This window comes from Enhydra lutris, unplaced genomic scaffold, assembly GCF_002288905.1.
Source record: "Enhydra lutris kenyoni isolate GAN:26980312 unplaced genomic scaffold, ASM228890v2 scaffoldscaffold27, whole genome shotgun sequence".
NCBI classification, from domain to species: Eukaryota; Metazoa; Chordata; class Mammalia; order Carnivora; family Mustelidae; genus Enhydra; species Enhydra lutris.
In genome coordinates, this window is record NW_019154111.1 from 4,851,105 (window position 1) to 4,923,193 (window position 72,089).

The following is a 72,089-nucleotide window of genomic DNA, read 5'->3' on the forward strand; positions in this document are numbered from 1 at the left end:
GCTAGGGAAAGTCCAAGAACGATTGATAATTTCAACTATTTAAAATAAATTGCTGCAGGACAGAAAATCAGCACTAGTCAAAAACAAATGACAAAATGGAAACAATTTTGCAACATATTTCACCAAGGGTGTATTTCCCTAATCTATAAAGTATGCCTACAGATCAAGGGGAAACAACAATAATACCCTAATAGAAAAGTGGAGAAAGATATGAACAGTTAGCTCACAGGAAAGGAAATTGAAGCAAACGTTCAGCAAATGTAATGTGCTCAACCTAACTCAACTGCTTAATCCAAGAATATGTGTCTTTTGAATTTGATAATTGCCCTCCATGGGAAGTATCAATGTATATTCTGCTAGCAATGTATGAGGATTTTTTGTTTGTTTGTTTGTTTTTAAAGATATTTTGAGGGCACAAACATGAGTGGATGGGGAGGGGTAACTGGGAGGAAGGTAGGAAGAGCAGAGGGAGAAAGAGATGCAGAATCCCCAGTGAGCAAGGAGCTGACATGGGGCTTGATCCCGGAACTCCAGGATTATGACCTGAGCCAAAGGTAATCGACTGAGCCACAAAGGCGCCCCCATATGAGGGTTCCTATTTCCCAGTACCCTTGGCAATATATTATGTTATCAGATTTTTTGATCTTTGTTTGCCAAGCTGATATATTTATTTTTATTCAAAGATTTTATTTATTTATTTATTTGACAGAGAGAGATCACAAGTAGGCAGAGAGGCAGGCAGAGAAAGAGGAGGAAGCGGCCTCCCTGCTGAGCAGAGAGCCCGATAAGGGGCTCGATCCCAGGACGCTGGGATCCTGACCTGAGTCTTTAAGGCAGAGGCTCTAACCCACTGAGCTTTAACCCACTGAACCACCCAGGCGACCCTAAGCTGATATATTTATTTGATTTTGGCATACATTTCCCTTATGATGAGTTAAGCCATACAATGGAATTCTTTCAAAAATCTCATTACTAAGATCTACTCTTAAGTGAGAAAAGCAATATGCAAAACAACCTTCAGTGTACTACCATTTGTGTAAAAAGAAGAAGAACATTGTATTAAAAGGAAGAAATAATGTATTTTTTATATATACATAATATATCCCTGGGTGTATATTCACAAAACTAAAAAGCGATAGGAGGAGAGACGCTGTATAGCCAGTTTTAGAAACAGAAGAGGTTTACAGAAGCTGAAGACAGTCTGTGTGTGCCTGTTTTGATTTGAAGCCACCTCTGGTAACTAAAAATTTGCATCCTTTTTTAAATTAAGAAATTCTTAACATACAGGAAAATGTATACAACTTGATAAACTTTTCTTTTTGTATACAGCCCTTTGCCCTAGTACTCACTGAAGAGTCCTAAGATTTCCTTCACCCCAGAAAGGTACTTCATGTCCCTTGCCATTTAGTATCCTCCAGAAGTAACTCCCATTTTGATTTCTACCTGCCATAGATTACTTTTTTCTGTCTTTGAACATTATGCAGAATGACACAATACGTCCTCATATATATTATGACCGGCTTCTTTCAATCAACGTAATGATTTTGAAATTCACCCATGTTATTGCATATTATCAATAGTTTACTCTTTTTTCTTGTTGTCAGGTGTTCAGTTAAGAATATACCACAACTTGTTTATCCAGTGAATGTATTGATAAACTTTCTGTATACTCAGCTTTTATGCTTATAAAGTATAATCATTTTCTTTTTCCAATTTTAAGGGAAGTGTCATGGAATTTATGTTGCAAGCTTCCCTTGGGCAGAATCGGTTTTGTTGCAAATTGTGCTTTAAATAATGAAATACTGAACTAATAGCAGATGGAGTCCTGAACATATTCACGAGCTCGTAACCACGAGGCTGGGCTGTGGAAATTTCACACTGCAGAAGCAGGAAAACCATATGATTCTGAGTGAAAGTCAGACACTTGAGTTGGAAAAGACTTTGGGTGTTATTTGGCATAGCTGGGCAAATGCTTTTTTTTTTAGTTTTTCCCCAAATTTACAAATGGTACACGGACATCCAAAGAAAGGAGAAATCAAGAAGGTCTGGAATAGTTAGGAAAATTTTATGGCAGGAACAGGGACTTACTTCTTAAGGATGATGAGGATGTGGATACATAGGACAAGGGAAGGCATGACTATAGCCTTCAAGACGGACTATAATGACCTGGGAGGATGGAACGAACTGTCTTGCCCCAACAAGCTTAAAAGCAGGGCATTGGGGATCAGAACTGAATAATAAGAGAGCTTTCATTTTAAAGTATCATGAAAGAAATCACCTAGGTGAGCTGAATACACAGAGAAGTTTGTAAAGCAAATGGGAGAATATCTCCTAGAACCCACAGGAAGGAATGTAATCAGGCCCCAAGAAGCTGGAGCCAGGATGCTAGTTCCAGGGACTAGAAAAGCTGCATGGACTCCTGGGTAATATTCTGTCTCCTTTCTGCTTCCCTCTCAGATCTGTTCACTCTGCCTTCCTCTCTCTGTGACTAGCTCTCCTGGCTCCCCAAGTTACCTGATTAAAAATATGGCCTCGTTATACTTCCCCCAGTTTTGTTGTTGTTGTTGTTGTTGTTGTTTGAGAGACCAGCCCAGACTAAGACAGGAAAATTTTCCACTCAATTCCAAAATTGTAGAGAGGATTCTCTGACTGACCTAGTTTGGGTCAGGTGCCCACCCCCAGATCAATCAACTGTGAAAAAGGTGAAGTTACCAGGAACTCGCCATGAGGTAGCTGGAGATGGAGATGGGAGACAGGACACTGTTCTGAGAAAGGGTAAGGAGCCTGTCAGGAGTCCACTTGATGTCCATGTCATGAGGCACCAGACCAAAACTGTGGATGATGCTTTGTGGTAAAAATCACCATGAATCATAGTGATGGCTTCCTAGAGAAAAAAAATGTGTCACGTATAACAAAAGTAATTCCAGAAATGACAAAAATCCAGACACTTCCATTGCCATAGAAGAAACCAAGAACATCCCCAAAGAACTAACCCTCACTTCAAAAACACAAACAGCCTAGGACCAGCTGGTTTCCCAGGGAAATTCTACCATGCATTTATAGAGCAACAGGTTTGCTGTTACTTAAAGTGGTACAATGTAGAGAACAGGAGAAAAGCTTTCTGCTCCTTCTCAGGACTGGAGCAAAACTGATTCCACATCTAGCAAAGACCCAATCCACAAAAGAAAAAAACACTAACAACCTAAGCAGGGACACTGTTTTCCACTCTCAGGATGACACACTTGAAACAGAATGGACAATACCAAACTGCACTTCTGCGGAACGGGGAGACGATCACTTTCACTCAGTGCTAGCGGAGACCAGAGTCCCAGGAACGTCCGCAGATGGCGATTCAGCAGCGTCTGTCAGAAAATACTAGTATACACTGTCTTCAACCTCGTGTTTACACTTCTGTGAGTTTATCCAAGACCTGTAATATTTTGTATGTATGTGGTTCACCACCCCCAACCCTCACTTTGATTCATTAGATAAACATAAATCTTTTTTTTCCCAACCAACCAACTCCTTCACTTATTAGTGGTAGCCATTTTTCTAGTTTTAAATTAGTTAATTTCAGAGTTGACTAGTTTTTTCTTGTGGAGTCCTTAAGTTTACTTCAATGTTGCTTCTTCTTTTTTTTAAGATTTTATTTATTTATTTGACAGAGATCACAAGTAGGCAGAGAGAGTGGGGGGAAGCAGGCTCCCCACCGGACAGAGAGCCCGATGTGGGGCTCAATCCCAGGACCCTGGGACCCCAAACCAAGCCTAAGGCAGAGGCTCTTTAACCCACTGAGCCACCCAGGTGCCCCCCCCCCCATTTTAAAAGATTTTATTTATTCGACACAGAGAAAGAGAGCACAAGCAGGGGGAGCGGCAGGCAGAGGGGGGAGAAACAGGCTCTCCAATGAGCAGGGAGCCAAATATGAGTCTCCATCCCAGCACCCTGATCATGACCTGAGCCAAAACCAAGAGTCTGATGCTAAAATGGCTGAGCCACCCAGGTGCCCCTACTCCTTGATAAGATGCTTAAGTCATCTTACTTTTTTTTTCTGTTTATTTTTATTTTTTTATTTTTTTCTGTTTATTAATAATAAGGATTCAAGACCTTCACCTATCCTCTGAGCTTTATCTCTAATGAAAACAATCTGGATAGTCTCTTTTACCCCAAAATGAAGAGAGGGTTTTTGTCTAGGTTTTTAATTTGCTATTTGGGTTGTTTTTTTTTTTTCCCAGTTGGTTGGTTAAATTGTTTTTTCTTTTCCTTTTTGATGTTTAGGTGTCAGGGTTCTTAGTTCTGTGGGTAACTTCTACTCAAGACATTGTGATTTAAAACCTCTGCATTGGTTCTATTCTCGAGACACGTGCTTACTAACTCCGTGACTTTAGTGCAAGCAACTTCAGCATTCCATGCCGTAGTTTGTAAAATGGAAACGATGATACACATACTTTTTAAAGTTCTTGAAATTACATGAGTTAATATATGTGATGTGACTTGATGGGTAACTGGAACTTGGTAAGCCCTTACATAACTGATGGATGTTATTTGCTTTGTGGCCTAATTTACAGTCAGCTTCACTGAATGTTCTAGGGTTCCCTGAAGTGGGAAGTGGTTCTGTTTTCAAGGCATGAGCTATATTAACAATATTCTTTATTAGTTGTGACACTTAAGTTACCTATATGCTTTTATTTTTTTATTTTTCTTTTTAAGATTTTGTTTATTTATTTGACAGACAGAGATCACAAGTGGGCAGAGAGGCAGCCAGAGAGAGAGGAAGGGAAGCAGGCTCCCCACTGAGCAGAGATCATAACCTGAGCGGAAGACAGAGGCTTTGACCCACTGAGCCACCCAGGCGCCCCACCTATATGCTTTTATTCACATTTTTTTCCTTTTCAACTGCTGTGAAATGGAATCTTTTACAACAACTGTCCTTTTGGCTCTTATCATTTTTGTTTGTTTAAAGGTTGATTGATTTAAGCGAGCGAGAGAGAGAGAGAGAGAGAGAGAGAGCATGTGCGTGAACAGGTGGAAGGGCAGAGGAGGAGGGAGACAAACAGACTCCCCGCGGAGTGGGGAGTCAGCTCTGGGGCTCAGATGAGGACCCTGAGATCATGACCCGAGCTGAAACCAAGAATCAGAGGCTTAACTGACTTAAGTCACCCAGAAGCCCCTTATTTTTTTTTATGCTATTTCTTTCGTTGCATATTCATAACTGTTATTTCTTCATTGAGAAATGGACCTTTTGTCATTCAAAGTGTATTTGTGTGTTTCTTTGACTTGCTTAATGATTTTGACCTGGATTCAACCCTGTTTGGTTGTGACACCTGCTCTCTTTTATTTGCATTTGCCCAATTATGCTATTGCCCATCTTTTTATTATCAACGTTTATGTGTAAACAGCAGCATTAGGTTTTGCTTTGTGATCTAATCTGCCAATCGTTTTCCTGTAATAGGTGAGGGCAGTCCATTAACATTTTCCACATGAGAGGTATGTTTGAGCATAGATCTGACACATTATTTTCTATCATGTTTTCTCCTTTAAGCCTCTTTAAAAATCCCCCTTAAAGTGATCTGTTTGCTTTGTTTAGTGTATGTTACTTCTGATAATTTGGAAGGTTTGTATTTTTATTCTAATAAGATCATTTTATAATATGCTTAATCCTCAATTTCTTTTTGGCATTGTCTCTAATTCCATACTATGACCAAGGATGAAATTTAGTATTTTCTCTCTCTCTCTCTTTTTTTTTTTTTTTTAAATATTTATTTGACAGAGAGAGAGATCACAAGTAGGCAGAGAGGCAGGCAGAGAAGCAGGCAGAGAGAGAGGGGGAAGCGGGCTTCTTGCTGAGCAGAGAGCCCGATGTGGGGCTCGATTCCAGGACCCTGAGATCATAACCCTGGCCGACGGCAGAGGCTTAACCTACTGAGCCACCCAGGTGCCCCATCTCTCTCTCTCTTTTTAAAGATTTTATTTATTTGACAGAGACACAGAGAGTGAGGGAACACAGCAGGGGAGTCGGAGAGGAAGAAGCAGGCTTCACGTCAACCAGGGAGCCTAATGTGGGACTCAATCCCAGGACCCTGGGATCACAGCCTGAGCCAAAGGCAGATGCTTAACGACTGAGCCACCCAGGCACCCCTACTCTCTCTCCCTTTTTAAGTAATCACCACATCCAACATGGAGTTTAAGATCAAGAGTCACATGAGCTAACTGCTGAGCCAGCCAGGTACCCCAGTATTTTCTCTTTGTTCCACTTTATGTTTATTTTAATTTTATTTTTTTAAAAGACTTGATTTATTTGAGAGAGAGTGAAAGCCAGAGAGATCACAGAGAGAGAGGGAGAAGCAGACTTCCCTACTGAGCAGGGAGCCTGAGGGGGGGCTCGATCCCAGGACTCTAGAATCATAGCCTGAGCCAAAGGAAGATGCTTAACCGACTGAGGCACCCAGGCGCCCCTATACTTTGTTTGGTTTGGAATTGTAAAGTACACTTACGTAACATTTGATCTATTCCCTTTAATGATGACTTAAAGATGAAATATCAGTGAATTACCACTACTTTCTACCTTTCTGTCAGAGCGAAGTATTTGGTTACAGCTTTTATGTACATTTCACCAATTTTCTGGTGATATTTTTTGTTTACCATTTGACTTCCTTTCTTCCTTTGCTTTTGTGTTTTCTGTAGACCCTTAGCAGTGTTGTCCATTCATTTGTTTGAATTACTCATCTTTTTTCTTTTTAACAATTTTTTAAAGGATTTTATTTATTTAAGACAGAGAGATAGAGAGCATGAACGGGGGGAGAGACAAAGGGAGACGCAGATACCCCACTGAGCCAGGAGCCCGATGCAGGGCTCCATCCCAGGACCCTGGGACCATAACCTGAGCTGCAGGCAGATGCTTAACAACTGAGCCATCCAGGTGCCCGAGGAGTTACTGGTCTTTGAAGAAGATGCGTTTTCCTGGACCTGCTGTTTTGGTGAATATGTATGTATATTCGGGGACCCTAGGGCTATGTGTCCGTCTGGCAGGTATTAAGCACATAACTCGGAGGCTTGGATTTACTCTTCTCCTTCATGACCAGCTGTGGCTCAGTTCTCAATGATGTCTTCTCAGCTACACGGTAAAGTGTTTCCTGCAAATATGGCTCATCTCTGCGATTCTTTGGTTTGCTTGACTTCCCCTGCTTGTTAGATCTAAATTATAGCCTTTTTTTCCTTTTATCTTTGTGCAATGAGATATGAAGCCAGCTTTTCCTCACACCCGCCCCCACCATTCCCCATACATGGTCACCTTCTAACCCCTCTCCTCCTAAAACTGTTGGATCTATTTTTTGGTTGGATCGGTGTTCAGTGCTTATAGTTTTATGTCCTATAAATGCTTTATACAGCTGACCCATGAAGTCGGTTATGATTACTTTTCCTTCCCTGCATATTTGAATAATGATTGTCTCATTTGCTTTGTTTTCTATGGAGCTTATCTCCAAACTCTCTTCTCACTATGGTAATAAATGAGGTATTCTTTTTTTTTTTTTTTAAGACTTTATTTATTCATTTGAGAGAGAGACTGACAGAGCATACAAGCAGGGGGAGAAGCAGAGGGAGAGAGAGAAACAAGCTCCCTGCTGAGCCAGCGGGGTGGTGGGGGGTGGGGGAGGTGGGTCTGATGTGGGGTTCTATCCCAGGACCTGGAGATTATGACTTGAGCTGAAGGTGGACACCCAACCATCTGAGCCACCCAGGCGCCCCTAATCCTGAATGAGTCTTTCTTAGAGCCTCTGACCTGCTCCGGTCTGTACTGGTTGATCTCTAAGACTGTTGCCCAGCATCTTGAAGTATGTCCCCGTCGTTATCCTGGGCATTCCCTTCACCGGCTCTTACCCTGGAGTCCTCACTTCTTACACGCTGTGTCTTCTTGTTTCCTTAGTTTTTTTTTTTTTTTTTTTCCCCATGTGCTTGGTCTAGCACATAATTCAGGAGATAATTTTATGTCTGAAAAGAATGTCTGAAAAGAAATTTGTTCTGCTACATATTTGAATAACAATTTCTAGTTGGAAATAATTTTCCCTCTGAATTCTTAAGGCACTGCAGCTTTGTTTCATAGCTTCCAGAGCTGCTGCTGAGAAGTCCAATGTCATTTATCGATTAGATTTTTTTTTTTAATCGATTGGAGTTTTGACTGTTCGCAACTTGTCTCCACCTCCCCCACCTGCCCCAGCTTTAGTTCTCTTTGTCATCAGTGTTCCTTTAGTTTTCCTTTTTATTTCCTCTGCCACCCTGGACAGATGCCCAGGTCAAATCCCAGTCTCCGAATAGTGTTTGTGACCTGAAAGAGTGAGCATAAACTTAAATCTGGGTTTCTTTATTAAAAATAACTTTATTGTACAACACCAAATCATTTATCTATCTGGTGCTTGTTACATGACTGTATACATTTGCTAAAACTCATAGAACTGTTGGGAGTTCATATATACATGTATATTTCACGATTTCTCCAATCCTTTCCCCCAAAGGACCTATGGCCATTTACTCAGATGACAGGACACTAAGGAATACCCAGCTCTTTTGAGGACTCTGAGATACAGGGTCCTAGAATGTGCCATGACCCCACTGTTGGAGTGGGGGTCCCAGGTAATAAATACAGTTCTGGCCAAAGGCCACCCCCCATGGGCCCACTGGTCCCCAGATCCATCTAGTGGTCATTTTCCCTTCATTTAATGTATAATTAGGATCCACACACTTGATAATTAGAGAAACTCCAGTAATCATCTTGTGGTAGTAGTCATTTAAGGCACTGTGGGGTGTGAAGTATTTTTTGTATCAAATTAGGAGGCGATCCATCATACTTACTAGGTAATGACACCGTGGTAGTGGGGAGAGAATGCAGTATAGGCCACGTGACTAGACAAAGCATTCATTACAACCATCCCAACTCACAGGAAAACAAAGGTCAAAAAAAATCACAACGGAATAGCTTCACAAGAATAAATGAGAACGAGGCTTCAACCAAAGTCCGGTTCTGAGTAGTTCCTTTGTTAAACAAGCAAGGAAAGCCTTTTACTAATGGCGAGTTAATTAAATTCTGTTGGCTTGCAGCAGCTGATGAAAGTATCCAAAGAAAATAAATTAGCCTTTGGCAAGAACAGTTGTTCAAAGAGCCGGAGATATTGGGAGTAACACTGATACTCAAAAAACGAGGCGAATGATTCAGGTGGTTTCCTGGGCTCTTCGCTCTGAAGTCTTCTTTGTTTGCTTCTTCAGCTAGCCAGTCACTCCACCTTTGTTCTGGAAAACTAGTATTTGTATGGCATAGATTTTTACATAACTTTACTTTTTCACTGTGATCGAAAAAACCCCATAAAACTTGGCATCTTAATCATATATTTTTTTAAATTTTATTTATTTTACAGAGAGAGAGAGAGAGAAAGAGAGAGAGAGATCACAAGTAGGCAGAGAGGCAGGCAGAGAGAGAGGGGGAAGCAGGCTCCCCGCTGAGCAAAGAGCCTGATGCAGGGCTCCATCCCAGGACCCTGAGATCATGACCTGAGCCGAAGGCAGAGGCTTAACCCACTGAGCCACCCAGGTGCCCCTCTTAATCATATTTTAATCAATCTTCATATTGTTGTGAAACAGATTTCTAGAACTTCTGCATCTTGGAGGACTCAAACTATACCCATTAAACCACTGCTCTTTTCCTTTTCTCTTCAGTCCCTGGGGAGCACCGTTCTACTTTTTGCTTCTGTGAATTTGACACTTTATTTTTTTTATAAGATTTTATTTATTCATTTGACACAGAGAGAGATCACAAGTAGGCAGAGAGGCAGGCAGAGAGAGAGGAGGAAGCAGGCTCCCCGCTGAGCAGAGAGCCCGATGCGGGGCTCGATCCCAGGACCCTGGGATCATGACCCGAGCCGGAGGCAAAGGCTTTAACCCACTGAGCCACCCAGGTGCCCTGATTTTGATACTTCACGTCATTGGGCACATACAGTGTGGCAGCTCAGTCATGTCCCAACAATTTGTCTTCTTAAATGTTCCACTGCAGGAAGTTTTACTTGAGGCTCATAAGGCAATATTCTAGAGCAGAGCTCAACAAACCTTTTCTGAAAAGGCCCAGATCGTAAATATTTTAGGCATTGCAGGCCAAGAGGCAAAGTTGAGAATATTATGTAGCTATTTACATGACAAGAGAGAAAAATATCCCTAAATTTCTTTACTGAATCCCCTCAGTAAATGTATAAACTACACTATCCCATCATTCCACTGCTTCTACAGTACCTTGCAATTATTCTTTAGGTCACTTACCCACATTTTCACCCCAACACACACTTGTAATTTCTTCTTCTTCTTCTTCGAGTAGGCACCACACCCAACATGGGGCTTGAACTCACAACCCTGAGATCAAGAGTTACATGTTCTACCAACTGAGCCAGCCAGGCACTCCAACTTGTAATTTTAAAAACGTGAATAACATGTCTCAGCTCCACCATATTAATAACTACTCCTTGGTGAAAAAAATAGCAAAGGAGAGTATAATTATGTTTCTAGAGGAAATAAAAAACAGAAGGACAAGTGTAATTATTTAATTGTACATAGTAGGAATGACCTGTACATTTCAGGAAGCAATAGGACTCCCTTGACATTTTTGTGAAGCATGTAGTCATGTCTCAGTTAGAGTGCAGAAACCCTAATTAGAATCCCATAAACAATCAGAGATCACTGAGAATCCAACTTTTTCTTCCCAATAGGGAGTTCATTCATATAGGTGGACTGTGAGCTTTTTATGTGGTTATATTTCACTCTTTGCTTTAGTTGGTTGTAACCCTAAAGGTGAATTTTGGCCCATCTCTAGTGATTCTGGTATGTCCTTTTGTGTATGAACTTTACTCTTGGCTTCTTTTACTCTCAAATGCCTTCTATTTATACTTTGTAGCATGTATTTTGGTAATTTATCACAAATCTTTTCTGGAACACAATGAGATGTAAGTAACTGACCAAATAAATACATGAATACATGAATGGATATACAAAAACTATTATGAATAAAATTAGATGTAGCCATAGTTTAGGCACAGTTTAGGTTCACCCAGCAGTATACTCACTTCATATATGGTCTGTATGTCGCCCTGAGATGGGCAGCCCGAGTAGGGGCCCTGCTACATCTGCTTCTTCCCCCCGCTTTGCCCCAACCACCAAGGTGGTCCCTCCTAGTTGTATATGGCATCCAGATTTTATTTCAAGGAAGGGTTTTGTTGCAACAAAAAGCATCAATCAGGCCGTACACTACACACTCAATACACACGCATCAGCTGGTTGTACTCGTCCAGTGACAGTGTGGGGTCTCCACTCTTCACTTAGTCCTGCAGCCCAGGGTTCAGGATCCAGGCACGGTAGTAGGTCTCTACGGTTGCTTCTCTGACGGCATCTCTAAAGAGGCAGAACGCTGCTTGAACACTATCATCAGATACCTACAAACCTCAGAGGTATTTTAGAGGGTAAAGAAGCAGAGATGACCATTTCTCTAAATCAAAATGAGAGAATCCTCAATAGAGGAAGTAGTGGATCACGAATTCATTTTGCCACTAGAAAGTAGATAGAAATACTGTGATCCGGTAATGCCCACTTGCTCTCCCCTAAGTGCACCAAGCCTTAGCGCCAAGCCTTAGCGGAGGAGAGCGGGTCCTTGGGCTGCCATGTGCTTGGATGTATGTCGCGCACACTGCGCGCGTGCCGGAAGCCGGGACATCTTGCTAGCTGCAATGTTTCAGGATCCATTCTGATTGCTGCTCCCCAGTGAGGCAGGAGGTGTCGATTGATAAGGGACACAAACATTCCATTGCCTTCTTCTTTTTTTTAAGATTTTATTTATTTATTTTAGAGAGAGCGAGCAAGAGTGAACAGCAGAGGAAGAGGGACACACTCGGCACGGAGCACAGAGCTTGATGTGGGGCTCAACCCCACAACCCCGAGATTATGACCTAAGCCGAAATCAAGAGTTGGAGGCTTAACGGACTGGCCTGCCCAGGCGCCCCAACCCACTGCCTTATTTTCTCTCAAAGCTTTGTTCCTATTGCCAACAACAATCACACACTATTGTGTTTAGTTGTACATAGTCCAGTTGGACTGAGTTCCTTAAGGGTCAGGACTTGCATTATCTATCTTTGCATTCCTGACTCCCAGGATATGCATGGCACACAATAAAACAATAATTAGATGAGTCAGAATTACATGAGGTCAGGTCTCACGAGTCCTTTGCTCTACCAGCTATAGTACGCTTAATTATTCAGTGACCAAGTATCAGTGAGCTTCCTTGTGCGAGGTGTCATACCATGCACTGGCTATAACACTTTTGAAATGAGCTATGACTCAGCAGAGAGCCAAACCTAATATGACCCAGCAGGAACCACAGCCTTAGTGGAAATCTTCTTAAAAAAAATCCCACTTTCCTCTCTCATAAGGAGTACCTGTGGAGCCCCAGACTTTATTTTTTTTCCCCTCCATTCTGGGGTCAAGAAAGGGGAGAAGGCACATGACATACCCAGGATCTGCATTCAACGCACTCAACAGGATCCCGTAATAAGACCAAATAATAAACTTTAATTTGAGTATATTACAGTACAATATAATAATTCTTTTAAAGTACAAAAATAATTAAAAATGTTTTTCCATTTGCAAGTCATCTTTGCTACCAACTATAAATAGTACATGGACGTCTTGAACTGTACACATGACGCTACATTCCTCAGCCTCACCCTCTTCTCTCCCCGGTCATCACATATCAGAATAAAAGCACCGCGCAACACGGCTCTGCAATCTTGCACTCTGCCGACATGTTTCAGGAGTAGCTATCCTTAATACAGAATTGGATGGTATCCCTCTTAAACTAGTTCTTATGCTTTTTTGGCTCACTTCTATAGATTAAACACTTTCTAAAAATCAGTTTAAAATTCCAGGAATTGCTATGTTTGGAGTATCTGCTTTTCTCAAAAGACCGGGAAATGGCTGGGAGACGCTAGAGTGTTAAATTCAACAAAAGCTCATTTAAAAGTAAATCACCATCAGTAGAAGAGCTTATCAAGTATAGGAGATTTGAAAATAATCGCAATTAACTGGAAGACAAATTTCATTGCCAAAAGCCACAGAGGTGTTCTGTCTTTTTCCACTACTATGTTTACTAATATTTTGAGCGTTAATAAGAATCACAAGATAATTAGAAAATTAGAGCAGGTTCTGCCCAGCTCGGATCCACCAAGTACCTTAGATGCCGAGAACCAACTACTGAAAAAGTAGGAACAACATTAATGAGAAAGTAGAAGCTTTGGCATACAAAAAATGATGTAATTTTGTTTTCTAAAATTCAGTTATTCACGCCAGTTTGTTTTGACTTGTGCTCCGAACTGATTAGAACTGGGTCTAAGATAAAAGACAGGAACTGAAAGGACCCCTTGCAACTGTCCAGAAGGCAGAGGCTACCTGCAGTCACTGATCTCTCCTGTGCCGCCCCTGGCCCTGGCCCTGGCCCTGGCCCCATTCCTTACAGCTCAGCCACAGTGCATACCGGCGGCACAGGTGCAACCACCGAGGCAATGCTTACGTGAGGTCTCGAAGCTGTCTGCTGTGCTCCAGGAACTAGGACGGACTTTCAGCTCTCATGGTGGATAGGGATGGCTCTACACTTGGTACACCTGTAACGCTGCAGACCTTAAACTTATAGGAACAAAATACATGGTGTAGAAGAAACAAAGGTAATCTGGTACAGAAAAACATGTATGTCTATTTTCTGAAAAATCAGTTGTGAGTCTAAAACTGCTCAGTTGTATAATAGGTATATGTTGCGAGAGCTCAGAAACATGGGGCTGGAATATGCCATGACTTAGGACAGAGTCCAGCCGTCAGGACGTTCCTCAAAGGGCTCTGCACAGTTCTCACTTTGTTATCATTACATTAATAAATAGCCACACTGCCTATATATAATCTTTGTAGCCCTCCTTTCAAAATTGATTTTTATTCAGCACGATATATGAAAAAAAAAAACCCTAACCTATTTTGTTCCCTAAAATATAACGGAGAAGTGACTAATGCAATTTGTATACTATTTCTTGAATACCTTTCAATGTACCACAGAGATTGCTTTCATTAGTACTCACCTTTTAAAAAACTCCACCGCTCCTGTTACCACTGTAACGTTATTTATCATCAGAATTACTGCAAGAGTAATCCCCAGAATTCATTATCTATTAACGAGTTTGATAAAGGATCTTATTGGCTCTCTTAGAATATAGCGCTATTTATAACCTTTGCTCTCCCAATTCAAAAATGCATTATGAAATTCTTTATGGAATTCCCCAGTAAAATGGGATAATGTACAGATGGCTAAGATGAAGATGACAGAATGATGGTGACTCTTGAGCATTAAAGGCATTTGTCATTGCAGCCAGAGGAAAATGCCAGAATGCCAATATTAAAAAATATATGCCATTCTCCTTAAAGTCAGTTAATTATGTAAGAGTTCTCTGAGTATTTTTGGAAGAAAGGCACCAGACAAGTCCAAAGTCTTATTGCTAGTCGGATCATACAGAGGCCACAGGGCAGACCGTGGCACTGAGTTCAGCCAGGAGGCTAGTTCTAAGCAAGTCAGTCACTGATCTTGAGGGTCGAGGGGCAAGGAAGGAAATGTCAAAGAACAGAGCCCTGCGTTTCACATTAAACTTGAGGAAAATGCTTTCCATTTACACATCCAAGTGGTGACTAGTTCCCTCGGACTCTGGAGCCATTTTAGACAGGCACTCTGTTTTCTTTGGCCCATTTCTTCATGATCCGGATGATGTACTCCACCTGGGTGTTACCCGTGCTTCTCAGTAAATGGAGCACTTCTCGAAGGGTCTCTCTGAGGAAAAGATTTGAAAGGACAAAGTGTGTCAATACAGCGTGTGAACTAAGAGGAAAAATGAACTCGTACTTGTTCCTCACATACTTCCAGCAGGACGTCTTCGGTGATAGACTATGTTACTACATATTCACAAGCCAGTTATGAACTTCCAAGCCTTCCATTTTTATGGTGGCATAGTGAAACAGGAATTCTTTCTTTCTTTAAGATTTTATTTATTTATTTATTTGACAGAGAGAGTGAGAGATCACAAGTAGGCAGAGCAGCAGGCAGAGATAGAGGGGGAAGCAGGCTCCCCGCTGAACAGAGAGCCTGATGCGGGGCTCGATCCCAGGACCCTGAGATCATGACCTGAGCCGAAGGCAGAGGCTTAACCCACTGAGCCACTCAGGCGCCCCAGGAATTCTTTCTTTAATTTAAATTCAATTAGCCAACATCTAGTACCTCATTAGTTTCAGATGTAGTGCTCAATAATGTATCAGTTGCATTTAATATCCAATGCTCATCCCATTACGTGCCCTCCTTAATGCCCATCATCCGGTTACCCCATTTCACACCCACCTCCTCTCCAGCAACCCTCAGTTTGTTTCCTAGAGTTAAAAGTCTCTCATGGTTTTTGTGTCTCTCTGTTGACTTCCCATTCAGTTTTCCTTCCTTTCCCCTAATCCTCTGTGTTGTTTCTTATATTCCACATATGAGTGAACCCATATGATAATCGCTTTCTCTGATTGACTAGTTTTGCCCAGCATAATCCCCTCTAGTTCCATCCATGTCAATGTAAATGGTTAAGTAATCATCCTTTCTTTTTTTTTTTTTTTAAAGATTTTATTTATTTATTTGACAGAGATCACAAGTAGGCAGAGATGCAGGCAGAGAGACAGGAAGGGAAGCAGGCTCCCTGCTGAGCAGAGAGCCCAACTTGGGGCTCGATCCCAGGACCCTGGGATCATGACCTGAGCCAAAGGCAGAGGCTTTAACCCACTGAGCCACCCAGGCACCCCAGTATTCATCCTTTCTGATGGCTGAGTAATATTCCATAAAATGGAAATTCTATGAAATCCTCACTAAACCAAGTCTTCCTTATTTACTTATACTATCTATATACATGCTATTAAGTTTTCTGTCCTAATATGACATAAGTATTTCTATTTCTATGTCTATTCTGTATAACCAAGTAGAAAGAGGGTATATCAAGGAGCTGGCTTCAAAGAGTTGGTTTCAAATTCTAGCTCGGTACTAACAAGTTACTTCTCTGAGTCCGAGTACTCCTTTGTTTAAGGTGGTAATCACCAAAAATTGGGTGTCACAGTCATATTTGCAAAATTTTACAAAGCCAGAGGAATGGATGATTTCTTTAAGAAAATTAATATATTAATACATATGGAAGACAGGAACGTTCCGGGCCAAGATTGGGCAAATACCCAGTATTTATGGGTTTTGTTTGTTTGTTTAAGCTCAGCATGGGGCCCAATGTGGGACCTTAACTCATGACACGGAGCTCAAGATCTGAGCTGAGATCAAGAATCGGATGCTTGGAAAAAAAAAAAAAGAAGAAGAAGAAGACTCAGATGCTTGGGGCTCCTGGTGGCTCAGTCAGTTAGGCATCTGCCTTTGGCTCAAGTCATGATCCCAGGGTCTTGGGATTGAGCCAGCATGGGGCTCCTGCTCAGAGGGAATCTGCTTTTCTTTCTCGCTCTGTCCCTTCCCCAGCTTGTACTCTCTCTCTCTAGCTCGATCACTCTGTCTCTCAAATAAATAATATTTTAAAATAAAAAAAAGAATCGGATGCTTAACTGACTGAATCACCCAGAAGCCCCTGCCCAATATTTATATTTTAAGTAATTTAAATTTAATTAAAATTAAAGCTCATGTTTTAAGTAATGCAAACTAAAACTTCCCTATTGCCAAATGTACAGGTGACTGACTATTGATCCTCTTCCCTAAGAGTATATTCGTATTTTCTATTTCTTTTTTCCCTCAAGCATCTTCTTTCACCTAATAAATTCTTTAAATTTGTATTTAGGATTGGAAGTAAATACAAGGCAGGAAGTAATTTTTTAAAATATTTATTTATTTATTTATTTGACAGACAGAGATCACAAATAGGCAGAGAGGCAGGCAGAGAGAGAGAGAAAGAGACAGAGAAGCAGGCTCCCCACCAAGCACAGAGCTCGATGCGGGGCTGGATCCCAGGACCCTGAGATGATGACCTGAGCCGAAGGCAGAGGCTTTATTTAACCCACTGAGCCACCCAGGCAACCTCGGGAAGTAATTTTTGACAGATTATTTATGTACAAAAAATAATCACATCTCCTATTCATTTACCAGTAACAAATACATTCCACAAAGTTATTTTTGGAAAACCAAATTTAGGGCACCTGGGTGGCTCAGTGGGTTAAGCCTCTGCCTTCAGCTCAGGTTATGATCTCAGGGTCCTGGGATTGAGCCCCGCGTTGGACTCTGCTCAGCGGGAAGCCTGCTTCTCCCCCATCTCTCTCTGCCTGCGTCTCTGCCTACTTGTGATCTCTGTCAAATAAATAAATAAATGAAATCTTAAAAAAAAGAAAACCAAATTTAGTTTTAAGTATTTTCATTTTTGTTACAAGTGGAGCTGTATGCTATTTAATTTTATATAATCTACTGTCTTGGTACTTCCTGGAATATGGGAAGGTGAAAGAAAAAAAAAGAATTATCAACCATACCCACTCCATTCCTAATTCTTTGAAGCCTAAATTAAAAGACATGAAAAAGCCAATAGGCAAAGGAAAGAATAGAAGAGATTGAAAAAGACTTCTATGAAAATGACAATTCATTTGGATCCAAATATAGATATTGCTTTTATATTTGAGAGCTATAGTATGCTCAATGTCCCTAGTACATATGATTTAGAATGACCTGATTTTACAACATGAAAAATTTCTGGAGCAAAAAGGTCATATAGAAATATGAAACATCTTAATCTTCTATTCATCAGGAAACATCATTATAGTTTTGGGTTTTTAGAAGATGGCATCCAAGAAAGCAATTCTTTTCCCTCACAAACCTGCAAAAGAACAGAGGTAGTGTCTCTTGTCTGATTACTTACTTGGGTTCTCTTCCAGCTAAGATCATCTGGAAAATGCCCACACAGGCACCCCTCTTGCCTTCCCAATATTCAGGGTTGGGATCCAGCCTCTCTAGGACATCAAAAGCTTTGGCTGAATAGTAGAACTGGCCCATCTGATTAAAAGAAAATATTGTGATAATACTTATATTCAAAAGATTGCACAGAATGAAACTAAATGTAAAGATACCATTAAAAAGAACAGTATAAAAAAGTGTATGGTTAGTGATAACATTATCGGTTAGCAAACTAGATAGAACTTCAATTTCTTATTAAAACAAAAAGGAAACTCAATTTGAGACATGGTTCGATTTACATCAACTTACCTTCATCCAGTTTTCAACAATATTTTTTTCTACATACAGTCAAATTATGCTGTAATCAACACATTTATCATTTCTTCTAATTATAGTATGATCTTGATAAACTGATTTGAGCAGGGTATCTTTCCGGTTTCCTTCATAGATTTTTAGATGACTATTATCATTCATTTTATGCTAATCTGATCAAGTTCAACCCAAGAGAACATTATTTTCCCTGACCTTGTTCCTAAATTCTCAAAATGCCTAGATGGATACTACTAAACACCAAATCTTCTAAATGTTTAATTCATTTTGACAGACCTCTTTCCCAGATATATGACACATTTCCTTGGCCTCATAGTGCATGTCTAATACCACTAAATTCTCTTTAGACGAGTTTTTTTTTCTTTCTTTTTTAAAAAAGATTTCATTTATTTATTTGACAGAGATTGAGAGAGCACAAGCAAGGGGAGTGACAGGCAGAGGGAGAGGGAGAAGCAGACTCCCCGCTGAGCAGGGAGCCTGATGCGGGGTTCGATCCCAGGTTTCTGGGATCACTCTGGGATCACGACCTGAGCCGAAGGCAGATGCTTAATCGACTGAACCACCCAGGTGCCCCTAGATGAGTTTTGTTGACCGGCCATTATAAATGTAGTGTTGCCATTTCGCTGAAGGCTTCAAACTACTGGGCCATCGCTCTTGTTCAGGGTGGTTGAATTACCTCTCCATTCCTGTAAACTGTTGTTCTAAACCTTTGCCAATTTCCTGAAAATCTCTATTGCACTCTTAGCGTTTTTCTGTCTTTCAGGGAAAACACAACTTTCCTCCCTCCAGTTCAAATTATATTTGTATTCTTATTGATCCTTCCCTCATTTCTGCCCATCTCACAGGAAGAAATGTTCTTATTACTTTTCAAGGTTAATCCTTCTTCCTATGACCTATTCAAATTACTTTTGGTGAAATAACAATGTGAACAGTGAAACACAAATGTACAGTTTAATGCCTATTACCTGAATGCAAATGTAACCATCACCTAGGTCAAGAAACAAGACTTTGACAGCAAAACAGAAGCTCTGTGTTTCCCTTCCAGACCACAACCTTCTCCTTCCTTCCGGAAGCAACTACTATTCCAACTTTTTTGGTCATCAGTTTTTGACTGTCAAAATCTTTGGCTTTTTCTTTTACAGTTTTATGTATATACCTTTAGACAATATAATTAAATTTTGCCTCTCAAAATTTTATCTCTGTGAATACCATAAATATTCTTTTTTGTCTTACACATGTTAAGATGCATCTATATTGCTGGATATAACTCTGGTTCATTTCTTAGAACATTTTATTTTGAAATAATCCTAGATTTACAGGAAATTATGAAGATAGTACAAAGAAGTCCCATGTTCCTTTCACCCAATTCCCGCAGTTACAGCTTACCTTAGTGCAATATCACAGGATCGAAACCAGGAAGTTGACATTGCTACAGTGCGTGCGTATAGTTCTGTCATTTTATCAAATGTGTAGACTCACGTAACTAGCATTGCTATCAAGATACAGAACTATTCCATCACCACAAGGCTGTGCTACCTGTAAATAGTCAGTCATGTGTGCTCCCCTCCCTGCTCACCAGCCCTAACCCCCGGCAATCACCAATTTGTTCTACATCTCTACAATTCTATAATTTCACAAATGTCATATATACATATATATATGAAATCAAGCAGTACAGGACCCTTTGAGATTGGCTTTTTCACTCAGCATAATGTCCTTGTTATTCCTTGTTAATCCAAGTTATTTTGGTACAGCATAGGAAATATAGTCAATGGTTTATAATAGTGTATGGTGACAGATAGTAGCTACACTTGTGAGCATAGCGTTGTTGAATCACTATGTTGTACACCTGAAACTAATGTGATATTGTGTATAACTATACTTCAGTTAAAAAAATCTGAGTTATGGAATGCCTGGGTGGCTCAGTCAGTTAAGTGTCTACTTTCAGCTAAGGTCATGATCCCAGGGTCCTGGGATAGAGTCCAACATAAGGCTCCTTGCTCAGCAGGGAGCCTGCTTTCCCTCCATGCGCTGTTTCCCCTGCGTGTGCTCTCTCTCTCTCTCTGACAAATAAAGTTTAAAAAAAAAAAAAAGATAGTTGGGGTTGCCTTGGTGGCTCAGTTGGTTAAGTGTCTGCCTTCGGGTCAGGTCATGGTCCTGGGGTCCTGGGATCAAGCCCCGCACTGGGCTCCCTGCTCAGTGGGGAGTCTGCTTCTCCATCTCCCTCTGCTGCTCCCCGACTGGTGCTCTCTCTCTCAAAGAAATAAATAAAATCTTTAAAAAATAAATCTGAGTGGGGCGCCTGGGTGGCTCAGTGGGTTAAGCTGCTGCCTTTGGCTCGGGTCATGATCTCAGGGTCCTGGGATCGAGTCCCGTATCGGGATCTCTGCTCAGCGGGGAGCCTGCTTCCCTCTCTCTCTCTCTCTGCCTGCCTCTCCATCTACTTGTGATCTCTGTCAAATAAATAAATAAAATCTTTAAAAAAAATTAAAAAAAAAATAAAAAAAATAAAAAAAAATAAATCCGAGTTACTGTGTGTACCAATAGTTTGCTCCTATTATATAACTCTGAAAAAGCAGGTGGAACCTCCACCCAAAGTTTGGTTTGTATGTCAAGAGCGATATTGCCACACCCAGAGAGCATGGTAAGATTTATTACTTATATAATTGAGGCCCGCGGGGGAAAGTAGGCCAGGCCTCTCAAGCAGGTTCAAAATGGCCTGAGAGAGCAAGCAAGAAGACTGGATGGGTTTTTATTGTGGTTGGGGGTGTGGCTGGGATGAGGTTCCCAAGCAGGAACAGGGGCTTGTGTGGTTTGAACCACTTGATGGCATCAGAGAGGGACTAGCACTTCTTATCACTTTGTCCAGATGTGGGGCACAAGGGGAAGAGGAAAAGGTGAGGCTTAAAAGCTGTCAACAGTCAAACATCAAGAAATGGAGTCAGGCTTATCATCACCATTCCTGTTTATTAATGAATAGTAGTCCATGCCAAACCAGTTTGTTAACCATTCACTACTGTAGGACACTTGGATTACTTCCAGTTTTTGGTTATTACAAATAGAGCTGCTGTTGACATTGGGAATAGGTATTTGTGTAGACACAGGGTTTCATTTCTTTGGGATAAATGCCCAGGAAAGTGATTGCTGGATCATATGTTAAGCATATGTTTGTTTGTTAACAAAACTGCCTATTTCACAGTATATTATCTTTTTCATCTTTTTACTTTCAACCTACTTATGTCATTGTATTTGAAGTGAGTTTCTGGTAAAAAGCACATAGTTTAGTTATGGTTTTTTATCCACTTTTTTATCCATAAAAGTCAATGTCTGTCTTTTAATTGGTATATTTAGACCATTTACATTTAATGCAATTATTGCCATGTTAGTACTTAATTCTGCCATTTTTTTTTTTTTCCTATTTGCTTTTTCTGTTTTTCCTGGATATCTTGCACATGTCTCTGTAGTTTGCAGCTGGAGAAAGATGTGATTGTGCAATTAGCAGAGAGGGAGGGCAAAAAAGTCTAGGCTTCACTTCTCCAGTCTTCTCCTATACATGTCTTTTTCTTGCCTTTTCTGTATTATAATAAGTCTTAGCCACAAGTGTAACTTTGAGTCATGTGAACCCTTCCAGTGACTCACCAAAGCAGTGGGTGGCCATGGGACCACTGAGACAGTAGGTTATGCTAAATTGTTTTTCAAGGTAGTTATCTTCCTTTGGTCTTTACCTCATCTTCCTCTCATCTCTTTTAGGGTCTTCCTCCATCAGAAATGTTCCTACTCTCTTGGATCTTTAAACTCACTGTTCAACAGCTCCTCTGTGTAAAGATACACTCTTAACTTCTATTCTAAAAGAAAAAAACTCTCCCTCCACCTGCAAAAATACTCCCCAACCCCAAATCCATAACTTTGTTTTCCCTTTTAAGTTAGCAACACATTTCTCCCTTACTGTGGTCTACACTCACTGAGTCTGCTTTCTAATCTCATTCTCTTCTCTACCCACTATTGTTTTCTCAAATCTCATACAGCTCCATCAGGTTGCATATTTGACATCCTCTTTTCCTGGCTTTGGATATAACAGGAACAAGAAAAACAGGAATGAAGAGTACTTTTCTCCCCCTCCCGGTTCTTCTCTTTCTTTTATGTCCATCTTCACCCTCTGTCTCTGTCACTCTACCTATCCTTTAAGCACTGGTGTCCATGTGTTTCCTCATCCCATTCACTGGTTAACCTCAATTCTCTCCCATCCTCTACTGCTTCTGCTACTCCTATTACTCCTAATACTATCACCACCACCACCATTAACTACTGCTAACTTTTTTTCCCTCTCTCTTTCTCTTTTTTTTTTTTTTTTTTTTTTTTTAAGAGAGAGCATACACATGGGTGGGGAAAGGGGAGGGGCAGAGAGGAGGGAGGAGAGGAGAGAGAGAATCCTAAGCAGGATCCATGCCCAGCACGCGGAGCCAATTCCATGACCCCGGGATCATGACCTGTGCCAAAATCAAGAACTGGATGCGTAACTGACTGAGCAATCCAGGTACCCCTATTAACTTCTAAAACTATATTTCTAATCCTGACCTTTCACATGAACACCTGAGCTCCAGGCTCACCCTGATAATTTCCCACATGTACTATCTCTCCCCAGAGCCACAAACACACTTCAGATTTAATATATTTACAACTGAACTAAAGGTAAAAAGGTAAATCTCTCTGAATGTTTTCTTTCCCTCTGCCTCCTCTAACTCACTGAATGTCATTTGCATCTACTAAGTCATGTTAAGCATTTTTAAGTTTCCTATGTTTTAAAACCTTTTCCAGTGATGGTGATTTGCTTTATTTTAGTAATGATTCACTTCAAAATGAGCTATTATTAATTAATTTAACACTAGACTCTATTTACTTAACATCTGTTCTGTCTTTGGACAGAAAGAAATATTCCAAAAAAAGGAATTTCCAGAATTTGAGGCTAATTTGTCAAAAAGCTTTTTATCTATAGGCTAGGACCCAAAAGTCCTCCCTCCTTCTCCCTTCCTTTCCAACTCCAGCCCCACCGCCACACACACATACACAGACCCACTCCCGCATACACACATAGAGTCCCAGTCCTTTACTAAATCTGATTGCTTTTTTATTCTCTTTTTCTAGTTCCTTTGTCTCTCCTGCCTACAATTTGCACTTAAGTATTCCCCAACGTTTGGTTTGCAACTCTTACTCTTCTCACTTTTCTTCCCTACCTGGGTAATCTACCAGGGCTTTAATTACTATTGAAATGCTGATGAGTTCTCCAAATCTATGTCTCTAGATGTCGGAAGACATCTTTCTTGAGCTTCAGAACCAAGTTTCCAACTACCAGATGAATATCTCTACTTGGATGGTATCTGAAGACTCACACACGACCTTTAGAAATCTAAAACCACCTCTCTAAATCATTGTTTCATATATATTGTTTCATATTTCATTTTTATGTATACATACTTGATATACATGTAAAACCCTGAGATGCTATCTCTGAGCTCATTTTGTTCATAAAGGGATGACATTCCATTTTCTTTTTTAAAAATTTTATTTATTTATTTAAGCTCCCAACATGGAGCCCAACACGGGCCTGAACTTGTGACCATGAGATCATGACCTGAGCTGAGATCATGAGTCAGCCACCAAACCAACTGAACCACCCAGGTGCCCCTAAAGATTTTATTATTTTTTTAATACTTTATTTTAAAGATTGTATTTATTTATTTGACAGACAGAGATCACAAGTAGGCAGAGAGGCAGGCAGGCGGTGGGGCTGGGTGGGGGGGAAGCAGGATCCCCGCTGAGCAGAGACCCTGATGCGGGGCTCGATCCCAGGATCCCGGGATCATGACCTGAGCTGAAGACAGAGGCTTTAACCCACTGAACCACTGAAACACCCCCAAAGATTTTATTTTTAAGTAATCTCTACACCCAACGTGGGGCTTGAAGTCACAACCCTGAGATCAAGAGTCCCATGTTCTTCCAACTGAGCCAGCTGGGAGCCCAGGGATAACATTTCTGGTAGTTCTATGTGAATCCTCTTACCAAAGGCCATTTAATCTCTAGGACACTTCTCCCTAATAATTAATTAGTGTAGCATGTGAGACTAATCTTCAGTTTTCCCTTTAGCTCTCACTCAGACTCACCTTGTAGCAGTCATTAGCAATGAGCTGTAAGAGGCTAAACGACTCGCCAGAGGTTTCCATCTTAAGATAAAGTTCCCAGGCTAGTCTTGGTTTCTTGTTCATGATATCTACAAAAGGAAGGAAAGATTTTTGCCTCTTAAATGTATAGGAAATACAATTCTGCATCTTGCTATTCTTTGGCTTTGGTTCTAGTTTCCAAACAGACAAAGAAATGGTAAACATCACTCACGTAGAAAGTTTGCAATGTTAGCATTAAGCTGATTCTCCATCAGAACTCTACCATATGTACAATACTTAAGTTAGGATTCACATGATTATATCTTTCTAGACTGGGTTGATTTCCAGTTGGTCCCTTTGCTCATCTGTTTAAACGTCATATATCATTCATTCAACCCTACTTATATAGTTTCAGCCTCACTTAGAACACCGATTGCTGCTTTCTCCTGATTTTAAATACTCTGTGAACATTTGAAATGCAGGGGGAAAAAAAGAAGCAAGAAAAGATAATGAAGGGAGAGGGAAAGAGACTGTAGGTTACATAATATACAAAATGTTATGTTTTTGACATTTTATCACTTCTCAGGCCTGCTTCATAATGAAAAGGTAAAATTAGCAAAACAGTATCACTTAACAAAGAACCCTGTAGGCTGACATTCTGGAAACTTTAACAGGGCTGATAGAAAAACTTGGCATCTTTCGTGACTGTTCATGCTAGCTCAACATCGTTATGGTAGAACTAATCACAAGGTAAACGTACATAATACATGAACAGGACCACCCTCACAGAGCAGCATTAATGATGCTCAATTTCAGTGTTTACTCATTCTACAAAACAAAATTAGAAATCTTCACTGTGATTTCCATCCAGAAGATTATGCAACAGAGAAGAAAAAGAGGATTCCTCTGTAACATTTAAAAGAAGACTCACAGCACCGAGCCAACCAACTGAGGTAAATGTAATCATTTTTCATCTTCTCACTTTGGATTAAAAGGAAAACCTGCAAGAAGAAAAAAAAGAAATAAATATGAAGATATTTTTGTCGTAAAAATACCTTATCGGCTTGCCTTAGGTTAATACTTAGTGTCGCCTTCCAGATGGTCAAATTCTCTACATGCCAAGAAAAGGACAAAACTGTGGTGATGTTGACACACTACTCTCAGTTACTGATCTCACAAGCTGGCCGAAGAAATTTGGTAAGGATATAGAAGATTTGAACAGAATAATTAACAACCACATAACACCTATTTTGTTCAAGGATACATAATCATGTTACTGGGCAGTAAAGCAAGTCTCAACAAATTTTGAAGGACTGGTGTAATACAGAGCACACTGGATGACCATAATATGATTAAGTTATAAATCAAAATGAAATAGTCTGGGACACATTTGAAAATTTGACACACGTTTTAAAATAACTCACAAAGAAGACATAATGGAAGGTAAAAATAATAAGAATTTGAAATAATAAGTGGAACATCTTGCTAAATAATAACAAAATCTAATTGAGTAATTCAACTGAATTGCTTTGATTCAGGAAAATCAATTCATGGAGTTAGAAGTCATAGTGGTTAGCCTTGGGAGAAAGGGACGGACTCAAACAATGAGATGACAGGGTTTTTATAGGGTTAAGGTAATACTGTTTCATGATCTAAGGACAGATTATTTGGGTATGTTCACTTTAAAAATTCATCAAGCTGTATACTTTGATTTGGATACTTTTCTCAATGTATGTTATGCTTTTATAAAATAGAGCAGAAAAAGGAAAATAGTAATATGGTTAAAAAATCTATATGTCCCTTCACACTGTACTTCTTAATGTAACCTAAGGACAAAGGAACTTTTCATAATCCTTTGCCCCTGAACATTTTATTTCAGTGAGAAAGAGATAAAAATGTTATATTTTTTCAAGTTTTATTTAAATTCCAGTTAGCTAATATGTGGTGTAATATTACTTTCAGTTGTAGAATTCAGGGATTCAACACTTTACAACACTCAGTGCTCAGCACAAGTGCACTCTGTAATTCCCATCACCCATTTAGCCTATCCCTCACCCCTCCCCTCCAGCAACCCCCAGTTTGTTCTTTATTGTTAAGACTGTTTTATGGTTTGCCTCTCTTTTTTCTTCTTTCCTCTATGTTCATCTATTTTGTTTCACTCTGGAAAACAGTATGGGAATTCCTCAAAAAGTTAAAGGATAATCATGTTTTTAAATAGAAACATTTGAATTCATCAAAAGCATGTACCCGGGGCACCTGGGTGGCTCAGTGGGTTAAAGCCTCTGCCTTCGGCTCAGGTCATGATCCCAGGGTCCTGGGATCGAGCCCCACATTGGGCTCTCTGCCTTGCAGGAGCCTGCTTCCTCCTCTCTCTCTCTGCCTGCCTCTCTGCCTACTTGTGATCTCGGTCTGTCAAATAAATAAATAAAATCTTTAAAAAAAAAAAAAAAAGCATGTACCCACCTCTTCGCCCTCACTTGTATTGCCTGTGGCAGCTTTGGCTTGGGCATAATTAAAGTTAAAGATGTCATCGTTGTAGAAGTAACTCTGAAAAACATCCCAAGAATAAGTCACATTGAATATTAACATACCAATATAACATATCAGTTATACTAGATAAACTCAAAAATAATTTTAAGGAATTAGCTGACACCATCGATGCCACTGTAGTAAAAGGGCCACCTCTAAAAGTTTAAGATTTTATTTATTTATTTATTTTAAAGATTTTATTTATTTATTTGACAAAGATCACAAGTAGGCAGAGAGGCAGGCAGAGAGAGAGGAAGGGAAGCAGGCTCCCCGCTGAGCAGAGAGCCCGATGTGGGGCTCGATCCCAGGACCCTGAGACCATGACCTGAGCCGAAGGCAGAGGCTTTAACCCGCTGAGCCACCCAGGTGCCCCTATTTATTTTTTTTTTTAAGATTTTATTTATTTATCAGAGGGAGAGAGAGAGCACAAAGCAGGGGGAGCGGCAGGCAGAGGGAGAAGTAGGCTCCCTGCTAAGCAAGGATCCCAAATGTGGGACTTGATCCCAGGACTGATCATGACCTGAGCCGAAAGCAGACTCTTAACCAGCTGAATCACCCAGGCGTCCCTCTAAAAATATCTTACTTCTGACACATTATATATAGTATTTTGTAGACAAACTCATCTAAAAAATTCTATACTGACCTTAAATGAGTTGAGGTAAATCAAGACATCATCAAATTGCTTAAGCAGAAAGAAACAGGAAGCCATGCACTGCCTCCCAGGTATTGTATCTGAAATGGAATGGGAAAATAAACTTATTAAACTTATTCAGGTATATTCATGAAACTGAAAGTTCTCTTTGGCTGAAATTTTGGTTACTTTATAATTTAGAGATAGGAATGTACTACAAGACATCTCTCCAGATTCTGAAATTACAGATTCTATTCAGGGGACAAAACCTCAGTATAATGGAGGTTACTGTACTTGAGAGTAACCAATAATCTCTCTCAGGGCTAACACACAGACTCCAGAATGAACACACACCATGCAGGATACAGTATTCCTCAGATGTTCTTCCAAGGCTTTGAGTCTCTCACCCACTCTGACACATGCACATTCAACTATCATGTCTTCGTCTCCATCATCACTCATCTAAGACAATCTAGCACTTCCAGTCTCAAATGGAGAAATCATTTGCCATGGAACCATCTGGTCCAACTTTCTGTCTGTTATTAGATTCCTGTTTCAGATAGTAGAGAATGAGTATAACCCCTCACCCTTGGCACTGGCACTCCTATTCATTCTTGCTCTGTTCAATTTTTCCCCCGTAGCACTTATCACAGTCAGATATACTATATAACCGCTTTCTTTATTGTGTTTATTGTCTGTCCAACTGGACTGTATGCTCTACAAGGATGGAAGACTTATTTTGTTTACTATATTCCCAACACTTCAATAAATTTTTGTTGTATGAATGAGTCAAATGAAGAAAGGAAGTATTATTCAATAAATGGTTTTGGTGAAACATCTGAAAGAAAATGAATATCCGGGGGTGATAAAAATGTTTCACAACTAGTTCACCACAAATACTGTTCATGCTGGCCCTAGACAACTGGTACAAACAGTCATACCAGTCCATACTGGCTAACTATCAGCCCTTTTAATAGCCTTTTCTGAAATCTTACACTCAATCTTGACCGATTAAATCAATACTTTAATAATAAAATAAAGCAACAAACTACTGATGGAAAATATAAGTGAATATTATATAACTGTGGGGGCATGAAAGCACTTTCTAAGCTAGATACCCATGTAAAATATCATTTTAAAAAGATAAGCTTCAATAAGATTTAAATATTTTACATCTGAAAAGATAGCATAGGCAAAATTAAAAGGCAAATGATCCACGAAAAAATATTCATGACATGATGAAAGTTGAACATATAAAGAGCTCTTGAAAAATCAATAAAAGTTAACATTTCAAATAAAAAACAGAATCCAATTTTATAAACCCGCATGAACTAAAGATTACACTTATTCTCTTCTATTTATATAATCTCTCATCCCACTTGAGCTGAGATGTTGAGACGATCTAACCCAATATTCTCTCTTCTATCTCTCCCACAGAACTTCCTACTTGATACTTTGATACTTTGCTTTCAAGGCTGACAAATGTAACCCTGAACAGAGACTCAGCCTTCACCAGTCAATATATGACCGACTCCAATTATGAATCATGTGAATGAGTATTGATTTCAGACATACCACACTCACTCGCTGACCCTCCCACCAGCTGGAAGAACTGCTGGGCAATTTTCATATGGTCCCTCTGAAAAACAAAGCAGAGCTGAGATAGCTGACAGAAACTGAAAATGTTTTATTTGTATCACACATTATAGTTTTAAAATATGTGCCAAGATTTAAGATATATCCTTGTCTTATATCCTCTCCCAAACAAACTCTTATTAGCAAAAGCACTAGAGAATCATAACCTGAAACTAAATTAAAACCTACCCTGGGTCAGATAAAAAAAAGAAGAAAAAAAAAATCTGATCCCCAAACTCTATCCTAAAAAGTAACTTCCTTAAAGGACTCAGTCATTTAGTCATTCATTCACACATTCAACAGATACTTACTGCTCTTTTATCATACATCAGATCTTGTGGTAGGAGCCATGATTGTAAAAAGGACTATTAATTCAAAACACTCATTCACTTATTCAATAACTATTTACCGCCTATCCATTATATGAGGCACTGCAGAGTGAGCAAGACATAAAAATATTTATTTATATCTACTTTGTTTCCCAAAAGGACTTAATGTGCCATAGTCAGATGAAAAAGAACTTAATTTTAAACAGTGTTTTGGTGTTTATAAAAGTATTTGCCAAAGAAACAATTATCTCCATTTTACAGATGCCAAAATTATAGCTCAGGGGTCGGCAGGGTTAACCAAACTCACTAAAAATAAGAATGAAGCTATGCAACGATTTTCAATTATTATTAGATATAAATGCTGCTTAAAATTTGGGCTTTTAAAAGATGAAGCAGCAATTTTAGGGTTAAAGCTTTCTCTCTCTCTCTTTTTTTTTTTTTTGGTCTTTAAATAACAGAATTCTTTTTATAGTGGAACCTAGGTTGGGGAATATGGAGAAAGGAAAGGAACTGCAGATAAGCCTATTTGTAAGCTCACTGCTGATTAAACTTTAACATTCATCTTGATATTTTCCATACATTATAACTGCAACTATAGATTACCAGTGATTTCATACTCACCGAACCCATTTCCTGGCCAAGGGCCGCATTGACCACTCCTTTGAGGATATACTCCTGGCAACATAGAATAACACTAATTAATTCCCAAAGAATGTGTAGCTATGAAATCTTTTTCAAATAAATTTCAACTTGCTGCTTTACATATATTACCAAAAGTTACCCAGAGTCATTTTTCTCTGTTCTATCCCTGGCTTGAATGAAAGAATTAGGAGAATTTCATTTGGTTTTCAGGAAAGTGTCCATATAACGGAATTTGCCATATTTGTAAATTCACCATATTGGTAAATTTGTAAAGTCTTAAGCAGAAAAACTCAGTGGAAACCTCGAGAAGTTTTATTTCAACTCAATGGAAAAAATTAACAATAAAACATTTATGTAATAATTTTTATCACTTTATTAGCCACTGCCATTCTTTATAACCACATCATATATATCATCTCCATTTCTAATCATATAATAACTTTTATTTGCTAATAATCCTTTTCCTAAAGAAAAAAGTATCCTCTGATCTCCATTTGTAAGATATTATCTCTTTTGGAGCCCTGGAGTCTCACCTTTATTGCTTTCAGACTTGGCTCTATTCTTTAACAGACACTTTCCTTAGCAGCTTTATAAATTTTTTATGTAGGTACTATTTTATTTAAGAGGTTTCATAAAAAGAGCAGTACAAAAGATGCTGAAACTTTTAATCTTTTAATACACTTGAGAAAATATATCTGTTTAGATTTCATGGGGTCTGGAAAATTTTCAGTCTTTCATTCAGTAAGTGCAATGTCTGTTACATGCTTAGTGTACACAGTGTTGGAAATACAAACAGACACAGGCCCTGACTGCAAAGAGCTAACAATGTAGTAGGGGAGAAAGAGAAGCTGCAATTATACCAGTGAGATAAACTTTGATATCTTGTTGGTTCCATCAGCATTTTAGATTTCAGTTTTTTCAAACCTCAACCCTTCAGTGGAAATGACCACATATAAGGGAGTTTAAAAACATGAAAAAGTCCAGAATGTTCGTTCTCATATCGAAAGTCTCACAGGACATTCCTAAATCAACATATATGGTCTTTCCTGAGATTCTACAAGTCAGAATCTTCTCAAACATGCCTTCCTGATACCCTTCTGAAATTCTACTTTCAACAGAAGTTGGTTAGCAAAATGGTAACACATTTTCAATTACCTGAGGAGTAGTAGGTTCCAGATCCTTAATTAAGTTATAAGCTTCTTGTACATCATCTGAAATGCAAGAAATAAGTAGCTATACTAGTCTGTATTCCACAGCAAACCCTTCTGAAACAGTCCCAAAAAGGTAAGATCCTTCAGCATTCAAACATTCATGGGAGGTATGATTTGTTTTATCTGTCCTCTAACTCTCCATCAAGTTCAATGTGGAATAATTATCCTAAAGATAACCAAGTATCTTAGGAAACCTGTAAGTCATGAAGCACCTAAAAAAATGTTCAAGCTAAGAATATGGACTGAGTATTATAAAGCAATGGTGTTGTAGTTATATAAGTAAAACAACTGATTTTTAAAAAACACAATATATGTTAAGAATGTAGAAGTGAAATGACATGAAGTTTGAGATTTGCTTTAAGACGTTTCAGCAGTAAAAAGGGACAAGCAGGATGGATGAAAGAACGGCAATATTTTGAAGACTGCTGAATCTGGAATGATTTATTTTGTGTGTTCATATTATTTTGCTTAGTTTGAAAAATTTTATAATAATTAATTTCTGAAATATATAAGATATTTAACTCTGGTCCAAATGCCTATTTCTTTGTGCTTACATATCAGATAGAACTCTTTGCAAGTTCATGTTATTTTAATATACACTTACATTTCCCTCGATGAGGAATATGTTGTCTGGTTGGTTTCTACCATGCACCTATAAAGGCCCACACTGCTAGTCCAGGGCCCACAACACAGTGCCACCACCAATGCATGGTAGCTCCTATCCTGTACTCGACACTGTTAGATCCAAGACTGCTTAGGCGCATGTCTAACAATTTTAACCTTACTTGGGGGGAGTAAATATCCCAGTCTCTTTGAATCAGAGTATTTCTCATAAGAAGCCAGAAGTACAAAGAAACAGAAAGGCAGACAATTAGAGCAAACACCATTAAAAAAAAAAAAAAAAACAAACTCAAGAAAATGTGGATGTGCATTATACATAGAAAAAGAACCATAAGGAAGGGGAAGGAAAAACAGTAGAAAAACTGAAATAGAATGGGTAGAGAACAAAGGACAGAAAAAGAAGAGGAAGAAAGAAAAACAATGAGAGAGAAGGTCAGAAGCAAAAGAAGAGGAAAGAGAGGATTAAGAGAAAAGGCACAACAAATAAGCACCAATAAATTTGTTCTCTCCTATGAACCCGTTGCAAATATATTTTTGGAAGTATTATGGATTTTAAAAGTTAAGCAAGTAATTCAGTTAGAGGTTAAATGCTCTCAAATATCTCATTATAAGCAAGACCAAAGACAAATTTTTCGTACCTTGACGAAGGTAATAAATCACTAAGTTTAACCGAGCTTCGGGAATGACATCAACCAGAGGAGGCAAAACCTGCAAAGCCCCTTCACCTCCTCGGAAAACAACCTAAAGATAGAGAAAGTCAGTTATTATGGCAATAAGTATGAATATATTTATTGGTGGAAATGTTTAATTAAGGAGTTGCCACTTATAACTGGGTACTCAGTTATTCTTTCAATATATTTTTGAAGCTCTCAGTATACACACCACCTTGACCCCATTGAAAGCAGGCTATTAACTTAATTATAGTAAGTGTAAGAAACAGAATAAAGGCATAAGCCTACTGTATACATTTCCTTTTCTCTTCATAAGAACTGCAGAAAACTCTTTAAAGTACCCCAAAATTAATAAAACATTTTCCTAGACAGATATTTTGTATCAAAAGCTCCAAGAAGGGGGCGCCTGGGTGGCTCAGTCAAACATCTAATTCTTCTTTTTTTAAAATGGCTTTATTTATCTGAGAGAGAGAGAGTGTGCACGTGCATGCACAAGCAGGGTTAGAGGCAGAGGAAGAAGAGGCAGAAGCAGACTCCCTGCTGAGCAGAGAGCCTGATTCCAGCACCTTTAGATCATGACCTGAGCCAAAGGCAGAGGCTTAACCAACTGAACCACCCAGGCTCCCCATGTATCTAACTCTTGATTTTGCCTCAGGTCATGATTTCAGGGTTGTAGGATCAAGCCCCACGTCGCGCTCCGCCTCGCATGGAGTCCAAGTGGGATTCTCTCTCTCCCTCTCTCTCCTGCGCTCCCTGCTCTCTGTCTCTTTTTTTCTAAAGACAAATGAACAAATTCTATGAAGGAATTTATATAACCTTTCTGAGCCTGTTTCCTCATCTCTAAATGGCATTAATAATGCCTACCTATCAGGATTATTATGAGGGTTGAATGAGTTAAAGTGGGCTAAATGTGTGGAACGTAGTAGGTAATATTTAATTAACACAGTAAACACTCATTAGCACCTACTGTATGCATGGGATTGTAGTAGGCACTGGGGTTACAGCAGGAATAATCACTCCCGTCACTACATAGGCTACACTCAAGTGGGGAGACAGCCTCAAACAGCAAACACGTAAGTATTACTTCAGTTGACAGTAAATGCTATAGAGAAAAGCTAAAACAAAATACCATTCAGTAAAGCAGGTTTGTGTGCTCTTGTATACCCAGAACCTAGGACAGTGTCTAGCACATAGCAAGTTTTTTCACAAATAAATATACAGAAATCAAGGCCATCAGATATGAACTACCTAATCTCTCCTTTCTAACTAAAAAATATCCACTTGGTCAGCTTTCTTGATTCTTCTTTGTCTGAGATGTTCCCGTCTTTTGCTAAGGTTAATTTTTTTTGTCTTCTTGATCTCCAGACTTTAAAAAAATTAATTCCAGATAAATTAATATACAGTGTTATATTAATTTCAGATGTACAATATAGTAATTCAACAATCCTATCCATTACTCAGCGCTCATCATGATAAGTGTAATCTTCATCCCCATTACCTATTTCTCCCCTTCCCCCATCCGCCTCCCTTCTGCTAATCACCAGCTTGTTCTCTAAAGTTAAGAGTCTGTTTCTTGGTTTGTCTGTTTTTATTTTGTTTCTTAAATTCCACGTATGAGTGAAATCATATGGTATTTGTCTTTGACTAACTGACTTATTTCACTTGGCATTATACTCTCTAGATCCATCCATGCTTTCCCAAATGGCAAGATTTCATTCATTTTTATGGGTGAATAGTATTCCGTGGTAGCCATTGGACTCTATTGTATCCATTCTTCTTTATCTGTTCATCTATTGATGGACACTGGGTTGCTTCCATATTTGGCTATTGTAAATAATGCTGCAAAAACCATAAGGGTGAATGTATTTTTTTGCATTAGTGTTTTCAAGTTCTTCAGGTAATTACCCAGTAGTGGAATTAGTATATCACATGGTAATTCAATTTTTAATTTTCTGAGGAACCTCCTTACTGTTTCCCAGAATGGATGCACCAGTTTACGTTCCCACCAATCGCGCACAAGGGTTCCTTTATTTCCACATCCTTGCCAACACGTTTCCACACATTTAGCCATTCTGACAGGTGTGAGGTATACCTCATTGTGGTTTTGATTTGCATTTCCCTGATGATCAGTGATGTTGTGCATTTTTACATGTGTCTGTTGGCTATCTGTATGTCTGTCTTCTTTGGAGAACGTTCATGTCTTCTGATCATTTTTAAATTAGATTATTCGGGAGTTTTGGTGTTGAGTTGTAGAAGTTCTTTTTTTCCTTTTTTTTCCTCCACACCCAGTGTAGAGCGCAGGGCAGGGATTGAACTCATGATTCTGAGATCCAGACCTGAACTGAGATCAAGAGCCAGACACTTAACCAGCTGAGCCACCCAGGCACCCCGAATTCTTTATACATTTTGGATACTAACCACTTATGGGATGTGTCGTTTGCAAATATCTTCTCCCACTCAATAGGTTGTCTTTTTGTTTTGTTGATTGTTTCATTGGCTGTGCAGAAGTTTTTAATTTTGATGTAGTCCCAATATTATTTTTGCTTTTGTTGTGCTTGACTCAGAAGACATATCTAGAAAAATGTTTCATGGCTGATGTCAGAAAGATTACTGCCTGTGCTCTCTTCTAGGATGTTTATGGTTCAGGTCTCACATTTAGGTTCTTAATCCATTTGGTATTTATTTTTGTGTATGTTATAAGAAAGTGTTTCAGTTTCACTCTTCTGCATGTTGTTGTCTAGTCCGCCCAACACAATTTGTTGAAGAGAATTTTCCCCATTGCATATTCTTGCTTCCTAATTGACCATATAATTGTGTGTTTATTTCTGGGTTCTCTATTCTGTTCTGTCTGTTCTTATGCCAGTACCACAGTATTTTGATTACTATAGCTCTGTAGTGTATCTTGAAATCTGGGATTGTGCTATCTCCAGTTTTGTTCTTTTTTCTTTCTCAAAATTGCTTTGGCTATCTGGGGTCTCTTATAGTTCCATACAAATTTAGGAATGTTTGCTCTAGTTCTGTGAAAAATGCCGTTGGTATTTTTATAGGGATTGCATTAAATCCCTATTTGGGATTTAATTGGGCATTAATTGGGTTAATTAATTAATTAATTAATTGGGTATTGGGTTTGTACTACCCAATTGCTTTGGGTAATACAAACGTTTTGACAATGTTTGTTCTCCCAGTCCATGGATCTCATAACTTTTAACTCAATCTGGACCTTGTTTCTCTATTAATTATTCTATCTTCATTAGTCCTGGTCCTACTCCTCAGCTTAAACATACACAAGGGTTTTTGCTTTCTTGAAAAATCTTTTGGTGCCACTGTTCCCCCTGGAGAGTGCCCTATTTTTCTCCTTCCTTTTAATGCCACACTTCAAAACTGTGTGGCTTACTGCTTCAACCTTATTATTCTCTCACTGCTTAACTCCTATTCCCAGCACACTAGTCAACTTACTCTCTTTCTTCCATGTTTAGTTGTCAGGACTGTAGCTATCATTTCTCTTATAAAACTCCTAAATCTGCTCTCCAGTCTTTATCTCTCTCCAAGCTTGATTTCCAGACTACTATCTCTAACACATCATTCTCCACAAAAATTTAAGTTGATAAACTAGATGAGAAGTGAAAAGAGGTAGAAGCTCATAATAGAAACTATCCAGAAAAAATTATATCTGTGATGGAGGCCTGAATTAGAGAAGGAATGGAATAAATATAAGACTTTGCCAAGAAAGAATCAACAGGATTAAGTGACCAAGCAGAAATCAGAGGGAAAGGGGAGGAGAGAGCCTAAAGCAGAATTGGTGCTAAAAAAAAAGAATAGAGAAATCAGAAGGAGCAGGTGTGGCTATTATTGATGCCATTCTCAGATGAGGGATCTGAAACTCAGCACTATCATGGAATTTTCCCAGTGTCCCCAGGTGTCCGAGTTGAAAGAAGGGGCTACGTATCCACAATATTGCATGATCAATTACGCTGAACCTGAATATGAACACATTTTTTTTTTAATCAAGGGTCATCACAGTCCAGCCTTCAACCTGACCGCCTTTTTACTTCTCCACTAAGACTTTCTTTTTCACTATGTTGCAGGCACACTTTCTGTTCTAGTAAACTTAGCCTGCTCATGACTTTTCATTTATGTCATTTTTGTTCTAATTCCCTATCCTTGCCTTCCGTGAACCTTCTTTTTTTTTTTTAATATTTTATTTATTTATTTGACAGAGAGAGATCACAGTAGACAGAAGCAGGCAGAGAGAGAGAGAGAGAGGGAAGCAGGCTCCCTGCTGAGCAGAGAGCCCGATGCGGGACTCGATTCCAGGACCCTGGGATCATGACCTGAGCCGAAGGCAGTGGCTTAACCCACTGAGCCACCCAGGCGCCCCTTCCGTGAACCTTCTAAATCTCAGCCATCCTTCAAAGATGAACCCAAGTTGGACTTTCACCAGAAAAATCCTTCCCATTTATTGTAACCCACAAGGATACATGTTTCTTGGTCTTTGCCAACAAAATGAACGCTTGGGCCCTACACTGCCTTGCACTTCTTTCTAAACATTATGCATGTGTTACTGCCCTCCCAGTAAGGGTTTCCTTGAGGTAAGAACCCGATATCTGAAACTTATTTTTCTTTCCTCCATAGTAAGAGTTCACTTGGAGTAGAGAAGTATTTCTTGCAATATCTCCCTTCATTACCCCTTCTAACTGCTGAGATATACCAAAATAGGCTATAAGACTCAATTCAGTCAAGACAGGAAACTGCTATTCACCAGATTGTGCCTGATGAGTTCTTTAGCAAACTCAAAGGAAGAAGAAGCGTTGTCCATCAAGCTTTTGAGTTCTGCCTGAAATTAAAAAAGGAAAGGCTTAGGAAAACGACAAGTGTATAGTTCTTATACCACATATTTGCACAATGTTTTACAGTTTACACAGAATTTAACATGCCATTTCATTCATATTTCGTTTGTTCCTCAGGACTCGAAGAGTCAGTGTGATTGTTAACCTCATTTTACAGATGAGAACATTGAGGCTTAGAAACAATAAATGACTTGAAACTTACACTAAGCAGCAAGTTTGAAACCGGTGAGCTCATGTCTGAAGACTCCTACTTAATCTTTTCTTTCAGAGTCAAAGGTGATTAAGGAGCTAAACTTAAAAACTGGGGTTGATTCTTCAATCTGACCATTCTACCTATATCCCAAATTCTCTTAGTAGCTCCTGTCGGCTGCACTGTTATATAGCACAATTAAAATACCTTCTATTATTTATTAGACCTATCAGATCTCTTCTGTATTCTCTCACCCCCTTCACTCCCTATAGAACAAATGGCCAGCCATTTCCAGCATCTTCGCTAATACCCTAGATTCACCTATCCTCCCTCAGCTTTTTATTATTCCTACCTTGCCAATCTATAATTTTGAGTTATCGTCCTTTCCTCCTTTTTCTATTTCCATCACTTAGGTAGCTAAGCTTCTCAGGATAAAATAATTAAATTCTTGATTGTTCTCACTAACCACTACACTACAAACATGTTCTATTTGATCGCATATGGAATTGAGCCTCTACCTCAGCAAACTTTTTTTTTAATTTCTTTTTTTTTTTAAAGATTTTATTTATTTATTTGACAGAGAGAGAGATCAAAAGTAGGCAGAGGCAGGCGGGGGAGGGGGAAGTAGGTTCCCCGCTGAGCAGAGAGCCTGATATGGGGCCTGATCCCAGGATCCTGAGATCATGAACTGAGCTGAAGGCAGAGGCTTAACCCACTGAGCCACCCAGGCGCCCCCTCAGAAAAATTTTTATTAATCCCGTCTCTTGTCCACAGCAGAAATTCCAAAGTGTTTGGTAACATTAGGCTAGATCAGCAGTTTGCAAGCTTTTTGATCTCAGGATATCTTTTACAATCTTAAAAATTGTTAAGGATCCCGAAGAGCTTTTGTTTACGTGGATTATAGCCCACATAAATAGCCCATAGTACAATATATATTGTATTAGAAATTAAAAAAGAAATTTTAAAGTATTCAATTAATCAAACATAAGAAGAAGCCCACTACACATTAACACAAATATTTTTCATTTAAGAAAACTGCATTTATGGAACAAAAACTTAGTGAGAAGAACAGCACTGTTTTATATTTTTGCAAATCTCCTTAATGTCTGGCTTAAAAGAGGACAGCTAGATTAGCATGTCTCTATCTGCATTTGATGTGTTTTGAAATCTGCTATCTCTGGAAAGCTTCACTGCACAGTTGAGCAAAGGAAAGTGAAAAGGCAAAATCTTTTATATCATAAGGACAATTCTTATTTAAGGCAGGGCCAGCCGGAACTAGGGCTGGCCGAGTGAGACGCCTAGGGCACAGAACTGAAAGCAGCACTCACTGCACATGAAAAGATGTTCAACATCATTAGTCATCAGAGAAATGCAAATCAAAACCACAATGAGATTCCACTGCACACCCAATGGGATGGCCACAATAAAATAACTGCTGGCAAGGATGTAGAGAAATCGAAACTCTTACACACCGCTGGTGGGAATGTAAACTGGTGTAGCTACTCTGTGAAACAGCCCGGCAGTTCCGCAATTAAATATAGAACTCTATATAACCCACCGATTCCACTCCTAGGCATAAGACCAAGAGAAATGGAAACATGTCCAACACATGCCCAAGAACATGTACACAAACGCTTATAACAGCATTATTCGTAATAGGCCAAAAGTGAAAATGACCCAATGTCCATCAGCTGATGAATGGAAAAATAAAATGTACTGTATCCGCATAATAGAATATTATTTGGTCATAAAAACGAATGAAGTACTATATAGGCTACAATATGATGAAATTTATAAACATGCTAAGTAAAAGAAGACAGTCATAAAAGTTCACACATTGTATATCACTTTTTTTTTTTTTAAAGATTTTATTTATTTATTTGTCAGAGAGAGAGAGGGAGAGAGAGCAAGCACAGGCAGACAGAATGGCAGGCAGAGGCAGAGGAAGCAGCAGGCTCCCTGATGAGCAAGGAGCCCGATGTGGGACTCGATCCCAGGACGCTGGGATCATGACCTGAGCCGAAGGCAGCTGCTTAACCAACTGAGCCACCCAGGCGTCCCTGTATATCACTTTTATATGAAATATCCAGAATTGGCAAATCTAGAGTCAGAAAGCAGATATGCAATTGCTTGGGCTGGGGGGATGGGGGGCCAGGGGTTGATGGAGTTCCTAAGGAGCATGGGGTTTCTTTTTGAGGTAATGCAAATGCTCTAAAACCGAGCTGGTGATCACACGTATCTGTGAAAAGAATGAGAGCTTTGTGTGTGCACTGTGCCAGGTCCCAGGACACACATGTCAAAAGACACAGTTTCAACACTCAATGAGCTTGTCTAGATGAAAGATAATTAGGCAACTATCAAATAGTACGCATGCTATCTTATGTATGTATATATACCTATATATATCTATAAATATACCTATATGTATCTGTCTATCCATTCATCTATCTATTTATATATAATCACACATAAGAAAAAAGAAGAAAGTAGCCCTAAATTTGCAGTCAAGTCTGTGCACTTTAGGGTCACATAAGGGTTTGAGATCTGAATTTGTCACTTGTTAGTTGTAAAGCTTTGGGCAAGTTATTTAAATTACCTCAAGAATTAAGTGAATCATTACACATTATGTCATGCTAACTACAAAAGGGCAGAATGCTACTGGTGTTTATGGAGAGAAGGAGCCATAGAATATTGGATGTATTATACAAATTCCTGGAGGAATGCCTGATTTTTAAGTGGCTTAATAAAATTATGGGCAAACACAAACTATATTCTATTGCTAACACCCTCCCCCACAAATAAAGTTTGTCAGGGTACATTTGACATTGTTGTTGACTGCTGAAATACATTATAAAATTAATATGCAACCTGCACAGACACCATTTCATATGAAAAAGCATGTCTTGGGGCACCTGGGTGGCTCAGTGGGTTAAGCCTCTGCCTTCGGCTCAGGTCATGATCTCAGGGTCCTGGGATCGAGCCCCGCATCGGGCTCTCTGCTCAGTAGGGAGCCTGCTTCCTCCTCTCTCTCTGCCTGCCTCTCTGCCTACTTGTGATCTCTCTCTCTCTCTCTGTCAAATAAATAAATAAAATCTTAAAAAAAAAAAAAAAAAAGAAAAAGCATGTCTTTTGGGCGACAGGAAATACAGTTTGGTGCCCTGACTTGCATCGTGCTAGACCTCCAGAATATTGGTTGACCATGCTACCCATATCAGATTATGGAAAGAACATGTGCAGACAAAATGTAAACATTTAATAGACTGGAAAAAATTTGGAAAAACTCCCAAGATTAACTCAAGATAGAAAGGCAAGAATATATTTCTTTTTTTTTTTTTTTTTTTTTTTTTTTTTTTTTTTGTCAGAGAGAGAGAGAGGGAGAAAGCAAGCACAGGCAGACAGAGTGGTAGGCAGAGGCAGAGGGAGAAGCAGGCTCCCTGCCAAGCAAGGAGCCCAATGTGGGACTCGATCCCAGGACGCCGGGATCATGACCTGAGCCGAAGGCAGCCGCTTAACCAACTGAGCCACCCAGGCGTCCCAAGAATATATTTCTTTTATTTGTTCTTACCAAAGGCCATAAACTCTACCAGTTTACCATTAAACTGCTGGAGCTGGAAACTAGCCAATTAGGCAGACCCGGGGGACTTTGTAGTTGCAGTGAGTACACCCAAGAATGTATTGTACATAACATATAAATGGACTGCTCGATTGCATACTAAGCAATTGAAGTGGTGGGCATTTGTATTGCCATAACAGACCACTTTTATCAACGTAAGCCACAAAAATCAATCTGGGCCTATGCTAAGGGCACAAGCTTTCCATTCCACCCCTCCCACAATTACTAAACACTGTTTCACTCAGGAGCTGCGTCTGCTATCAGCTAAAATATGGAAATAATGTCTCTTGCTATGGCATTTACATAGTGAATTTTGCTTTGATAGAGTTAGTTTGCTGGTTTCAGTTCCCTTCCCTCCTCCCCCAGTGGCATGATACCAGCTGGAACTGGTTTTTGGACAAGGGTGGGATTTTAAAATTTTGACACATGCACAAATTTTACATCGAATTTTGATGGCTTCTGACATCAACTAAAATAATGGTTGAGGAAGTAATTTCCATGGCCCCTCTCACACTGTTAATCTAAAAATAGCCTACATAGGGGCACCTGGTTGGCTCAGTTGGTGGTGTGGGTGACTCTTGATCTTGGGGTTATAAGATTAAGCCCCATGTCGGGTGCAGACAGTACTTAATAAAATCTTTTAAAAAAATCACCTGTTTATCACATAAATAAATAAATAGCTATAAATAGGTATAGTATAGAATATGCCCTCTTTTTTTTCCTCTCTCTGTATATGTTTATGTATGTGTGTGTGTGTGTATAACGTTAAATAAAAGGGGGTCCCTTGTATGGCCTACTATGCACTCTCAGTTTCCTATATAAAGAGAGCTGTAGCAGAATTTATCCACAGAATTGCCAGAGAGACTAAATAATAGATACAAACCATTCTGCATATGCCTAGAAGTTAGCTAATTTCTAAGTATTTATAAAACGTTTACCACTATTGCCTCATGGGATAACCCTGAAAAAGATGCTGAATTATACCAAGCAGAATGAGGCATTCCAGGAAATGAGAATGTTATACACAAAGCCATGATAGTAGGAAAGCATGGTGTGTGGAATAACATCAATGGCTAGACGGGAGAGGACAGGCTAGGGCAGGGAAATTATTTAAGGAACCGAAATAAAAGATGAGGAGTGTCCAGACTAGAGCAGTGGTAGAGGAGAAGAGATAGCTAAGATGCAGAACTGATAGGAACTGGTAGATGTTTAGATGGGGCACTGAAGAAAAAGACAGATGGAAATCTTAGGTTTGTGATGGGATTTACACGCCAGTGACAATGAACCACAGAGCCACAAACCTATTTTAGAGGAAAAAGAACAACTGTCCACTTTCGACACATTTAAGGTAATGTAAAACATCTCGGTAAAGATCGTCTACAATACATTAGACACACAGAATTCAGAAATCAACATTTTTTAAGAATATCTAATCAATATAAATATTTATATATAGTTGGTTCTTACAGAATCACCCTGGCAATAACAAAGGGATATTATATTAATTAGGAGATACAAATAATAGAGTCTTATGAATAACCCAAAAAGTATAGGGTTATTCAAAGTGGAATTAAATAAATTAAAAACACATTTCCATCACTACCTCAGCTGCTTTGCCATTGTAAAGGCGAAAATGATTACAGGCCTTAAGATTGAGTGCGATGGTGCTATCAGGAATTTGCTGAAGGTAAACTGCCAGAACTTCTTGAGACACATCATAGTAATCCAACTTGTAGTAACATAGGGCCACGTATACATTGAGGGCAAGGTATTCCCTATTAGATGAAAGAATTAAGGTTAACCGTTTAAGTCTACTTCATAGTAAGGTTGTCAAACTACAAAGACTTCTTTAATGGCTCAAACTGACAGCCAGGTGAGGAGGACATGAACTTGCCTTTTGAATAAAGAAGGCAAGGTATCATCCGTGCAATATTTTCCTTTTGTATTGTAGTATGTGGATGTTGTGATTTAAGTAGACAGAGAGATGACAACTAAAGGAGAAAGGGAAGCATTCAATTCCTACCAGTTCGTGTTAAAAAGACCAAACTTACGCATGCTCTAACTGGGCTAAACTGTAAATAAGCATGTATCGGACAAAGGACAGACACACAAAGCTAGCAGACTCAATGACTGGGAAGGGGAATGGGTGGGGTGCAGGTAAGCAAAAGGGGAGAAGGCAGGTGGATGAGATATTTTTGGGAAGTGGGAGAGATACCCAGTGGTCAGTGATAAAGTTGGAATGTTAGTTCTTCAGAATGTTTTATTTCTAATTTTGTCGGCAAGTTCCCTACAACCTAATACAACGCTGAAATGATAAATTTAGACCATGCATTTTCAACAAGGGCCATATCATCCCCAAAGGGGTAAAGATCCTTATGAAGAAGTGGAAAACTGTACTCATTTTAAGTATAAAGCATAGATATACATTCAGTATATACATGGACATACAGTGTATCTGTGGTTTTAAAATTTCACGAGAAGGTGATGGGGTGGGGGGAAGACCAAAAAGACTCCTTGGAAGGGTGATAGTGAAATAAAAGTGGAGAAATCCTGATCTGGAGAATAAGGAGTTCTTAATCGGACCACATTATTAGCTAAACAGATTTGAACACAGAGTGATAATAGGTTGAAAGAACACTAGGTCCTCAACCAAATCAGTTACAGAAAAAGCTAGCAAAATGAGATTTGGAGTAGACAGGAAAGGACACCGACCTGTTATCTAGCAGTATTCGCTTATAAATATCAATAGCTTCTTGGTAGTGAGATCGCATATAGTGGATTGAGGCCAAACTGAGTTGATCTTCTGTGATATCCTGAAGATTCTGATGAAAGTTCATCAACTTCTTCTCATCATTAAACTAAAATTGTCAGAGGGAAAAAGACATGTAAAGATTCATGAGAGTACAGTTAATCGCCACCTATGGTACAGAGATTTTAATTCCTTCTCTTTCAGCCATTTTGGTCTCTCAGTTCTCCCTATTTTCGTTCAGTTCCTTGTCTTCTCTCCTGTCTCTCCTTCAGAGTAAGAATGAAAACAGCCTCTGGAGGCAAGGCCTTTGAGTCACAGCTAATATTAATTACTTGACCCCCCCTTCCTTTCTATTTTTTCCCCTATGTCTTTTTATCATTCTTATATGCTGTTTATAAGAGACACATTTTAAAATATAAAGACACAGGGGCGCCTGGGTGGCTCAGCGGGTTAAGCCGCTGCCTTCGGCTCAGGTCATGATCTCAGGGTCCTGGGATTGAGCCCCACATCGGGCTCTTTGCTCAGTGGGAGCCTGCTTCTCTCTCTGCCTCTGCCTGCCTCTCTGTCTGCTTGTGATCTCTGGCTCTCTCTCTGTCAAATAAATAAATAAATAAATAAATAAAATCTTAAAAAAATATATAAAGACACATTAAGGTAGAAAGTTTAAAAGTATGTAAAGAGAGGGGCACCAGGGTGTCTCATCTTAAGTATCTAAGGAGATATAATAGACAAACACCAAACAAAAGAGAGTGGTGGTATACAAACATGACGAAGCAGACTTTACGTGAAGAGAAATTTTTAGAGATAGAGACATTGCGCAATGATGTTTCAATCCACTGGTGGACAGGACAATTCTAAATTTGTATGTACTTAATGATAGAGTCTGAAAAACATGTAATGCAAAAACTGAAAGAACTAAACAGAGACAGATAATTACACTATGAAACTTTTAAATGTGCTAAGAATAATCGTTTTCATATACTGCCCATGGATGATTTGATAAAGTTTCCATAAAGTAATTTAGAAATATCAATTAAAAGCTTTATTTAAAAATATTTATTTATTTTAGAGCGAGAGGGAATCTGTGCATGTGTATATATGTGTGTGTATACATATGGATATATATATATATGTATGTTATATATATGGAATATAACTCAGCCATGAAAAAGAATGAAATCTTGCCATTTGGGACAAAATGATGGATCTAGAGAGTATGATGCCAAGTGAAATAAATCAGTTAGAGAAAGTCAAATACCATATGATTTCATTCATATGTGGAATTTTTTTTCAAAATCTTTTTTTTTAAGATTTTGTTTATTTATTTGACAGAGACACACAGAGATCACAAGTAGGCAGAGAGGCAGGCAGAGAGAAAGAAGGAAGCAGGCTCCCTGCTAAGCAGAGAGCCCGATGCAGGCCTTGATCCCAGGACCCTGGGATTATGACCTGAGCCGAAAGCAGAGGCTTAACCCACTGAACCACCCAGGCGCTCACTCGTATGTGGAATTTAAGAAATAAAACAAATGAGGAGAGAGAGACAGGCAAACCAAGAAACAGACTCTTAATGATGGTACCAGAGGGGAGGTGAGTAGGGGGATGGATTAAATAGGTAATAGGGATTAGTAAGTATTAAAAAATTAAAAATAAACAAATAGACATATACATACATATGTACAATCTGAAAGTCAAATAACTAGGAAACATTAAATTATGATACATGCATACAATGAAATGTTATAAATGCCATTTTTTTTAAAGATTTTATTTATTATCTGACAGACAGAGATCAAAAGTAGACAGAGAGCCAGGCAGAGAGAGAGGAGGAAGCAGGCTCCCTGCTGAGCAGACAGCCCAATACGGGGCTCGATCCCAGGACCCTGGGATCATGACCTGAGCCGAAGGCAGAGGCTTTAACCCACCGAGCCACCCAGGCGCCCCTATAAATACCATTTTAAAAAGTCACAGTCTTGGGGCACCTGGGTGGCTTGGTGGGTTAAGCCTCTGCCTTTAGCTCAGGTCATGATCTCAGGGTCCTGGGATTGAGCCCTGAATTGAGCTCTCTGCTCGGCAGGGAGCCTGCTTCCCCCTCCCCCTCTGCCTGCCTCTCTGCCTGCTTGTGATCTCTTTCTCTGTCAAAAAAATAAGTAAAATCTAAAAAAAAAAAAGTCACAGTCTTAAAGACTATTTAGTGACTCAGGGATATGCTCATTGTATAAAGGTAAGTTTAAAAAAAGAAGGCAGAATACAAAAACATATATTTGGCATGAGGCTCATTCTTCAAAACAGAAAAATGAACAAAATATAAATATGTGTATAAAAATAATTATCTTGGGGTGCCTGGGTGGCTCAGTGGGTTAAGCCTCTGCCTTCGGCTCAGGTCACGATCTCAGGGTCCCGGGATCAAGCCCCACATCAGGCTCTCTGCTCAGCAGGGAGTCTGCTTCCCCCTCTCTCTCCGCCTGCCTCTCTACTTGTGATCTCTCTCTGTCAAATAAATAAATAAAATCTTTAAAAAAATAATTATCTTTATTTATTTGAGAGAGAGAGAGCACAAGGAGGGGGAGAGGCAGAAGGAGAAGCAGACTCCCTGCTGAACAGAGAACTTGATATGGGGCTAGATCCTAGGACCCCGGGATCACGACCTGAGCTGAAGGCAGATGTTTAACCAATGGAGCTACCCAAGCACCCCTTAAAAATAATTATTTTAAATGGAGATATAAGATAACAAAAGGCTGAAATGCAGTTTCCTTTATTATTTATTTTTTTAATTTAAATTTTAGGTAGTTAACATACAGTGCAATATTGGTTTCTGAAGCAGAATTCAGTGATTCATCACTTACAACACCCAGTGCTCATCGTAACAAGTGCCCCCTTTAATGTCCATCACCCATCTAGCCCATCCCCCACCCACCTCCTTCCATCAACCCTGTTTTTTCACTATCGTTAAGAGTTTCTTATGGCTTATTTCCCTCTCTCCTTTTTTCCCCTCTTCCCCCTTCCCATATGTTCATCTGTTTTCTTTCTTAAATTCCACATGAGTGCAATCATATGGTATTTGTCTTTCTCTATTTCACTTAGCATAATAGACTCTAGCTCCATCCATGTCATTGCAAATGGCAAGATTTCATTCTTTTTTTATGGCTGAGTTATAGCCCATTGTACATATACACCACATGTTCTTTATCCATGCATCAGTCGACGGACATTTGGGCTCTCTCCATAGTTTGGCTACTCTTGATAATGCTGCTATAAACACTGGGGTGCACATATTACTTTGAATCTATATTTTTATATCCTTTGGGTAAATATCTAGTGGTGCAACTGCTGGATCATAGGGTAGTTCTATTTGTATTTTTAAAAAGATTTTATGTATTGATTTGAGAGGGAGAGAGAGAGAGAGAGCATTATCGGGGGGAGGGGATGCGAGAGGGGGAAAAGCAGACTCTCCACTGAGGGAGGAGCCTGACTCTAGGCTCTATCCCAGGACCCTGAGATTATGACCTGAGCCAAAGTCAGATGCCTAAGCAACTGAGCCACCCAGGTGCCCCTGGGCAGTTCAATTTGTAACATTTTGAGGAACCAGCATGCCATTCTCCAGAGTGGTTGCACCAGTTTGCATTTCCATCAACAATGCAAGAGAATTCCCCTTTCTTTGCATCCTCACCAACCCGTTGTTTCTTATGTTGTTAATTTTAGCCATCCTGACATGTGAGATGGTATCTCATCATGGTTTTGATTTATATTTCCTTGATGATGAGTGATGCTGAGCATCTTTTCATGTGTCTATTAGCCATTTGGGTATCTTTTCTGGAAAAGTGTCTATTCATGTTTTCTGCCCATTTCTCAATTAGGTTATTCGTTTTTTGGGTATGGAGTTTGATTAAGCTCTTTGTAGATTTTGCAAATATTTTCTCCCATACTGTAGGCTGCCTTTCAGTTTCATTGACTGTTTTCTTTGCTGTAGAGAACTTTTTTTTATCTTGATGAAGTCCCAATAGTTCACTTTGGCTTTTGTTTTCCTTGCCTCAGGAGAGGAATCTAGCAAGAAGTTGCTATGGCTGAGGTAAAAAAGGTTGCTGCCTATATTCTCCTCAAGGATCACGATGATTTCCTGTCTCACATTAAGATCTTTCACCCATTTTGAATTTATTTTTGTGTATGGTGTAAGAAAGTGGTCTAGTGGGGCGCCTGGGTGGCTCAGTGGGTTAAAGCCTCTGCCTTCAGCTCAGGTCATGATCCCAGGGTCCTGGGATCGAGCCCCCTGTCAGGCTCCCTGCTCAGTGGGGAGCCTGCTTCCTCCTCTCTCTCTGCCTGCCTCTCTGCCTACTTGTGATCTCTGTCTGTCAAATAAATAAATAAAAATCTTAAAAAAAAACATTAAAAAAAAAAGAAAGTGGTCTAGTTTCATTCTTCTGCATTATGCTGTCCAGTTTTTCCAACACCATTTGAAGAGAATGACTTTTTTCCATTGGATATTCTTTCCTGCTTTGTCAAATATTAGTTGACCATACAGTTATGGGTCCATTTCTGGGTTCTCTATTTTGTTCCACTGATCTATGTGTCTGTTTTTGTTCCCGTACTATACTGTCTTGATCATCACAGCTTTGTAATAAAGCTTGAAATCTGGAATCATGATGCCTTCAAGTTTTGTTTTTCTTTTTCAGAATTGCTTTGGCTATTCAGGGTCTTTTGTGGTTCCATACAAATTTTAGGACTATTCTAGCTCTGTGAAAAATGCTGATAGTATTTTGATGGGGATTGCATCAAATGTGTAGATGGCTTTGGGTAGTACAGACACTTTAACAATGTTTGTTCTTCCAATCCATGAGCATGGAATGCTTTTCCATTTCTTTGTGCCCTCTTCCAATTTCTTTCATAAGTGCTCCATAGTTTCCAGAGTACAGATGTTTTATTTCTTTAGTTAGATTTATTCCTAGGTATCTTATTGTTTTTGACACAATTGCAAATGGGATTGATTCCTTAATTTCTTTGGTGTATAGAAATGCCAACAGATTTTTGCACACTGACTTTATATCCTATGATTTTGCTGAACTCATGTATCAGTTCTAGCAATTGTTTGGCAGAATCTTTCAGGATTTCTTTTATGTAGAGTATCATATCATCTGCAAATAGTGAAAGTTTCACTTCTCCCTTGCCAATGTGGATGTCTTTTATTTATTTATTTTTTGTTGTCTGATTGCTGAGACTAAGACTTCCAGTACCATGTTAATTAGTAATGGTAAGAGTGGACATCCTTGTCTTGTTCCTGACCATAGGGGAAAGGCTCTCAGTTTTTCCCCACTGAGGATAGTATTAGCTGTGGGTCTTTTGTATATGGCCTTTATGATGTTGAGGTTTGTTCTAGCTATTCCTACTTTGTTGAGTCTTTTTTTTAATCAAGAAAGGATGCTATATTTTGTCAAATGCTTTTTCTGCATCTATTGACAGGATCATACGGTTTCTATCCTTTTATTAATAAATCGTATCATATTGATTGATTTACAAATACTGAACCACCCTTGTAGCCCAGGAATAAATCCCACTGGATGGTGGTGAATAATTCTTTTAATGTACTATTGAATTCAATTTGCTAGTGTTTTATTGAGAATTTTGCATTTATGTTCATTAGGGATATTGGCCTGTAATTCTCCTTTTTAGTGGGTGTAGATTTTATTTTCTCTTTCAACTTTTGCTTACATATACTTTATTTAATAGAATTAATGTGTAACTTCTATAATATGGAAAATTATTTTTAAGAAACCATTTTATGATGATGACCAAAATTACTGCTGGAAGCCAGGGGTGCCTGATTGGTTCAGAAGGTACAGAATGCAACTTTTGATCTTGGGGGTCATGAGTTCAAGCCCCATTAAGTGTAGAGCTTACTATAAAAAAATAAAAGAAAATTTGGGGTGCCTTGCTGACTCAGCTGGAAGAACCTGTGACTCTTGATCTCAGGGTTGTGAATTCAAGTCTCCTGTTGGGTATAGAGATTTACTTAGATGAATAAACAAAAACTTAAAAAGGGGGTACCTGAGTGGCTCAGTCAGTTAAGCATCTGCCTCTTGATTTCAGCTCAGGTCATGATCTCAAGGTTGTAAGATCAAGCCCTGCATCAGGCTCCACACTAGATATGGAGCCTGCTCGAGATGCTCTCACTCCCCGACCCTACTCTAGTATGTTCTCTCTCTTAAAAACAAAACAAAACAGGGGCACCTGGGTGGCTCAGTGGGTTAAGCCGCTGCCTTCGGCTCGGGTCATGATCTCAGGGTCCTGGGATCGAGTCCCGCATCGGGCTCTCTGCTTGGCGGGGAGCCTGCTTCCCTCTCTCTCTCTCTCTCTCTGCCTGCCTCTTCATCTACTTGTGATCTCTCTCTGTCAAATAAATAAATAAAATCTAAAAACAAAACAAAACAAAACAAAACTTACTGCTATAAGGCAATTCTGAAAAGTGTGTGTTTCTAGGAGTTAAGATAAGGTGTCTTAGAATCTGCTTCCAAGAGACAATAGGATACTTGAAACAAACAAATCTTAAATGACTACTATTTAAAAAGACCTAAAATCTAACATCTCTTATTGGTAAAGAACACTATGAAAAGAAAATCCTATAAAATCAATACCTATATTCTACTTGTTCTAGAAATACCATTAATAAGCATTTCTAGTTCATTATCTTTCACCATTGTTTTTCATAAGAAGAAAAAATATTTTAAAACAAAAAATGTGATATGAGAACATAAATACCTTATGAGCCAAGTGGAAAAGGAGGCGGTTTTGAAGTCGGCTTTTTGGAGCTGTAAAAAAGACGTTCAAGCTGCTTATTAATTGTCTATGGCACTTAGTCCTTTGCAAGAATAACATGAGACTCAGATAATCTTCCCAAATCCTTATCTATGTGACCCTGATATGTCCCGACTATAATACATATTATTTTCATCTGGTATCTACCTGCAGAAGCAACAACTGCATCAGGAACCAGGAAAAAAAAAAAAAGTTCTCTTCTTCCCCAGCACTTGTTCTACTAGCTTCTATCATGGTGACCCACAGCATAGGACACCACACACACAGTTCTGGTAGCAGCCCACCACCACGCTGCTCACACACTGACCAAACACTGGAAATAAAGTTATATTTATCCCAATTCATGTAGAAATCCCTGTCATTCAGCTGTTCTTCCAAGTATTCTTTGTCAATTCCTTCTGAAATCTCCTTTTCTACAGTTATACAGCCATATTTCCTTAGATACTAGCTCAATCTCTACTCCACAGATCTTCGAGCATGATCATCGGCCACACTTCAACACTCAACCAGGTGAAAAGGTTAACACTTTTCAAGTTCCAAATCCCGTTTGCACTGCTGAAGAATTTTCCTAATTCTGGATGCCTAACCCTACATTTTTTTTTTTAAGATTTTATTTATTTATTTATTTGAGAGACAGAGATCACAAGCAGGCAGATAGGAAGGCAGAGAGAGAGGAGGAAGCAGGCCCCCCGGCTGAGCAGAGAGCCTGACACGGGGCTCGATCCCAGGACCCTGGGATCATGACCTGAGCTGAAGGCAGAGGCTTTAACCCATTGAGCCACCCAGGCGCCCCCATTTATTTATTTTTTTCTTACAGAAAAAACTCATACTTCAAAGCATAAAAAAGAAAAAAAATTATGTGGCAAGATAGGTAGCTACCCTGATCACTTTCTGTGTGTCTGACACTGTTCTAGGTACAGATACAGTCTAGAAACATAAGAAAAATAAGTAACTTAAGGCCTATATAATTAGATTAAGAAAAACTATATCAGAACACAGGACACAGTTTGGGTACAAATCAAGAAAGGGTCCAAGTTTCATGTGATCCCTGAATTTGAACTGGAACAGTTCCTAAATATGTATGAATCTGTTAATTCTCTAAGAATTCTATCCTGGAATATATTCTTCCCTAACAAATTTCCTAACAAACATTCCCTTGCCCAGTTTCTCTACATTTCTTTGAATTTAATTTGATGCATACTCTCATTATTCTTAATCCTTCCTCCCCTGTTTCTCTTTGCCCTGTTCTTATTTGCAAGTTGATGTCTAGTTCTTAGACAGCTGTGAGGACAAGTAAAGCAAATGACAACTAGTCTGGATTTTTCAAGCAGAAATTACTTGGTTTCTCATTCAGAAGCAGGGAAAACAGCTATAAAATCCACATCCCTAGGGCTTAGACAGCTCCCTCTGACTCCTACAACAGCATGAATATCCTATACCATGAGGGGGCCCAAGAAAGAGAACTTGCTCTTTTGCTTCTTTCATTCTGCTTATCTGCTGTAGCTTCTGGGAAGGTGGGGTGGGGACAGGAAGCAGCACAGAGATTAACACTCTCTTTAAACATAAAATTGCTCAGATTCAATGTTCTTTGAAGATTAAATCTATTTTTCAGTTTTTTTTAAATTTTATTTTAAAGTAATTTCTACACCCAACATGGGGCTTGAACTTACAAACCCCAAGATCAATAGTCACATGCTCTACCGAGTGAGCCAGCCAGGTGTCCCTATTTTCTAGTTTTCTAATTATGCTTGGTTTTTCCTCAGTAAAAAAAAAGGAATTAAATATGTTTTAAAATCTCCAAAATAGGGGCACCTGGGTGGCTCAGTGGGTTAAAGCCTCTGCCTTCGGCTCAGGTCATGATCCCAGAGTCCTGGCATCGAGCCCCACCTGGGGCTCTCTGCTTGGCAGGGAGCCTGCTTCCCTTCCTCTCTCTCTGCCTGCCTCTCTGCCTGCTTGTGATCTCTGTCTGTCAAATAAATAAATAAAATCTTTAAAAATATATATATATATAAATAAAATAAAATCTCCAAAATAACTCATACCATTAGTGATGAATACTGGATATTAAAAAGGCCATTTTACCTTTAAATCCGGCGGCTTCAGCTTGTTTATACATTCCAAGAAAAAAGTAGGTACAGGCTAGGTTCACCCAGACTTCAGGATTGCAATTTTCCTCCTTTGTCGCATTTTCATATTCCTGAAATATATATTAAGCAGGGCTCTCACTTCAGCAGTAAAGCAATCAATGACCCATTTCTCTATAGTGGAACAGAATTTCTTACTGAGATTGGGCAACTTCACATTTAGGGATCCTATATGCTCCACTATCCTGTACCTTCAAGGTTAAATACTAAAGTTACAAATCAATCCTACCCATGGTGGGTGGGGGAGTGGGGCTGTTGTCCACAAAACCTTTTTTTTTTTTAAGATTTACTTATTTATTTGAGAAAGAGAGAGAGCGAGAGAGAGAGCGCGCAATGCATACCCAGGGGGAGGGGCAAAAGGAGAAGAGAATCAAGCAGACAGCAAGCTGAGTGCAGAACTGGACGCTGGGCTCGATCTCACAACCCTGAGATCATGACCTGAAACAGTCTGACCCTTAACTGACCGCGCCACCTGGGCACCTGTTTTCCACGTTAAACTTGTTCCTCGCCCCCTCCTTTTAACAGTGATATGGGCTAATAAACTGCAGAAATGAAAAGTAACTGATATATTTTATTTTTGCTAACTTAAAAAGATAAACAAGGGGTGCCTGAGTGGCTCAGTCAGTTAAACCTCCAAATTTTGGTTTTGGGATGGAGCCCCGCATCTGGCTTTGAGTTCAGTATGGAGCCTGCTTCGGATTCTCTCTCCTTCTCCCTCTCCACCCCATCCCCTCAAATAAATAAATAAAATCTTAAAAAAAAAAAAAAAAAGAGGGATGCCCGGGTGGCTCAGTCGTTAAGCATCTGCCTTCGGCTGGGGTCATGATCCCAGGATCCTAGGATCGAGCCCCAAAGTGGGCTCCCAGCTCACAGGGAGCCTGCTTCCTTCTCCCTTTCCTCCCTGTTTGTGCTCTCTCTCACTATTTCTCTCTCTCTCAGATAAATAAACAAAATCTTTACTTCTTAAAGTTTTTAAAAGATTTTATTTATTTATTTGACAAAGAGAGTGAGTGTGCAGGTAGAGGAAGAGGGAGAAGCAGGCTCCCTATGGAGCCAGGAGTCCCATGTGGGGCTCCATCCCAGGACCCCGGGACCATGACCTGAGCTGAAGGCAGACGCTTAAGTGACTGAGCCACCCAGGCACCCCATAAACAAAATCTTAAAAAAATTTTTTTTTAATTGAAGAAATAAAGGAAAGCAAGGTACTTCACAAGAAATGCATAGGTTCAGTTAACTTAAAATCTAATAACCTTAATATACTACAAATATCACTTCATTCTAATTGTTTTCTGGCTTTATTTATTTGGCTTTACATTTTAAAAAGACATTTTCTTCCTGCCAAGAACACCTTCTGAGATTCCCTTTGTCAACTATGTTTTCCATATACTCTTATTATTTACCAGTCTATACCAGATAGCTTTGTTTCTTTTTCTTACTACATTTGGGCTCTCTCCTCTATATCTTTCACAAATTCTACCAGCTTCTATTCTGTCCTCATATCTTCTCTTTGCCCTCACTGATTTTGCTGTTTTTGCTCTTCGTCATACCTCCTCATTACGTGATCTTGGATACTTTCATTTTGGCTATGCATGTTCTATAAATATCCTTGGATTACAGTTGGGGGGTAAGGATACATGGAAACGTTTAAACAACTTCATCTATGCTTTAAAAACTGTTTGAAAAAAGTGAACTATAATTTTATCTAGATTCATATTCCTATAGATTGCTCATTACATAGGTGCTGTTTACAACAATGAAGAAAAAAACTTTCAAAACTCAACTTGCACAAATATAAAGATAACATTTCCTATGCCTAAAATTAATCAAGCAAAATAAAAATGAACTTCTTTTGAGAAAAGCATCATGGAAATTTTATCAAGAGGGTTCATTTCTCTTCTTCTGAAAATTTCCCTAAGAAATGCTAATATTAATATTTTGAACAATCTCATTAGTATATATCTAAAAGCAAAGAGAAACAAGATATATATAATACAGATATATATGTATATATCTATATATATATTTGAACTTATATAGAAGATTTCTGAAGCAATGCATCAAACAAGAGCCAGTGGTTGCCTCTGTTAACAAAGAAATAGGATTGTGGAAGGCAAAGAAGTGATGTTTTACTTTTTACTTTGTTCCCTTCTGGATTGTTTGAATTTTACAAGGAGCACAAATCATTATAATACGAAGCTTAATAACTTTTTCAAAATCCTTGTGTTGCAATTTTTTTTTTTTTTAAACTAACCTCCAAAGCTCTCTTGTAGTCACCCAGGTGAAAAGCACAGTATCCAATCCACAGATTAGTATCCTCTTCTTGTTCCCCAACGTGACGTTTGAACTTCAGGTTAAAATTTCAGAAAGAAAGAAAGTGAGGGGGGGGGTAAAAAGAAAGAAAGAAAGAAAGGGGGGTAGAAAGGGAGGACGGAAGGGAGGGAGGGAGGGAGGGAGGAAAGGAAGAAAGAAAGAAAGAAGGAGGGAAGGAAAAAAGAAAGAAGGAGGGAGGGAGGAAGGGAGGGAGGGAAAGAAAGACAGACTTTGAATAAATCATCTGTTTAAAAAACTGCTGTGTTGGGGCGCCTGGTTGGCTCAGTCAGTGGAGTGTGTGACTCTTGATCTTGGAGTTGTGAGTTTGCATCCCACACTGGGTGTAGAGATTACTTAAAAATAAAATCTTTTAAAAAATTAAAAACAAACAAACAACACTGCTATGTTAAACTACCGGTAAACAAATCAGCAAGGAAATTGCAAGTAACAGAAGTAAGACAATACTGTTTAATTAAGCCTATACCTAGGGAACTCAGCACAATTACTCCCCCCTCCAACTTTTTTTTAAGTAGACTCCACACGCAGTATGGAGCCCAGCTTGACCTCATGGGGCTTGAACTCATGACCCTGCAATCAAGACCTGGCCTGAGAGCGAGTCTGACGCTTTACTGACTGAGCCATCCAGGCGCCCCAGCACAATTTCCTTCTAATCATCACAGAAACGCTTATTTTTTTTGAATGCTGCAAAAACTAACAGAATATACATTCCACTTATTCCAGGAAGCATCATCAAATGCTGGAAGAATGGCTGCTGCAGAGCAACTGAAACAGGCTATGTTGAAACAATATGTGTAACCGTACGATGGTCTCAATTCTTTCCAATGTTAGGAATGAAAAGAATTTTAATGTTTGCTTTATACATTACTCAAGAAAACTATAGCACAGACATATTATTTCTTAGATATTCACAAGATGAAAAATCTAGTTCACTTAATATTTCCAGTTGAAAGAAACATATATTTTCAAATATTTCACCTTTGTTTTCCTGGATTAACAGACATCTTATTCCAGAAAGTATTTAAGAGTTATCCCCCTAACAATTCCGGGGGCTATTAAGAAACACAAGATTTAGGCAAAGTTTCTGATGCCAAACACCTGAAGGTTAGAGAGATTAAGCAATGAACTCAAGACCACCACAGCCAGTGAGGGCAGTAGCAGGGACCACCACAGTCCACTGACTCCATCACCTGTGTTCTCACCCTCCATGTTCTACTGCCTTCCAACGCACACATCAAACCTGTCCCATTAGCACACGCATACATTTATTCATAGGTACCTTTCACTGAGAATAAGCCATTAAATCATTCTGTTACTCTTAAATAGACTTACCAGGGCCTATAAGAATTAGGGATATTGAGAAGACTGGACTAATTTATGTCCATTGTGAAAAACTATCCCAGCCAACAGAAGTCCTGCTTTGGAGGAAAACGATGAGGCCTTGAAGGAGGAGTTTGAACTCCCATGATAAGGTGAGAGTTTTCCATTCTACAGGCTGATACACAAAAAACTGGTTAAAAAAAAATTAAGTAGGGGGGTGCCTGGGTGGCTCAGTTGTTAAGCATTTGCCTTCAGCTCAGTCATGAGCCCAGGGGCCTGGGATCGAGCCCCACATCGGGCTCCCTGCTTGGCGGGAAGCCTGTTCCTCCCTGCTTGTGTTTCCTCTCTTGCTGAATCTCTCTCTGTCAAATAAATAAATAAAATCTTTTTAAAAAATTAAATAGGGAGTGAACACCTATTTATAATCATTCCCACAGAACACTGGTGCCTTGACTGTTACAAGATGAAGACAACCATTAATACTTCCTGGTCTAGGATAAGAACTTACTCCTGTAGTTAACACCATAACATTACAAGTCTTCCTTTCACAAAACGCTGTAGATCTGAGGACAGTGCCTTAAGTCTGAAGAAATTCTTATTTGAAGTCTCCCTGAATTTGCTTCAGGAATTGCCTGGAACCATAGGAAAGCTCATGAGACCCCCCCCCCCCAAAGCACAGCAGTACTGATTCCTATTCCCGTACACCATGGCACTTTAACCACCCACCTAAGAATAAGCATAGAACAGAGCCTCCCTGATAACTTAAAAGCAGTGTGGGATTACACAGTAAGGAAAATGTGGTCATCGTCTTAAAGAAAAGAGAGAAGAGAAAGGGGACTGATACAAATTAGACATATAACTACCACTTAGTCCACTGATTTACAGAGCTAGAAGGTCTTTCCAGGTCAACTTCCCCACTTTATTTATTTCTTTAAGATTTTATTTACTTATTTATTTGAGAGAGAGTGAGAGAGAGAGCACGCGCGCGCGAGCATGAGTTGGGAGGGGGCAAAGGAGGGGAAAGAGGGAGAGGGAGAAGAAGACTCCCCGTCAAGCAGGAAGTCCGACATGGGGCTCAATCGCATGACCCTGAGATCATGACCTGAGCCAAAGGCAGACGCTTAACCAACTGAGCCACCCAGGCGCCCCCAACTTCCCCACTTTGAAGATGAGAATGCTGACACCAAAAAAGCCAAACAAAGTTCTCGAAAGCAGAGCTAATGAGAAACAGAAGACTGTACATGGAAGACTGAGAAATATATAAAACTAATTAAAACAATTATTATTGATAGATTACAAGTACTGATAGATTACATATAGCCGGAGTAGTGCTTTGGAGAAATGATGGGCACCACACAACCAGACTGTGCTGTCAAAACTCTTCTCTTCATTCTTTGGTGTGCCCCTTCATCCTCCTACAACATGTGATTCCCACAAGGCAGCTTCTCAAAGGGTAGTATCCTTGGACCACCTACATCAGAAGCACTTGGGCCACTTGTCAAAAATGCAGGTTCCTGAGCACCACTGCAGACCCATTTGGAAAGAATCAGAATATCTAAGGCAGGAGTCCAGGAGTATACATTTTAATAAGCACCCTAGGTGATCCTGATGTGTATCAGAAGTTGAGAACTACTGCCATAGAGATTTGAAGTATTTTCTGAAGATACAGTGTTCTAGACAATAAGCATGAAGCATGGTGGTATTATATAAATGATCCAGACTTTATAACATATAATAGGAATAAACACTGTGTGAACTGATGCTATTTTAAATGTCTCTCCATAGTTTTAGCTGAATTCACCGTAGTGGGACTAGACGTAACCCAAAGTGTCCTTCAAGAAATAAGTCTGTCTTCTTAGTTCATCTTTAATCAGGTCTATCGTTAACACGGAATCAGCAGTCTGTGCCTGACTAGATTTACAGGAAGCCCCCCCTCCCCTCCAAAGCGCCCACCTGTTCCAAGAGCACAACAACCGGCCGGCGTTCACCCGAGCATTCACCCCCTTTAAGAAGCAACCTGCTTTGCACATTACCTCCAGTAGGGTAATAGCTCCAGTGAAATCTCTTTGCGAAAGTAGCTCCTCTAATTTCGGAATCTTCCTACCTTTCTTCTTTCTTTTGTCGGTGTGCGGTAGGTCCCCGCCTACAGCAGGTTTGGCCCTTGAAAGCATCTGTGAAGGAAGCAACGAAGACAGCTGTGTCATCGAACTCCGATTGTCAGTTTTAAACGTGGAGCCACAGCTCCAGAATCTGCAAGTCAAATTTTTACCAACGAACCTCAGGGAAACCCGTTCAAGCTCTCGGTATCACCGTATTTTACTGAAAGGGCCATCACCCCGCACTTGAGCTGAACCCAACGATTACCACACCTAATCTTCTTTATCAATTCATTCGAGCGGGCTAAGCGATGCTTTCGCGCAGCTTCTGTCATCTCCGCCTTTCCTCGATCTGCCTTCCACCCCCGTGCGGAGAAACGGAGAAGCAGAGGGAAGAAAGCTTCGAGGTGTTTACAGTTGCATCCCTGTCTCCCGTGAGAACCGGGGTAAGGCTGGGAAAGCATCCTCCGCTGACACTCCTAGACTTCACCCAGAAGTGTGCTGGGAACCTCCGATCTCCGGTCCTAGGTTCCACTCAAGGTTCTCCCTCACTGTTCAGAGCCACTAACCATCTTGGCGTTGGTTCGGTGAGCCCCTTTCCGGGACCGACAGACAGGAGAGGCCCAGCCTCAACGCCTCACGGCGTGCACACAGCTCTCTTCGTCTCCACGGCAACCCGGCGGGGGTGGGGTCTGGTTCGTCAACGAGAAGCGCTCTCAGGAGAACAGATGCCCACGGCTATTTGGTTCCGCCCGACTCCATCGCCGAAGCAGTGGAAGTTCTTCTCTTTGAGGAGGAGAGGCGTCGTTCTGGGTTCTGGGAGTGAAAGTTTGTTTCTCTACTTACGGGTTTGCATTAAGAAAAAACGAATTCGATCAGCATGCTTTTTCAAATACGAGTTCCTGGGGAAAGTCATTTTGAAGGACCACTTCCGATTTGGACCGTGTTGGGCTCCATAGCAACACCCGGCGCTGACTGGCACGTGATCCTGGGCCACGGGACTCCGGGAAGCTTAGAAAGAATCGCTGAACCGAGGAGTTGGCGTTTATGGGCGGGAGTTCACCAAAATACAATTCCTTATCTACATACGTAAACATAATAAGGAACTGTAGTAAATATATGTTGATTGGACGACTTAATTTATCGACTTTATTCCTGAATCGAGTTCATAAGGCTGCAGGAGGATGAAACCATCGCATCGTGGAATGTTAGAGCTGGAAGGAACCTTAAAGGACATGCAGTCCAAACCTTGTAACCCGACCGAAGGAGAGCTCGTCTACCCGACGGGCAGCAAGCCAGTAACAACTGACACGGACCTTCTGCAGAAGTGAAGAAATTTATTGATGGGGGCGCCACCCCGGAGAAGGAGGGAGTTGATGCTCAAAAGTCCCAAACTCCACAGTGCCTTACAAGCAGGGGTTTTTTAAAGGGCGAGAATCCAGGGTAAGGGTCTCAGGGCCTTGGGTCATGGTGGTTGATTACGGGTTAGGCCAGCTATAATATTTCCCTTCTTGATCATCTTATCCCTTCTGGTGTCTCCCAGTCTGGTTTCGGTGTGATTGTAGCGAGGTGGTCGTTCTGCTTTAGGGGCTTGGAACTGCGAAACATTCTGAGCAGATTGCATTGGTGATGTCATCTCTAGAGTACAAAGGCGAAAGTTCTACATCCCGTAACTATGGCTAGGCTGCAAATTATTGTTTTTCTTCGTGCATACATGTCACATTATGTTTGTTATCTCAGGCAGAACAGTATCCCACTGACCTTTTGGGAGGCAACTTTACATTATTTCCTGAGGCAATTTTACAGGTTTCTTTAACAGTAACTAAGGACTATATGACTCTAGTCAGAGGCAGCTGGGAGCAATATGTCTGAACTGTGGGGTCTGTCAGCGCTTGCCTCCCAAGTTTCACCCTGAGAATTAGCAGACTAAGGAACTAACATCTGGAGTATTCTCCCAAGTGTATAGGTAGTTGTGGCATAGCTGAATTACCTCACAGACCACTCTATACAACTAGCCCTGTAGAGACTCCTGTATACTGTAAGCTTTAAAAGGTCACATGGGGTTTGCTAGATTTTTTTGCATCCTCCTCATGCTCCAGCCCTTGTCTCCTACCACTCATCACTTGGTGAATGAGTAAATGACTACATGCCATAATTCACTGATACATACACTCTTGTATAGGTCCTTATATTCAGAGATAGGAACATGCGTAGACTTAAGAAATGCACAAATTCACCAGCACTATACTTATATTTCTTTTGGTTCCAAATGTTAGAAATACGCCTACTTTTGGTTTATTTAAAGCAAAATTATTTTTTTAATTATTTTTTTAAAGAATTTATTTATTTATTTGACAGACAGAGATCACAAATAGAGAGGCAGGCAGAGAGAGAGGGGGAAGCAGGCTCCCTGCCCAGCAGAGGGCCGGATGTGGGGCTTGATCCTAGAACCCTGGGATCATGACCTGAGTGGAAGACAGAGGCTCTAACCCACTGAGCCACCCAGGTGCCCCTAAAGCAAAATTATTTTTAAGCTCTTCTTTAAAGAAGTCTACATATTTTTGTAATTGCTTTATTCCACTATCATTCAAATATTGAACTCATCTTTTTAAAGCACATAATTCCCTGACTTTAAGTACAAGTATCCCCTGCTTTTTGGAAGTTGAAGTTTGGCTCCTTTGCTTTTATGGAAAAGCTGCATTAGTACCTGCTTTTGCCAACTGAAAGAAATCTGAAGAGGGTTTTCACTTTTACAAAGAAAAGGGAAAATAGCACGCAGCATTTATTTTGCATCTAGAGGGGCAGCTCACGCTTGAGCAGTGAAGACTGGCACTGTCAGGCTCCTTTCCTGGGAGCCACACTCAGCATCCCAGCAATAAGCCATCTGAGCTTTGAATTGTGTCTCTAAGCATCCGTGCTTTATCTAGATTTATTCTGTGCATCTGTTAGCAAGGTATCAGAAAAGCTTAAGAGAGGTGATTTTTTGGATCTGGCAGAACTCATAATTTTCCCATATAAATTAATAGTAATTGCTTTTTTATTTTTTAGATTTATTTATTTTAGAGGGAGAGAAAGAGTGCACAAGCAGGGGAAGGAGCAGAGGGAGGGGAACACAAGCAAATTCTGTGTTGAGCATGGAGCTTGATTCAGGGCTCGATCCCATGACACTGAGATCATGACCTGAGCCAAAATCAAGAGTTGGTTGCTCAACTGACTGAACCACCCTGGTGCCCCAAGGATAATTGCTTCTTTGCTTTAGGACATTTTAGCTTAGGAAAGTTTTCTTAGGAACACTCTGCTTTCAGATAGTGGGGGAACCTGTATTCAGAGTTGTGTATCCATCACCAGTGTGAAATTCTGGAACACATTCATCATCTGTAAAAGAAACCCCACATCCATCAGCACTCATTCATCTTCCCTCTCCTGCCTTTAGCCTCTGGCAACCACTAATCTATTTTTTGTCTCAATGGATTTGCTGGAGATGGCAGTGTGGAAAGAGAACGCATAGCCCAGAGCTTCTCTCGCCAGGGGCTGAGGGCAGCATTCCCAGTAACAGTGCAAACAAACTTGTAGATATTGCTAAATCCATTGAATTGATCTCTGATTTCCAGTAGTTTGGGATACTTCTTGAAACCTCCAAATCCCTGTGGAGGCTGTTTGAACCTTAGCTCTATTTATGAAGGGCAGAATATAGCATATTGAGTGTTCTTGAGAAGAAGCTATTCCCAACTACAATTGAATCGGTGTTACAAACCTAAGATAAGATAAAAACACAAAAGCTGGTTGCACGGGTAAGAGGCAGAATTGGAATGGCAACTTTATTGCAGTTGCAATAGAACAGCAGTTTTGGAGAGACTATAAAAAAATAATCCACACTGCGGTGATGGTTGTATGACTATGTAAATTTACTAAAAAACAATGAATTGTACACTTAAAACAGGTGCATTTTATGATATGTGAATTGCACCTTGCTAGATCTATAGGTTTTTAGAAAAGATTTATTTGTTTATTTTGGAGAGAGAATGAGAGAGTCCTGCATTGGACTCCACACTGGGCATGGAGCCCACTTTTAAAAAAATAAATAAAAAATAAAAAGTTGATCTTCGCAGATGATATGATACTATATGTGGAAAACCCAAAAGACTCCACTCCAAAACTGCTAGAACTTGTACAGGAATTCAGTAAAGTGTCAGGATATAAAATCAATGCCCAGAAATCAGTTGCATTTCTCTACACCAACAAGACAGAAGAAAGAGACATTAAGGAGTCCATCCCATTTACAATTGCACCCAAAACTATAAGATACCTAGGAATAAATCTAACCAAAGAGACTAAGAATCTATACTCAGAAAACTATAAAGTACTCATGAAAGAAATTGAGGAAGACACAAAGAAATGGAAAAATGTTCCATGCTCCTGGATTGGAAGAATAAATATTGTGAAAATGTCTATGCTACCTAAAGCAATCTACACATTTAATGCAATTCCTATCAAAGTACCATCCATTTTTTTCAAAGAAATGGAACAAATAATCCTAAAATTTGTATGGAACCAGAAAAGACCTCGAATAGCCAAAGCAATATTGAAAAAGAAAGCCAAAGTTGGTGGCATCACAATTCCGGACTTCAAGGTCTATTACAAAGCTGTCATCATCAAGACAGCATGGTACTGGCACAAAAACAGACACATAGATCAATGGAACAGAATAGAGAGCCCAGAAATAGACCCTCAACTCTATGGTCAACTAATCTTTAACAAAGCAGGAAAGAATATCCAATGGAAAAAAGACAGCCTCTTCAACAAATGGTGTTGGGAAAATTGGACAGCCACATGCAGAAAAATGAAATTGGATCATTTCCTTACACCACACATGAAAATAGACTCAAAATGGATGAAGGATCTCGATGTGAGAAAGGAATCCATCAAAATCCTTGAGGAGAACACAGGCAGCAACCTCTTCGACCTCAGCCGCAGCAACGTCTTCCTAGGAACATTGCCAAAGGCAAGGGAAGCAAGGGCAAAAATGAACTATTGGGATTTTATCAAGATCAAAAGCTTTTGCACAGCAAAGGAAACAGTTAACAAAACCAAAAGACAACTGACAGAATGGGAGAAGATATTTGCAAATGACATATCGGATAAAGGGCTAGTGTCCAAAATCTATAAAGAACTTAGCAAACTCAACACCCAAAGAACAAATAATCCAATCAAGAAATGGGCAGAGATGGGGCGCCTGAGTGGCTCAGTGGGTTAAGGCCTCTGCCTTCAGCTCCGGTCATGATCCCAGGGTCCTGGGATTGAGCCCCGCGTTGGGCTCTCTGCTCCGCAGGGAGACTGCTTTCCCTTCTCTCTCTGCCTGCCTCTCTGCCTACTTGTGATCTCTCTCTGTCAAATAAATAAAAAATCTTAAAAAAAAAAAAAAAAGAAATGGGCAGAGGACATGAACAGACATTTCTGCAAAGAAGACATCCAGATGGCCGAAAGACACATGAAAAAGTGCTCCATATCACTCGGCATCAGGGAAATAAAAATCAAAACCACAATGAGATATCACCTCACACCAGTCAGAATGGCTAAAATTAACAAGTCAGGAAATGACAGATGCTGGCGAGGATGCAGAGAAAGGGGAACCCTCCTACACTGTTGGTGGGAATGCAAGCTGGTGAAGCCACTCTGGAAAAAAGCATGGAGGTTCCTCAAAATGTTGAAAATAGAACTGCCCTATGACCCAGCAATTGCACTGCTGGGTATTTACCCTAAAGATACAAACGTAGTGATCCGAAGGGGCACGTGCACCCGAATGTTTATAGCAGCAATGTCTACAATAGCCAAACTATGGAAAAAACCTAGATGTCCATCAACAGATGAATGGATAAAGAAGATGTGGTATATATACACAATAGAATACTATGCAGCCATCAAAAGAAATGAAATCTTGCCATTTGTGACGACGTGGATGGAACTAGAGGGTATCATGCTTAGCGAAATAAGTCAATCAGAGAAAGACAACTATCATATGATCTCCCTGATATGAGGGAGAGGAGATGCAACATGGTGGGTTAAGGGGGTAGGAGAAGAGTAAATGAAACAAGATGGGATTGAGAGGGAGACAAACCATAAGTGACTCTTAATCTCACAAAACAAACTGAGGGTTAATGGGGGGAGGGGAGTTGGGGGGGGATTATGGACATTGGGGAGGGTATGTGCTATGGTGAGTGCTGTGAAGTGTGTAAACCTGGCGATTCACAGACCTGTACTCCTGGGGATAAAAATATATGTTTATAAAAAATAAAATAAAAAAATAAAAAGTTGAAGAGATAAATCATTAAAAATCAAATGGTAAAAAAGAACCCTCAGCATTTGTTACAGAACCGCAGAGACTCTAAATATTCATCAGCTCTACTGAGTGCTATTAATTTTGTTGTTCTTCTGTTCACCAGTTTCACAAATAGTCTACCTTACCATCAAAAAGTGTATTTTAGGGGCGCCTGGGTGGCTCAGTGGGTTAAAGCCTCTGCCTTTGGCTCAGGTCATGATCTCAGGGTCCTGGGATCAAGCCCCGTATCGGGCTCTCTGCTCAGCGGGGAGCTTGCTTCCTCCTCTCTCTCTGCCTGCCTCTCTGCGTACTTGTGATCTCTCTCTGTCAAATAAATAAAAAATCTTTAAAAAAAAAGTGTATTTTAAAAATCAAATTTTAGGGGCGCCTGGGTGGCTCAGTGGGTTTAAAGCCTCTGCCTTTAGCTCAGGTCATGATCCCAGGGTCCTGGGATCGAGCCCCGCATTGGGCTCTCTGCTCAGTGGGGAGCCTGCTTTGCCCCCCTCTCTCTCTGCCTGCCTCTCTGCCTACTTGTGATCTGTCAAATAAATAAAAAATCTTTTTTAAAAAATCAAATTTTAGGGGCATCTGCCTGGCTCAGTCAGTGGGGCATGCTGATTCTTGATCTCAGGTTTGTGAGTGTGAGTGTGACCTGTTGGGTGTAGAAATTACTTAAAATCTTTAAAAAAAAGAAACCCAAATTTTATTCCACTCCTTCCCCTAGGTTAGATGGGCTCCTGGAGAAAGGACCTTTTTTGACTCTTCTAAGTAAGAGCAAGAGGACTCTGGGATTATGCATTTGAAAATACACTCTTTAAAGAAATAGTTTTTCAATTATTTTAAAATAACATTTTCCCTATTGCAAAAGTACTCCATACTCACCATGGAAAATTTGGAACATATTGAGAATTAAAATTAAGAAAATAAATTATCTATACACTCATAACGAAGAAATGACACCTTTTAACATTTTGCTTTTTAATAAAAAGTGATTTAGGGATGCTTGGTTAGCTCAGTCAGTGGAATGTGAGACTCTTGATTTTGGGGTCATGAGCTGGAGGTAGACCCTACTTACAAAAAAAAAGAAAAAGAAAAAAGTGACTTAACTAGCACAAACAGGTTTTATAGTCATGGCTGAACTGCTAAAAATTGGAGAACTAGGTAATAGGAAGTCTATGGATCATAATTGTTGAAATTAAGTGATGAGTATATGTCATTGACCATTCCATTTTTATATAGAAAATTCCCATAATCTAAATTTTATTCATTTTTTTAAAAAGATTTTATTTATTTGAGAGGGAAGGAGAGGGAGAGAGTGGGCAGGGAGGTGGGGGCAGGGGTGCCGAGGGAGAGGAGCAAGTAGACTCTGCACTGAGTGCAGAGCCCACTGTGGGGCTCCATCACATGACCTTGAAATCATGACCTGAGCCAACATCAGGGCTCAGACACTTAACTGACAGAGCCACCCAGGTGCCCCCATGATCTAAATGTTAAGAGACATCTATTTGGAAACTCCCAAATTCTTCTGGGTGGCCAAATTTTTAACTGGTATGAGTTAAAGACATGGGAGTCCATATTTATTTCCACATACAAAGTAATGTGCATTTATACCCACTAAAACTAAGTGCCGTTTTCTATGTGAGAATACTGAGAAAAATAATTTTCAACCTCTGATTGCTAGTGTAATTATTTATTTGGTGGAGAGATAATTGGTAAATTAGAGAACAATATAAACATAATAAAATGTAAATGGGAAAAATACCAGGGGTTGCAATCTAGTGAACCCTAGACAAGGGACTCCCTGTGTCAACCCGTTCCTGAGGTGTGGGATCCTGGGAAGGTCCCTTTCGGTTCACCCGCCAGTGCCAAAGGCAGCCAAAAACAAGAGTCGAAGGTAATAGGATTGTGTGCTTGATTTTTTTTCTTTTCTTTTCCTTTTTCTTTTTTCTTTTTTCTTTTTTTTTTTTTTTTTTTGGATTGTGCACTTTTGAATCAGCAGAACCTAGAGATAAACTCTGCCTCCCCTGCTTCCTGTCTTTGTGACCTTGAGCAGGTTACTTAACCGCTATGTGTTTTTATTCCTCTGTAAAGAAATAAAATCCACCTCACGGATTTGCTAAGACACACTTGAGGTCATTTATAAGCAAAACGCAGGGGACACCTAGGTGGCTCAGTCGGTTAAGCCTCTGCCTTTCACTCAGGTCATGATCCCAGGGTCCTGGGATGGAGCCCCACATAGGGCTCCCTGCTCAGCAGGGAGTCTTTCCTCCCTCTCCCTCTGTTTGCCACTCTGCCTACTTGTACTCTCTCTCAATCTCTCTGTCAAACAAATAAGTAAAGAAAATAAGCAAAACGCCATAGAATTTAGTGGATAAGTGCATAGCCTCAGGCTGCGGACTGCCTGGGTTCAGTTCTTGGCTCTGTCACTTGCTTTAGCTTTGTGACCTGGGCAGGTAACTTAACGTCTTTGGGCATCAATTTCTCACTTGTGAAAAGAAAATGATAATAGTAATACTTACCTCCTAGGTTCATTGGTTGTGAAAGCATTTAGAATAGTGCTGGGTGGGGGCACCTGGGTGGCTTAGTTGGTTAAAGCATCTGACTTTTGGGCTCAGGTTATGATCTCAGGGTTGTGGGATTGAGCCCCACACCGGGCTCCATTCTGGGTGTGCCAGTGTGTGGAGCCTGCTTGGCATTCTCTCTCTGCCCCTCCCCTCCCCCACAAAAAGGCTAGTGCTAGAGGCACTGTCCATGCCATTATATGTGCTTCAGTCTTCATATTGCTTTTTTTTTTATTGAGATATAATTTGGGTGCGATGATACTATTTTAAAGTATACAATTTAGTGGGTTTTTTTAGTATATTCACAAAATTGTGCATCACCGTTGTCTAATTTTTGAACATTCTCATCACCCCCAAAAGAAACCTGTACCCATTAGCAGTCATTCCCCATTCCCCTTTCCCCCCTAGCCCCTGGCAACCATTAATCTATTTTCTGTCTTTATGCATTTGCCTATTCTAGACATTTCATATAAATGGAATCATGCAGCACGGAGTTTTTTATATTTAGCTTCTTTCACTTAGCACTTTCTTTTTTTTTTTTTTTTAAGATTTTATTTATTTATTTGACAGAGAGATCACAAGCAGGCAGAGGCAGGCAGAGAGAGAGGAGGAAGCAGGCTCCCCTAGAGAGCAGAGAGCCCGATGCGGGGCTCGATCCCAGGACTCTGAGATCATGACCTGAGCCGAAGGCAGCGGCTTAACCCACTGAGCCACCCAGGCGCCCCAGCACTTTCTTTTTAAAGTCTGTTTTTACCTTTTACTTTTTTTTAATTTAATTTATTTTATTTTTTTAAAGATTTTATTCATTTATTTGACAGAGATCACGAGTAGGCAGAGAGAGAAGGGAAGCAGGCTCCCCGCTGAGCAGAGAGCCCGATGTGGGGCTCCATCCCAGAACCCTAGAATCATGACCTGAGCCAAAGGCAGAGGCCCCAACCCACTGAGCCACCCAGGCGCCCCGCCTTTTACTTTTTATTTTTAAATTAAACTCTGCACCCAACATGGGGCTTGAACTCATGACCCCAAGATCAAGAGCTGCACGCTCTAGCAACTGAGCCAGCCAGGCGCCCTTTCATGTAGCATGTTTTCAAGGCTCATCCATATTATAACATGTAGTAGTACTTCACTGTTTCTGACAGCTGAATAATATTCCTTTGTATGGACATGCCACATTTGTTTAAGCCTTCATATTATTTCAAGCACATAACACATAGTAAAGGCTTAGAACCTGGTGGTCTTGTCACCCAGTGCCTTGGGATTCAGGGCACCGCCTCAATCATGTTCCATCCCTGATGGACTTGTACCCAACGAAGAAGGCAGGCCATTAAAGGTACCCACATACAGCCTAGTGCGGGGCCTCTCTTTGCCTGCCATGCACAGTCCTGCCTTGAACTTCTGTACATGGGTCTCAGAAACCTCAGTTTCCCTGTTCTCTCTCTCCAGCCACACATAACCTGGTAAGCTGCTCTAGTTCCCAGTTCCTTTCATCTGCTCTTTTGTGACTCCATTGTTTCAGACCTCCTCTGGACCTGATTTCCTTAAGCAGTCCACATCACTTTGTGTTTTAGATCTTTGTTACTGCCTGGGTTTGTGTATATTATATTAATTATCCATTATTGCATAATAACTTACCGCCAAACTGAACAGCTTTACAATCACTATTCTCTTTTTAAAGATTGATTTATTTTTGTTAGAGCAGGGGGAGGGGCAGAGGGAGAGGGAAAGAGGCAGACTCCCCACTGAGCGCAGAGCCTGATGTGGGGCTCCATCTCACGACCCTGAGATCATGACCTGAGCCAAAACCAAGCATCAGATGTTCAACGGACTGAGCCACCTATAATCAATATTCTTATCGCACATGGTTTCTGCTGAGCTGGGTGGTTGTGGCTCAGAGTTTTTCCTGAGGTTGAAGTTAGACTGTCAGCTGGGACTGTAGTCACCTGACACCTTACGGGAGCCGAGAGGTCCCATCCCAAGTGGGAGGTCCAAGGGCTGCTTGATTGTCCACACAACAGCATGACTGGCTTCCCCAGAGGGAGTGAGGGAAGCGCGAACAAGGAGGAAGTCACAATGTTTTTTATGGTGTACCCTTGGAACTCAGACCGTCATTTCTGTAATATCTTGTTGATTACATAGATCAGTCCTGTTTAGTGTGGGAGGGGACTACATACAGATGCAAATGTGGGAGTCAAGACTCACTGGGAGTCAGCCTACCACAGCAGGCCATTGTCACCAAATCCACTCCACCTCTGGATCACACTGCCTGTCGCCTCTGCTTTCAGACTTGCATCACCAGTCTGACGCTGGTTTGCAGCCAGCCTGAAGGTTTGCAGCCTGAAGATCCTCATTTGAATACCACCAAAGCAGAATCTGTAAATTCTGTAAATTGATCCTCATGGAGGAGAATGGTCCTTCTCAAGCTCAGGTTGACCCGTCCACCTGTCCTACAGCCCCATCCCTTCCCAGTTCAGGGAAGCCCCCTCTGCTTGCTCCATACCTTTGCCCTCCCCTGTCTGGCTGACTAATGCCTCCCTTGACTTCCTACATCTCCTAGAGAACATCTGTTTGCCATGGACTTTGGACATTCCATCTGACTCAGCCCTCTGATGTTTATGCACTTTTCATTTCTATGACTTAGCACAGCTGACTCATCGTTGCCTGGTGCATGTTTTGCTTCCCTCTCTGCTTGGTGGTTCAAATGCTTCATGTAGCCTGATATCACGCTAATATGCCCAGCAACTGCAGTTTTGCACTCTCCCCAGATTTAGTTCTTTGAAATGTTCACATCTACCCAGATCTTCCAGGAAGACAGCAGCAATAAACAAGTAAACAGACAAACAAAAAATCTCTCTCTCTGGCTACCTGAGTGATTTCTCACCCCTTTTCCCCCCACCCCCCATCTCCTCCCAACTTCTCTCTTCTTTCCTGTCAATCCTCTAAAAAGAGCTATCTAGGGGTGCCTGGGTGGCTCAGTTGGTAGAGCGTCCAACTCTTGGTTTCTGCTCTGGTGTCGGATCAAGCCCTGTAGGGGCTCTGTACTTAGCATGATCTGCCAGAGATTCTCTCTCCCTCTCCCTCTGCCCTTCCACCCACTTGCACTCTAAATAAATAAGCAAATAAATAAATCTTTAAACAACTAATAAAATGAGCTCTCAGTCTCTGCCTCTCTGTCTCTCTTTTTTTAGAGAGAGAGCATGCGCTTGCAAGCTTGTGGGGAGGAAAGTGATAGCCCACGAAGAGTGATGTTGACATGCCTGAATTTTCGTGGCATACAGTAGATGAAAGGATTGAAAGAGTCAGAAAAGTGGGGCACCTGGCTGGCTCGGTTGGTGAACCATGCGACTCTTGATCTCAGCGTTGTGAGTTAGAGCCCCATGTTGGATGTAAAGATTAGTTAAATAAAAGATTACTTAAATAAAAGTAAAGATTACTTGAAATAAAATCTTTAAAAAAAATTCAGAGAAATAGACATGCCAGAATAGACCCATTGTGTTAGGTCAGCAGAAGACCCAGCAGAGGATTAGGCTCAGAGGACATTGCGGACGAATCCCATTTATCAGGGCTACTGGGAATGCACTGGTGAGAGGGACACTAACGTCACTAAGAAGCTCAGTGGTGCTTTCCCCATAGGACATGAGTGATGGAAGGAGGGGCTGTTCTAGGACTTGGCTCACTGATAGTAATGGGGATGATACGACCTTGATGTAAAATACCCCACTTGATGGCCTTTAATGGCAGAAGCCAAAGGTTTATAAATTCAGACTGGCAGCCAGTGGCCCCGACTGGTGGAGATCTTCAGAGACTTTGAACAGAATGGAATTTCCCTAGGAGGAAACTAGATGGGTAGCCAGTGAAATACTGCTTCCCATGTATAATCCAAAAATGACAAGGATTAATAAGCAAGACAGGGAGGAAGACAGTCACCCCAATAAAAGGTAACAATTCCTTGCCCAGTTTCCATCCCTGAATGGTGTTCACACACAGGAGCCAGTGACTAAAGACGTGGCCCCATCCCCAGGGAGAAGCACCTATAAACACTACGGCAAGAATGAACTATAATCCAATCCTTCCCCAAAGAGATCTCAACATTTATGTGGGTGACAGAACACTGGGGGAAACTGTGAAGAGTGGAGGAACCCTGAAGTGACCTCCAAACTTTAAGACCAAAACATGAAGCAGGCAACCCCATATGGTTCACAGAGTAGCATGCGGCTAACTTGCAGACGAGGGGTTGGGCTGCTGGGGATCCGAGGCTGACCAGCTATTCTCTGTAAAGTTGAGATTTAATTCACAGGTTTTATAAAGAGAAAGGATGTGAGGGAGAGCATAGCAGTAAGATCAAAGTGAATACATGAATACGATTAAT

General features: G+C 40.2%; 1 protein-coding gene across 1 annotated transcript; it reads right to left on the reverse strand.

Annotated features, from left to right (window-relative positions):
• Positions 1-13,970: 13,970 nt before the first annotated feature.
• Positions 13,971-58,863, reverse strand: LOC111151962 (tetratricopeptide repeat domain 26). Its single transcript, XM_022510211.1, has 17 exons — positions 58,784-58,863; positions 55,354-55,446; positions 53,041-53,155; positions 50,902-50,951; positions 44,118-44,263; positions 43,009-43,180; positions 37,515-37,589; positions 32,723-32,825; positions 31,408-31,463; positions 30,232-30,285; positions 29,222-29,285; positions 27,659-27,747; positions 26,950-27,033; positions 25,418-25,487; positions 24,490-24,596; positions 17,967-18,100; positions 13,971-14,881 (listed from the first exon to the last, which is right to left on the reverse strand). Exons 3-17 carry the CDS (start codon positions 53,072-53,074, stop codon positions 14,770-14,772), a joined length of 1,350 nt encoding a protein of 449 aa, XP_022365919.1. The 5' UTR covers positions 53,075-53,155; positions 55,354-55,446; positions 58,784-58,863; the 3' UTR covers positions 13,971-14,769.
• Between the last annotated feature and the right edge of the window lie 13,226 nt (positions 58,864-72,089).

Coding starts and splice junctions, on each gene's coding strand:
- LOC111151962 (XM_022510211.1), bottom strand. CDS start 53,074: ATGTATAAACAAGCTGAAGCCGCCGGATTTAAAG. Junction 50,952..53,040: donor TGAAGCCGCCGGATTTAAAG/GTAAAATGGCCT, acceptor TCTTTTTTACAG/CTCCAAAAAGCCGACTTCAA. Junction 24,597..25,417: donor CAGTTGGTTGGCTCGGTGCT/GTGAGTCTTCTT, acceptor TTCCTTTTGTAG/ATATCATGAACAAGAAACCA.